The 54,541-nt window shown below is 42.8% G+C and overlaps 1 protein-coding gene across 1 annotated transcript; it reads right to left on the reverse strand.

The window, feature by feature from the left end:
- Positions 1–5,107: 5,107 nt before the first annotated feature.
- On the reverse strand, positions 5,108–48,526 carry LOC135533025 (collagen alpha-1(V) chain-like). The gene is made up of 10 exons (XM_064960427.1): positions 48,490–48,526; positions 19,588–19,641; positions 17,178–17,285; positions 16,918–16,971; positions 13,356–13,445; positions 12,798–13,116; positions 11,258–11,370; positions 10,349–10,417; positions 9,726–9,959; positions 5,108–7,117 (listed from the first exon to the last, which is right to left on the reverse strand). The coding sequence occupies exons 1-10, from the start codon at positions 48,490–48,492 to the stop codon at positions 6,971–6,973; spliced, it is 1,191 nt and encodes a 396-aa protein (XP_064816499.1). The 5' UTR covers positions 48,493–48,526; the 3' UTR covers positions 5,108–6,970.
- Positions 48,527–54,541: the final 6,015 nt, after the last annotated feature.

Genomic DNA, 54,541 nt, shown 5'->3' on the forward strand with positions numbered 1-54,541 from the left:
AACCATGGGAACCACACGTAGCAGAAAGGTTAGTTCCACATCTCGTTGATGGAAATGTAACTGTGCAATAGATGAAGCTTGGGAATAGCGTTATAACTGTTGCATATTGGTAACCGGACCCTTTGCCACAGGCAGGCAGACGCATGCAGTGTCAAAACATGTCAGACAAATTACTAGCTCGTTTAATCTATTACTATATAGTTTAATCTATTACTATCTAGTTTAATCTATTACTAGCTAGTTTACTATATTACTATATAGTTTCATCTATTACTAGCTAGTTTACTATATTACTATATAGTTTCATCTATTACTAGCTAGTTTACTATATTACTATATAGTTTCATCTATTACTAGCTAGTTTACTATATTACTATATAGTTTCATCTATTACTAGCTTGTTTACTATATTACTATATAGTTTTATCTATTACTAGCTAGTTTACTATATTACTATATAGTTTAATCTATTACTAGCTAGTTTACTATATTACTATCTAGTTTAATCTATTACTAGCTAGTTTACTATATTACTATCTAGTTTAATCTATTACTAGCTAGTTTACTATATTAATATCTAGTTTAATCTATTACTAGCTCGTTTACTATATTACTATATAGTTTTATCTATTACTAGCTCGTTTACTATATTACTATCTAGTTTAATCTATTACTAGCTCGTTTACTATATTACTATCTAGTTTAATCTATTACTAGCTAGTTTACTATATTACTATCTAGTTTAATCTATTACTAGCTCGTTTACTATATTACTATCTAGTTTAATCTATTACTAGCTAGTTTACTATATTACTATCTAGTTTAATCTATTACTAGTGAGTTTACTATATTACTATATAGTTTAATCTATTACTAGCTCGTTTACTATATTACTATCTAGTTTAATCTATTACTATCTAGTTTACTATATTACTATCTAGTTTAATCTATTACTAGCTCGTTTACTATATTACTATCTAGTTTAATCTATTACTAGCTCGTTTACTATATTACTATCTAGTTTAATCTATTACTAGCTCGTTTACTATATTACTATATAGTTTAATCTATTACTAGCTAGTTTACTATATTACTATCTAGTTTTATCTATTACTAGCTAGTTTACTATATTACTATCTGGTTTTATCTATTACTAGCTAGTTTACTATATTACCAATTGCAAGCTAGTTTACTCTATTACTAGCTAGTTTACAATGTTACTAATTACTAGCTAATGTATTCTATTGCTAGCTAATTTACTCTATTACTGTCTAGTTTACTATATCACTATCTAGTTTACTAAATTACTAGCTAGTTTACAGTATTACTAATTACTAGCTAGTTTACCATATTACTAATTACTAGCTAGTTTATTCTATTACTAGCTAGTTTACTATGTTACTATCTAGTTAACTAAAATATGAGCTAGTTAACTAAATTACTAGCTAGTTTACTCTATTACCAATTACTAGCTAGTTTATTCTATTACTAGCTAGTTTACTATGTTACTATCTAGTTAACTAAAATATGAGCTAGTTAACTAAATTACTATCTAGTTTACTCTATTACTATCTATTTTACTCTATTACTATCTAGGTTACTATATCACTATCTAGTTTACTATATTACTATCTTGATTACTATATTGATTACTCTATTTCTAGATAGTTTACTCTATTACTATATTTATTTACTATATTAGCATCTGTCATACTCAATTACCATCTAGTTTACTCAATTACTATCTTGTTCACTAAATTAATATCTAGTTTACTATATTACCAGCCATTTTACCCAATTACTAGCTAGTGTACTATATTACTATCTCGTTTACTCAATTACCATCTAGTTTACTATATTACTGGCTAGTTTACTAAATTGATATCTAGTTTACTATATTACTATCTAGTTTACTATATCACTATCTAGTTTACTATATCACTATCTAGTTTACTATATTACTATCTAGTTTACTATATTACCATCTAGTTTACTATATTACCATCTAGTTTACTATATTACTATCTAGTTTACTATATTACTATCTAGTTTACTATATTACTATCTAGTTTATTATATTACTATCTAGTTTATTTTATCACTATATAGTTTACTATATTACTATCTAGTTTACTATATTACTATCTAGTTTACTCAAATCCCTTCTAGTTTATTCTATTACTATCTAGTTTACTATATCACTATCTAGTTTACTATATTACTATCTAGTTTACTATATTACTATCTAGTTTACTATATTACTATATAGTATACTTCATTACAAGCTAGTTTACTTTATTACTAGCTAGTTTACACTATAAATGTATGCTCCACTACCATGGTCTTCTGAGCAGTAAGAGTTCAAGATATCGGAAGTAACCAAAAAACTGATCATGACCCAAGTGCAAGAATGCTTGTGTGTGTGGCTCAAAAAAAAATTCTGGGATTGGTGATGATTCAATGTGTAGCCAGTGTAATGACTACAGTGTGCTGGTTTCCTATGGGCTTCACCCACCAATGTGCTCATGTTAAAACCCCCGCTGAGAGTGAGCGAGTATCTAGAGGGAGAGAAAGGGAAGATAAGGGGACATTGTGAGGGATAGAAGCAGACGGAAGAAAGGAAGTGACAGAGAAGGGAGAAATGAGTGAAGAGAGGAAGAGTGGAGGAGGAGGAGGAGGAGGAGGAGGAGAGAATGCATAAAGGGCAGAAGGCGAGGTCTTGTCATTGTATGAATGATTTATGATTTGACTCTACTGAGCTCAATGAATACAGAGTGCTTTACCACACACACACACACACACACACACACACACACACACACACACACACACACACACACACACACACACACACACACAATCACATTTTACTGCACGCAATGATCTTGCAGACACAATACAACATGCAAGCCAACAAACAAACATGCACACATGTCAGAACACAGACACACACCGCGTTTAATGATGCGTGTGTGATGTGTTTCCATTCTCCATCTGCAGTGTAAATTGTTTTGAGGGATTCACAAACCACTATCCTCTCTTTTTCTCCACCTCTCCTCTCCTCTCCTCATCTCCTCCTCTCCTCTCCTCTTCTCCTCTCTCATTCTCCTATCCTCTCATCAGAGACGAAGAGGTTAAATGATCAACAATTGACTAAATATGATGAGAGGGGGAGGAATGGGAGTGGTGAGAGAGAGAGGAAGGGATTGGTGAGAGAGAGAGATAGGGAGGGGAGTGGTGATAGAGAGGGCGGGGGGAGGGGTGAGAGAGAGGGAGGAAGGTAAGTAGTGAGAGACGGAGGGTGGGGAGTGGTGATAGAGAGGGCGGGGGGAGGGGTGAGAGAGAGAGAGAGAGAGAGGGGGGAGATAACTATAGAGGAGAAAAGATAACAGAATGAGTGGGGGCAGAGAGAAGTCAAGGGCAAAACTGACTTAATATCACAGAGCACAGACTCATGGGAAATGAGGTCCACTCGCTTTTGTAGGAGGGGCGTGAGGTGTTTTGTGTGTGTGCCATGTGAGTGTATGAGAGAGAAACAGAGAGAGACAGACAGAAAGAGACAGAGAGCACGAGACAGACAGAAACAGATAGGGGAAGAGAGCGAGAGAGATACTTTATTATTTTGTAACTATTTGTGAGTGTAATGTTTACTGTTATTTTTTTTATATGTTTCCCATGCCAATAAAGCCCTTACATTGAATTGAATTGACAGAGAGAGAGAGAGAGAGATCATGTTTACTGTAATGTTTACTGTTAATTTTTATTGTTTATTTCACTTTTGTATATTATCTACCTCACTTGCTTTGGCAATGTTAACACATGTTTCCCATGCCAATAAAGCACCTTGAATTGAATTGAATTGAGAGAGACAGACAGACAGACAGACAGACAGACAGACAGACAGACAGACAGACAGACAGATAAGGGAAGAGAGAGAGAGACAAAGGGAGAGAGAGATAGACAGAGAGAGACAAAGGGAGAGAGAGAGAGACAGAGAGAGACAAAGGGAGAGGGAGATAGACAGAAAGAGACAATGGAGAGAGAGAGATAGACAGAGAGGGACAAAGGGAGAGAGAGACAGACAGAGAGAGACAAAGGGAGAGAGATAGACAAAGGGAGAGAGATAGACAGAGAGAGACAAAGGGAGAGAGAGACAGAGAGAGACAATGCGAGAGAGATAGACAGAGAGAGACAAAGGGAGAGAGAGATAGACAGAGAGAGACAAAGGGACAGAGAGAGACAAAGGGAGAGAGAGAGACAGAGAGAGACAAAGGGAGAGAGAGATAGACAGAGAGAGTCAGAAGGGAGAGAGATAGACAGAGAGAGACAAAGGGACAGAGATAGACAGAGAGAGACAAAGGGACAGAGAGAGACAAAGGGAGAGAGAGGCATTATGCAGTAAGCAGACAGGGTAATCACCATTGTGTCTGCTTGATTGATAATTATAATTAAATTATTAATCACAGTTATATGGTCATATGTGTGTGTGTGTGTGCGTGTGTGTGTGGGTGTGTGTGTGTGTGTGTGTGTGTGTGTGTGTGTGTGTGTGTGTGTGTGTGTGTGTGTGTGTGTGTGTGTGTGTGTGTGTGTGTGTGTGTGTGTGTGTGTGTGTGTGTGTGTGTGTGTGTTTCCGGATGTGTGTGGTCCTGCTCTACAATATTAATGTCAACACATTTAGACTGCTGCTTCATTAAGTCAGGTGAACAGCTGTCAACACATTTAGACTGCTGCTTCATTAAGTCAGGTGAACAGCTGTCAACACATTTAGACTGCTGCTTCATTAAGTCAGGTGAACATCTGTCAACACATTTAGACTGCTGCTTCATTAAGTCAGGTGAACAGCTGTCAACACATTTAGACTGCTGCTTCATTAAGTCAGGTGAACAGCTGTCAACACATTTAGACTGCTGCTTCATTAAGTCAGGTGAACAGCTGTCAACACATTTAGACTGCTGCTTCATTAAGTCAGGTGAACAGCTGTCAACACATTTAGACTGCTGCTTCATTAAGTCGGGTGAACAGCTGTCAACACATTTAGACTGCTGCTTCAGTAAGTCAGGTGAACAGCTATCAACACATTTAGACTGCTGCTTCATTAAGTCGGGTGAACAGTTGTGTACTTTTATTAAAACAGGTTATTCATTATTTAATTTTCCCACAAGTGTGAATAAAATGGCATTGTGACATCATAATCCTCTAATGTCCTGACAAGACTGTTGTTCATCATCATCATCATCATCATTATGTTACAAATACAAAAACAAAATGGCTGCCTTCCCTTTCCCTTTGACAAGGAAGACATACATGACATTAAACAAACTCAAGTAAAAGACTGTAGCACCATGGTTGAGTATCACACAAATATACATTAGAACACAACACAAAACTGTTCATATAAAAACACACACATCAACAACACAGAATGGGGACAATATGAGGTTGGAATACAGCATCTAATTAACGTTAGTTACACGTTGTGGAAATGTTTCCCAGATGTAGAGGTGCTTCTTTGGTTTCAGGATGAATGAATGAATGAATATAGGAAGGAGTGAGTGTAGGAATGATGGATGAATGAATGAGTGAGAAAATGTGTGAATGGACAATGTACTGTGTGTATGAATGAATGAATGAATGTAGGAATGGATGAATGGGTGAATTAATGAATGTAGGTCTGGATGAATGGATGAATGAATGAATGTGGGTATGGATAAATGGATGCATGAATGTCTGTAAGTATGAATGAATGAGTGTCTAAGTATGAATGGATGAATGGATGAATTAATTCATGGGTGTCTGTAAGAATGAATGGATGAATGGTTGAATGAATGGATGGGTGTCTGTAAGTTTGAATAGATGGATGAATGAATGGATGAGTGGATGAGTGTCTGTAAGTATGAACAGAGGAATCAATGAATGGATGAATTCATGAATGAGTGTGTGTGGTATGAATGGATGAATGAGTGTCTGTAATTATGAATGAATGCCAAATGGGTGAGTGTCTGTTAGAATGAATGGATGAATGGTTGAATGAATGGATGAGTGTCTGTAATTATGAAAAGATGAATGGGTGAATGAATTAATGAATGAATGGATGAGTGAATGAGTGTCTGTAAGTATGAATAGATGAATCAATGAATGGATGAATTCATGAATGAGTGTCTGTAAGTATGAATGGATGGGTGAATGAGTGTCTGTAATTATGAATGAATGACAAATGGATGAGTGTCTGTTAGTATGAATGGATGAATGGTTGAATGAATGGATGAATGGATGAGTCCTGGTGTAAAGCGTTATAAATATCTCTCTGATGGCGTCAGCAAGTCTCTTGGTTTTCCCTGTGTACATGTCTGTGGATCTCAACCCCATTACCAGGCTGTTGGTATGAATGGATGAATGTCTAAGTATGAATGGGTGAATTGATGAATTAATGAATGAATGTCTGTAAGTATGAATGGATGAGTGAACGAGTGTCTGTTAGTATGAATGAATGGATGAGTGTCTGTTAGTATGAATGGATGAAGGGATGAGTGTCTGTTAGTATGAATGGATGAGTGTCTGTAAGTATGAATGAATGGATGAGTGTCTGTTAGTATGAATGGATGAGTGTCTGTAAGTATGAATGGATGGATGAGTGTCTGTTAGTATGAATGGATGAGTGTCTGTAAGTATGAATGAATGGATGAGTGTCTGTTAGTATGAATGGATGAGTGTCTGTTAGTATGAATGAATGGATGAGTGTATGTTAGTATGAATGGATGAGTGTCTGTTAGTATGAATGAATGGATGAGTGTCTGTTAGTATGAATGGATGAGTGTCTGTTAGTATGAATGGATGAGTGCTGGGGTAAAGCTATATAAATATCTCTCTGACGGCATCAGTCAGTCTCCTGGTTTCCCCTGTGTAAATGTCCGTGGATCTCAACCCTGTGACCGGCCGTCTCATCCCGGTTACCGGCTGTAGAGGGCTGCCGTTAACCGTTGAAGCAGACGGGACCCAGTTGGAAGCCAAACTTCTGGTTGTTGTGTCCGAAGTCGGAGACAGAGACGTCGATGAGGGGGAGAGAGTCTGACTGAGGGGCATCAAACTCTAACACCGTCCTCTCCTGACCTGAAGCAGACTGCAGGGAGAGATGGAGGAGCACATCAACGGATATTACACTTCTACTACTGTGTGTGTGTGTAGTGTGTGTGTGTGTGTGTGTGTGTGTGTGTGTGTGTGTGTGTGTGTGTGTGTGTGTGTGTGTGTGTGTGTGTGTGTGTGTGTGTGTGTGTGTGTGTCCGTTCCTGACCTGAAGCAGACTGAAAGGAGAGATGGAGGAGCACATCAACGGATATTACACTTCTACTACTGTGTGTGTGTTTGTGTGTAGTGTGTGTGTGTAGTGTTTGTTTGTGTGTAGTGCGTGTGTGTGTGTGTGTGTGTGTGTGTGTGTGTGTGTGTGTGTGTGTGTGTGTGTGTGTGTGTGTGTGTGTGTGTGTCCGTTCCTGACCTGAACCAGACTACAGGGAGAGATGGAGGTGTAGTGTGTGGTGTGTGTGTGTCATCAACATGTTAGGCGTAAAAGAAATTGTAAAAGAATTGTTGCATTTTTAAAAATAATAATAATTTCATATTTTCAATAATATTACAATGATATTCTTTGATTATATTGTTATTTTCAATGATATTCTGATTTATAACCTTTGGTCTTTGGTGGTCTCTGTGATAGTGGTGGCATTAGGACAGGTTCTATCAACAGTGTTTTGGTGATAGTGTGATAGTGGTGGCATTAGGACAGGTTCTATCAACAGTGTTTTGGTGATAGTGTGATAGTGGTGGCATTAGGACAGGTTCTATCAACAGTGTTTTAGTGATAGTGTGATAGTGGTGGCATTAGGACAGGTTCTATCAACAGTGTTTTGGTGATAGTGGTGGCATTAGGACAGGTTCTATCAACAGTGTTTTGGTGATAGTGGTGGCTTTAGGACAGGTTCTATCAACAGTGTTTTGGTGATAGTGGTGGCTTTAGGACAGGTTCTATCAACAGTGTTTTGGTGATAGTGGTGGCGTTAGGACAGGTTGTATCAACAGTGTTTTGGTGATAGTGGTGGCGTTAGGACAGTCGCTCTGGATAAGAGCGTCTGCTAAATGACTTAAATGTAAATGTAAATGTTGTATCAACAGTGTTTTGGTGATAGTGTGATAGTGGTGGCGTTAGGACAGGTTGTATCAACAACAGTGTTTTGGTGATAGTGTGATAGTGGTGGCATTAGGACAGGTTGTGTCAACAGTGTTTTAGTGATAGTGTGATAGTGGTGGCGTTAGGACAGGTTGTGTCAACAGTGTTTTGGTGATAGTGGTGGCATTAGGACAGGTTGTGTCAACAGTGTTTTGGTGATAGTGTGATAGTGGTGGCGTTAGGACAGGTTGTATCAACAACAGTGTTTTGGTGATAGTGTGATAGTGGTGGCATTAGGACAGGTTGTGTCAACAGTGTTTTAGTGATAGTGTGATAGTGGTGGCGTTAGGACAGGTTGTGTCAACAGTGTTTTGGTGATAGTGGTGGCATTAGGACAGGTTGTGTCAACAGTGTTTTGGTGATAGTGTGATAGTGGTGGCGTTAGGACAGGTTGTGTCAACAGTGTTTTAGTGATAGTGTGATAGTGGTGGCGTTAGGACAGGTTGTCTCAACAGTGTTTTAGTGATAGTGGTGGCATTAGGACAGGTTGTGTCAACAGTGTTTTAGTGATAGTGTAATAGTGGTGGCGTTAGGACAGGTTGTGTCAACGGTGTTTTGGTGATAGTGTGATAGTGGTGGCGTTAGGACAGGTTGTGTCAACAGTGTTTTGGTGATAGTGGTGGCATTAGGACAGGTTGTGTCAACAGTGTTTTGGTGATAGTGTGATAGTGGTGGAATTAGGACAGGTTGTGTCAACAGTGTTTTGGTGATAGTGGTGGCGTTAGGACAGGTTGTGTCAACAGTGTGGCTGTTGTTCCTGGTCATGTTAATGCAGGTGCTGTCTCCGTGTTGTTAAAGATTGTTTCGTTTGGTAACAGTGTTTGTTACCTGGCAGCCGTCGTGCAGCGCTGTGATGCAGTGTGTCTGTTACCTGGCAGCAGTGTGTCTGTTACCTGGCAGCAGTGTATCTGTTACCTGGCAGCCGTCGTGCAGCGCTGTGATGCAGTGTGTCTGTTACCTGGCAGCAGTGTGTCTGTTACCTGGCAGCAGTGTGTCTGTTACCTGGCAGCCGTGTGTCTGTTACCTGGCAGCCGTGTGTCTGTTACCTGGCAGTAGTGTATCTGTTACCTGGCAGCAGTGTGGCTGTTACCTGGCAGCAGTGTGTCTGTTACCTGGCAGCCGTCGTGCAGCGCTGTGATGGAGTGTGTCTGTTACCTGGCAGCAGTGTGTCTGTTACCTGGCAGCCGTGTGTCTGTTACCTGGCAGCCGTGTGTCTGTTACCTGGCAGCAGTGTGTCTGTTACCTGGCAGCCGTGTGTCTGTTACCTGGCAGCCATGTGTCTGTTACCTGGCAGCAGTGTGTCTGTTACCAGGCAGCAGTGTATCTGTTACCTGGCAGCAGTGTGTCTGTTACCTGGCAGCCGTGTGTCTGTTACCTGGCAGCCGTGTGTCTGTTACCTGGCAGCAGTGTGTCTGTTACCTGGCAGCCGTGTGTCTGTTACCTGGCAGCAGTGTGTCTGTTACCTGGCAGCAGTGTGTCTGTTACCTGGCAGCAGTGTGTCTGTTACCTGGCAGCCGTCGTGCAGCGCTGTGATGTAGTGTGTGTTCTGGTGCGTGAGCTCCTCTCCACTGCTCCCTCTGAAGCGCAGCGCGTGCTGGTGGCTGAAGGTGGCGGTATGGAGCCAGGCGGCTGAGTTCTGACAGTGGTAGGTGAACGTCTGTCTGGATGAAGCACTCAACAGCTTAAGAAACACCAACTGGACTACATGGACCGGACTGCCATCTGAACCGGAATAGGAGAACTGGAGAGGGAGGGAGGGAGGGAGGGAGGGAGGGAGGGGGGAGGGAAGGGAGGGAGGGGTGAGGGAGGGAGGGAGGGAGGGGAGGGGTGGGAAGGGAAGGGAAGGGAAGGGAAGGGAAGGAGGGAGGGAGGGAGGGAGGGAGGGAGGGGAGGGGAGGGGAGGGGGAGGGAGGGAGGGAGGGAGGGAGGGAGGGGAGGGGGGAGGGAGGGAGGGAGGGAGGGAGGGAGGGGGAGGGAGGGAGGGAGGGAGGGAGGGAGGGAGGGAGGGAGGGAGGGAGGGAGGGAGGGAGGGAGGGAGGGAGGGAGGGAGGGGAGGGGAGGGAGGGAGTATGAAAAAGGGATATATCATAGAGAGAGCAGGATCAGAAGAAACACACACACACTGTGTACCTGCTTTCCTTTCCTGAACTGGCTGTACCAGGTACCAGGTTTCTCTCCTTTCCAGGAACTCAGCTTCACCTGTAGACGACACGTCAGTCATTACAGTACATTCATCACGTCTCACTATACTGAACCCAGCTCTACCTGTAGAAGACACGTCAGTCATTACAGTACATTCATCACGTCTCACTATACTGAACCCAGCTCTACCTGTAGAAGACACGTCAGTCATTACAGCACATGCATCACGTCTCACTATACTGAACCCAGCTCTACCTGTAGACGACACGTCAGTCATTACAGTACATTCATCACGTCTCACTATACTGAACCCAGCTCTACCTGTAGAAGACACGTCAGTCATTACAGTACATTCATCACGTCTCACTATACTGAACCCAGCTCTACCTGTAGAAGACACGTCAGTCATTACAGCACATTCATCACGTCTCACTATACTGAACCCAGCTCTACCTGTAGAAGACACGTCAGTCATTACAGCACATTCATCACGTCTCACTATACTGAACCCAGCTCTACCTGTAGAAGACACGTCAGTCATTACAGCACATTCATCACTTCTCACTATACTGAACCCAGCTCTACCTGTAGACGTCAGTCATTACAGCACATTCATCACGTCTCACTATACTGAACCCAGCTCTACCTGTAGAAGACACGTCAGTCATTACAGTACATTCATCACGTCTCACTATACTGAACCCAGCTCTACCTGTAGAAGACACGTCAGTCATTACAGTACATTCATCACGTCTCACTATACTGAACCCAGCTCTACCTGTAGACGTCAGTCATTACAGCACATTCATCACTTCTCACTATACTGAACCCAGCTCTACCTGTAGTGATTTGTCCCTCGCTCATATGGAGGAGAGGAGAGTGATCGTGTGGACTCACCGACTGGAACTTCATGTCAGGGTACAGACATGTCTCTCCATCGGCCGTGAAGTTACAGAACACCTTGAAGGAGTCTCTATGGCAACCCTGGTTAGGGTCTATCCAGTACTCACCTACGTGGGGGGAGGGGGGTAGATTTGGGGTGGAGAGAGGTGGGAAAGAGAGAGGGCGTGTAAGCTCTGTTGATAAGTTGATTGTATAGGTTGTACATTGTTGATGTAGTGACAGACAGAGGTAGATATACTGAGTGGTAGGTACCATCAGTCAACTCTGGTGATAGACAGAGAGATAGATGTATAGATAGACAGAGAGATAGATGTATAGATTGATATAGAGATTGTGATAGATAGAGAGATAGATGTATAGATTGATATAGAGATAGATGTATAGATTGATATAGAGATTGTGATAGATAGAGAGATAGATGTATAGATTGATATAGAGACAGATGTATAGATTGATATAGAGATAGATGTATAGATTGATATAGAGATAGATAGATAGATAGATAGATAGATAGATAGATAGATAGATAGATAGATAGATAGATAGATAGATAGATAGATAGATAGATAGATAGATTGATATAGAGATAGATAGATAGATAGATAGATAGATAGATAGATAGATAGATAGATAGATAGATAGATAGATAGATAGATAGATAGATAGATAGATAGATAGATAGATAGATAGATAGATATAGAGATAGATAGATAGATATAGAGATAGATAGATAGATAGATAGATAGATAGATATAGAGATAGATAGATAGATAGATAGATAGATAGATAGATAGATAGATAGATAGATAGATTGATATAGAGATAGATAGATAGATAGATAGATAGATAGATAGATAGATAGATAGATAGATAGATAGATAGATAGATAGATAGATAGATAGATAGATAGATAGATAGATAGATAGATGAGTGATAGATAGATAGATAGATAGATAGATAGATAGATAGATAGATAGATAGATAGATAGATAGATAGATAGATAGATAGATAGATAGATAGATAGATAGATAGATAGATAGATGAGTGATAGATAGATAGATAGATTGATTGATATAGAGATAGATAGATAGATAGATTGATTGATTGATATAGAGATAGATAGATAGATAGATAGATAGATAGATAGATAGATAGATAGATAGATGAGTGATAGATAGATAGATAGATTGATTGATATAGAGATAGATAGATAGATAGATTGATTGATTGATATAGAGATAGATAGATAGATAGATAGATAGATAGATAGATAGATTGATATAGAGATTGATATAGAGATAGATAGATAGATAGATAGATAGATTGATATAGAGATAGATAGATAGATAGATAGATAGATAGATAGATAGACAGATAGATAGATAGATAGATAGATAGATAGATAGATAGATAGATAGATAGATAGATTGATATAGAGATAGATAGATAGATAAATAGATAGATAGATAGATAGATAGATAGATAGATAGATAGATAGATAGATAGATAGATGAGTGATAGAGAGGTATGTACCATCAGTGTACTTTGGGAACAACAGCTGTAGCTCCTTGCAGGTTCGGGCTGGATACTGGTAGGTCCCCAGGGGGGTCCTCAGACCCTCTACCTCTGTCCTCATAGAAGAGAGAGAAGCAAACACCTCCTCCATCTCTTTCTCCTCCTCCTGCCCTGCCTGGTCTGCCTGCATCCTCTCCTCCTCTCCCTCCTCCCTTCCCTCCATCCCCTCTTGCTCTTCCTCGTCTTCCAGAGCGGCCCCGTCAAAGGAAGAGTGTTGCCTCCTCCTCCTCCCTCTCTCCTGCACCGGGAGAGACTGAAGACCCACCGCAGGGAGACCCTGAGAGGAGGAGAGGCATTTCTAAATGAGGTTCTAAGGTTATATGTAAAGGTTTCATGTGATCTTCTGAGGTTCTGATGGAGGTTCTACGTGAAGGTTCTAGGTGATGTTCGAAGGTTCTATTTGGAGGTTATTTGTGGAGGTTCTATGCAGTGGTTCTTGGTGTGGCTCTATGGTTTTATGTGGAGGTTATAGGTGAAGTTCTAAGGTTCTAAGGAGATGTACTTGGTGGAACTCACAGGAGGTCCAGGAGGGCCAGCAGGACCTGTATCTCCGATAGCACCAATGGGACCCTGATTCCCTTTAGAACCCTTCTGTCCTACTCTACCCTGAGAGAGAGAGAGAGAGAGAGAGAGAGAGAGAGAGAGAGAGAGAAAGAAAGCAAATGATTTGACAATGGTTACTGATCAAAACCTTACAAAAACCTTGACAAAGTACAGGCTCAGTGAGCACAGCCTTGCCATTGAGAAGGGTAGACACAGGAAAACCTGGCTCCCTGTAGAGGAAAGGCTGTGCAACCACGGCACAACAGCAGAACCTGAGACAGAGCTGCATTTCCTGACAAAATGTCAAAAATATAACACAATTAAAGAGTGATTTCCCCAAAACTGAAAACCGTATTAGTAGGCATCCTGTTGGGGGAGGAGGCAGAGAGCTGTGGGTTGGCAGCGCACTACATTGCTGCCTGCCACAAGATGAGGGACAGAGTCTGACAGACCAATCAACCTGCAATTGTCCTCTACTGTATGTTGTTATCGTTCAATGTACGGTTATTTTGACCCTTGGTTATTGTTGTTACTGTTGTCCTGTTGACAATTTTGTTCTTATTATTTTCATATTGTCAATATCCAAAGTAAGCTTTGGCAATAGTTATATCGTCATAGTAATAGTAATATTAAGTAATAGTGATAGGAATAGTAATAGTAAGCAAGGAATAGTAATAGTGATAGGAATAGTGATAGTAATAGTGATATTAATAAGTAATAGTAATAGTGATAGTAACAGTAATAGTGATAGTGATAGTAATAGTGATAGTAATAGTAATAGTGATAGTAATAGGAATAGGAATAGTAATAGTAATAAGTAATAGTAATAGTGATAGTAACAGTAATAGTGATAGTAATAGTAATAGTAATAGTAATAGTGATGGTGATAGTAATAGTGATAGTAATAGTAATAGTAATAGTGATAGTAATAGTAATAGTAATAGTGATAGTAATAGTTATAGTAATAGTGATAGTAACAGTGATAGTAATAGTAATAGTAATAGTGATAGTAATAGTTATAGTAATAGTGATAGTAACAGTAATAGTGATAGTAATAGTAATAGTAATAGTAATAGTGATAGTAATAGTAATAGTGATAGTAATAGGAATAGGAATAGTGATAGTAATAGTAATAAGTAATAGTAATAGTGATAGTAACAGTAATAGTGATAGTAATAGTAATAGTAATAGTAATAGTGATGGTGATAGTAATAGTGATAGTAATAGTAATAGTAATAGTGATAGTAATAGTAATAGTAATAGTGATAGTAATAGTGATAGTAATAGTAATAGTGATAGTAATAGTGATAGTAATAGTGATAGTAACAGTAATAGTGATAGTAATAGTAATAGTGATAGTAATAGTAATAGTGATAGTAATAGGAATAGGAATAGTGATAGTAATAGTAATAAGTAATAGTAATAGTGATGGTGATAGTAATAGTGATAGTAATAGTAATAGTAATAGTGATAGTAATAGTAATAGTAATAGTGATAGTAATAGTGATAGTAATAGTGATAGTAACAGTAATAGTGATAGTAATAGTAATAGTAATAGTAATAGTGATGGTGATAGTAATAGTGATAGTAATAGTAATAGTAATAGTGATGGTGATAGTAATAGTGATAGTAATAGTAATAGTAATAGTGATAGTAATAGTAATAGTGATAGTAATAGTGATAGTAACAGTAATAGTGATAGTAATAGTAATAGTAATAGTGATAGTAATAGTAATAGTGATAGTAATAGGAATAGGAATAGTGATAGTAATAGTAATAAGTAATAGTAATAGTGATAGTAACAGTAATAGTGATAGTAATAGTAATAGTAATAGTGATGGTGATAGTAATAGTGATAGTAATAGTAATAGTAATAGTGATAGTAATAGTAATAGTAATAGTGATAGTAATAGTGATAGTAATAGTGATAGTAATAGTAATAGTAATAGCAATAGGAATAGGAATAGTGATAGTGATAGTAATAGTAATAGTAATAGTGATGGTGATAGTAATAGTGATAGTAATAGTAATAGTAATAGTGATAGTAATAGTGATAGTAATAGTGATAGTAACAGTAATAGTGATAGTAATAGTAATAGTAATAGTGATGGTGATAGTAATAGTGATAGTAATAGTAATAGTAATAGTGATAGTAATAGTGATAGTAATAGTAATATGAATAGTAATAGGAATAGTGATAGTAATAGTGATAGCAATAGTAATAGTGATAGTAATATGTAATAGTAATAGAAATAGTGATAGTAACAGTAATAGTGATAGTAATAGTAATAGTAATAGTAATAGTGATAGTAATAGTAATAGCAATAGTGATAGTAATAGTAATAGTGATAGTTATAGTATTAGTGATAGTTATAGTATTAGTGATAGTAATAGTAATAGTGATAGTAATAGTGATAGTAATAGTAATAGTAATAGTGATAGTAATAGTGATAGTAATAGTAATAGTAATAGTAATAGCAATAGGAATAGGAATAGTGATAGTAATAGTGATAGTGATAGTAATAGTAATATGAATAGTAATAGGAATAGTGATAGTAATGGTGATAGCAATAGTAATAGTGATAGTAATAAGTAATAGTAATAGAAAAAGTGATAGTAACAGTAATAGTGATAGCAATAGTAATAGTGATAGTAATAGTGATAGTAATAGCAATAGTAATAGCAATAGTGATAATAATAGTAATAGTGATAGTAATAGTAATAGTGATAGTAATAGTAATAGTGATAGTAATAGTGATAGTAATAGTGATAGTAATAGCAATAGTGATAGTAATAGGAATAGTAATAGTGATAGTAATAGTCATAGTGATCGTGATAGTAATAGTAAGTAAGGAATAGTAATAGTGATAGGAATAGTGATATGAATAGTGATAGTAATAGTAAGTGATAGTAATAGTAATAGTGATAGTGATAGTAATAGGAATAGTAATAGTGATAGTAATAGTGATAGTAATAGTGATAGTAATAGTAATAGTGATAGTAATAGGAATAGTAATAGTGATAGTAATAGTAATAGTAAAAGTAATAGTAATAGTGATAGTAATAGTGATAGTAATAGTGATAGTGATCGTAATAGTAATAGTAATAGCAATAGGAATAGTGATAGTAATAGTAATAGTGATAGTAATAGGAATAGGAATAGTGATAGTAATAGTGATAGTAATAGTGATAGTGATAGTAATAGGAATAGTAATAGTGATAGTAATAGTGATAGTAAGTAATAGTGATCGTGATAGTAGGTAATTGTAATGGTAATAGTGATAGTATGTAATAGTAATAGTAATAGTAAGTAATTGTAATAGTAATAGTGATAGTATGTAATAGTAATAATAACAGTAAGTAATTGTAATAGTAATAGTAATAGTAATAATAATAGTACGTAATTGTAATAGTAATTGTAATAGTAATAGTAATAGTGATAGTAAGTAATTGTAATAGTAATAGTGATAGTATGTAATAGTAATAATAATAGTAAGTAATTGTAATAGTGATAGAAATAGATAGCGATACTCACAGAGAGACCAGGTAGACCTGGAGGACCATTAGGACCTGCGAGACCATTAGGACCCTGAAACAACACACACACCGTCAATGCAACAACATGTATGTGTGTGTGATGCAGATGGTTTGCAACCACCATAAGTGACTTTGCTCGACACGGTCCAGGATTCAGTGGAAAGGGCAAACACAGTATGTATCAGACCAAGAGCCCTGGATTGACGTATGTGTGTGTGTGTGTGTGTGTGTGTGTGTGTGTGTGTGTGTGTGTGTCACCTCGTCTCCTTTGGGTCCCAGTAGACCCTGGTTCCCTGGAAATCCTCTGTCTCCCTTCTCTCCAAACTCTCCTGGAGGGCCTATCAGCCCAATCAGACCTCCATGACCCTACGCACACAACACACACTTAGATAGCACTGGGGGGGGGGTTATGTGTGATGACCCTACACACACAACACACACTTAGATAGCACTGGGGGGTATGTGTGATGACCCTACAAACACAACACACACTTAGATAGCACTGGGGGGGGGGGTTATGTGTGATGACCCTACACACACATAACACACACTTAGATAGCACTGGGGGGGTTATGTGTGATGACCCTACACACACATAACACACACTTAGATAGCACTGGGGGGTATGTGTGATGACCCTGCAAATACAACACACACTTAGATAGCATGGGGGGGGGGGGTTATGTGTGATGACCCTACACACACATAACACACACTTAGATAGCACTGGGGGGGTATGTGTGATGACCCTACACACACATAAGAACACACACTTAGATAGCACTGGGGGGTATGTGTGATGACCCTACACACACAACACACACTTAGATAGCACTGGGGGTATGTGTGATGACCCTACACACACAACACACACTTAGATAGCACTGGGAGGGGGGTATGTGTGATGACCCTACACACACAACACACACTTAGATAGCACTGGGAGGGAGGGGGTATGTGTGATGACCCCTACGCACACAACACACACTTAGATAGCACTGGGGGGTATGTGTGATGACCCTTCACACACAACACACACTTAGATAGCACTGGGGGGGGGGGTATGTGTGATGACCCTACGCACACAACACACACTTAGATAGCACTGGGGGGGGGGGGTTATGTGTGATGACCCTACACACACAACACACACTTAGATAGCACTGGGGGGGGTATGTGTGATGACCCTACACACACAACACACACTTAGATAGCACTGGGGGGGGGGTTATGTGTGATGACCCTAAAAACACAACACACACTTAGATAGCATTGGGGGGGGGGTATGTGTGATGACCCTACACACACAACACACACTTAGATAGCACTAGATAGGGGGGGGGGGGGGGTATGTGTGATGACCCTACACACACAACACACACTTAGATAGCATGGGGGGGTTATGTGTGATGACCCTACACACACAACACACACTTAGATAGCACTGGGGGGGGGGGGGGTTATGTGTGATGACCCTACAAACACAACACACACTTAGATAGCATGGGGGGGGGTATGTGTGATGACCCTACACACACAACACACACTTAGATAGCATGGGGGGGGGGGTTATGTGTGATGACCCTACACACACAACACACACTTAGATAGCACTGGGGGGGGGGTTATGTGTGATGACCCTACAAACACAACACACACTTAGATAGCACTACAGGGGGGGGGGGTATGTGTGATGACCCTACACACACAACACACACTTAGATAGCATGGGGGGGTTATGTGTGATGACCCTACACACACAACACACACTTAGATAGCACTGGGGGGGGGGGTTATGTGTGATGACCCTACACACACAACACACACTTAGATAGCATGGGGGGGGGGTTATGTGTGATGACCCTACGCAAACAACACACACTTAGATAGCACTGGGGGGGGGGGGGTTATGTGTGATGACCCTACAAACACAACACACACTTAGATAGCACTCAGTAAACTAGCCTTAGGGGGGGGGGTTATGTGATGACCCTACACACATAACACACACTTAGATAGCACTAGTAAACCAGCCTTAGTAAACCAGGGGGGGGGTATGTGTGATGACCCTACAAACACAACACACACTTAGATAGCATGGGGGGGTTATGTGTGATGACCCTACACACACAACACACACTTAGATAGCACTGGGGGGGTATGTGATGATGACCCTACACACACAACACACACTTAGATAGCATGGGGGGGGGGGTTATGTGTGATGACCCTACACACATAACACACACTTAGATAGCACTGGGGGGGGGTATGTGTGATGACCCTACACACATAACACACACTTAGATAGCACTGGGGGGGGGGGTATGTGTGATGACCCTACACACACAACACACACTTAGATAGCACTGGGGGGGGGTATGTGTGATGACCCTACACACACAACACACACTTAGATAGCACTGGGGGGGGTTATGTGTGATGACCCTACACACACATACAGTGAGGGAGAAAAGTATTTGATCCCCTGCTGATTTTGTACGTTTGCCCACTGACAAAGAAATGATCAGTCTATAATTTTAATGGTAGGTTTATTTGAACAGCGAGAGACAGTTACAGTTACAATTACTGTTTTCCCTCACTGTAGCACACACTTAGTAGGCACTGGGGGGTGGGGGTGGGGGGGGGTCTGTGTGTGTGTTGTCACCTTGTCTCCCTTCCTGCCTGGATCTCCCTTCAACCCCGGTAGTCCTGGAGGACCCTGTGGGAAAGAGGACAGAGGGCAAAGGTGACAGAGGTCAAGCTAGAGCTCAAACTAGAGGTCAGAGTGGAGTTCCAAGGTCACGTATGGTTCCTAGGTCACATAGGGGTCCATCCCAAATGGTACCCTATTCCCTATATAGTGCACTACTTTAGACCAGGGCACATAGGTCTTCCTATTCCCTATATAGTGCACCACTTTAGACCAGGGTACATAGATCTAGGGCAATTTGGGACACAGCATTAGTAAACTAGCCTTAGTAAACTAGCCTTGGTAAACTAGCCTCAGTAAACTAGCCTTAGTAAACCAGCCTTAGTAAACTAGCCTTAGTAAACTAGCCTTAGTAAACTAGCCTTAGCAAACTAGCCTTAGTAAACTAGCCTTAGTAAACTAGCCTTAGTAAACCAACCTTAGTAAACTAGCCTTAGTAAACCAACCTTAGTAAACTAGCCTTAGTAAACTAGCCTTAGTAAACCAACTTTAGTAAACCAGCCTTAGTAAACCAGCCTTAGTAAACTAGCCTCGGTAAACTAGCCTTAGTAAACTAGCCTTAGTAAACTAGCCTTAGTAAACTAGCATTAGTAAACTAGCCTTAATAAACTAGCCTTAGTAAACTAGCCTTAGTAAACTAGCCTTAGTAAACCAGCCTGAGTAAACTAGCCTTAGTAAACAAACCTTAGTAAACTAACCTCGGTAAACTAGCCTTAGTAAACTAGCATTAAAGTAAACTAGCCTGAGTAAACTAGCCTTAGTAAACTAGCCTTAGTAAACTAGCCTTAGTAAACCAGCCTTAGTAAACATATACAATAACTTGTGTTTGTAGAGACTGAGATAGGGCAGACTGATGTATGGGTCTATAGTAGTGACTGAGATAGGGCTGTAGACTGATACAGGATGTATGGGTCTGTAGTAGTGACTGAGATAGGGCTGTAGACTGATACAGGATGTATGGGTCTATAGTAGTGACTGAGATAGGGGGCTGTACAGGATGACAGTAGTGATACAGGATGTTTGGGTCTATAGTAGTGACTGAGATAGGGCTGTAGACTGATACAGGATGTATGGGTCTATAGTAGTGACTGAGATAGGGCTGTAGACTGATACAGGATGTATGGGTCTACAGTAGTGACTGAGATAGGGCTGTAGACTGATACAGGACGTATGGGTCTATAGTAGTGACTGATAGGGCTGTAGACTGACAGGATGTATGGGTCTATAGTAGTGACTGAGATAGGGCTGTAGACTGATACAGGATGTAGTGGGATAGGGCTGTAGACTGAGTAGTGACTGAGATAGGGCTGTAGACTGATACAGGATGTATGGGTCTATAGTAGTGACTGAGATAGGGCTGTAGACTGATACAGGATGTATGGGTCTATAGTAGTGACTGAGATAGGGCTGTAGACTGATACAGGATGTATGGGGCTGAGTAGACTACAGGATAGGGCTGTAGGACTGATACAGGATGTATGGGTCTATAGTAGTGACTGAGATAGGGCTGTAGACTGATACAGGATGTATGGGTCTATAGTAGTGACTGAGATAGGGCTGTAGACTGATACAGGATGTATGGGTCTATAGTAGTGACTGAGATAGGGCTGTAGACTGATACAGGATGTATGGGTCTATAGTAGTGACTGAGATAGGGCTGTAGACTGATACAGGATGTATGGGTCTATAGTAGTGACTGAGATAGTGACTGATACAGGATATGGGCTATGTAGTGAGACTGATACAGGATGTATGGGTCTATAGTAGTGACTGAGATAGGGCTGTAGACTGATACAGGATGTATGGGTCTATAGTAGTGACTGAGATAGGGCTGTAGACTGATACAGGATGTATGGGTCTATAGTAGTGACTGAGATAGGGCTGTAGACTGATACAGGATGTATGGGTCTATAGTAGTGACTGAGATAGGGCTGTAGACTGATACAGGATGTATGGGTCTATAGTAGTGACTGAGATAGGGCTGTAGACTGATACAGGATGTATGGGTCTATAGTAGTGACTGAGATAGGGCTGTAGACTGATACAGGATGTATGGGTCTATAGTAGTGACTGAGATAGGGCTGTAGACTGATACAGGATGTATGGGTCTATAGTAGTGACTGAGATAGGGCTGTAGACTGATACAGGATGTATGGGTCTATAGTAGTGAGTAGGGCTGTGACTGAGATAGGGTCTGTAGTGACTGATACAGGATGTATGGGTCTATAGTAGTGACTGAGATAGGGCTGTAGACTGATACAGGATGTATGGGTCTATAGTAGTGACTGAGATAGGGCTGTAGACTGATACAGGATGTATGGGTCTATAGTAGTGACTGAGATAGGGCTGTAGACTGATACAGGATGTATGGGTCTATAGTAGTGACTAGACTGATACAGGATGTATGGGTCTATAGTAGTGACTGAGATAGGGCTGTAGACTGATACAGGATGTATGGGTCTATAGTAGTGACTGAGATAGGGCTGTAGACTGATACAGGATGTATGGGTCTATAGTAGTGACTGAGATAGGGCTGTAGACTGATACAGGATGTATGGGTCTATAGTAGTGACTGAGATAGGGCTGTAGACTGATACAGGATGTATGGGTCTATAGTAGTGACTGAGATAGGGCTGTAGACTGATACAGGATGTATGGGTCTATAGTAGTGACTGAGATAGGGCTGTAGACTGATACAGGATGTATGGGTCTATAGTAGTGACTGAGATAGGGCTGTAGACTGATACAGGATGTATGGGGGTGACTGAGATAGTAGTGACAGGATGTATGGGTCTATAGTATGACTGAGGCTGTAGACTGATACAGGATGTATGGGTCTATAGTAGTGACTGAGATAGGGCTGTAGACTGATACAGGATGTATGGGTCTATAGTAGTGACTGAGATAGGGCTGTAGACTGATACAGGATGTATGGGTCTATAGTAGTGACTGAGATAGGGCTGTAGACTGATACAGGATGTATGGGTCTATAGTAGTGACTGAGATAGGGCTGTAGACTGATACAGGATGTATGGGTCTATAGTAGTGACTGAGATAGGGCTGTAGACTGATACAGGATGTATGGGTCTATAGTAGTGACTGAGATAGGGCTGTAGACTGATACAGGATGTATGGGTCTATAGTAGTGACTGAGATAGGGCTGTAGACTGATACAGGATGTATGGGTCTATAGTAGTGACTGAGATAGGGCTGTAGACTGATACAGGATGTATGGGTCTATAGTAGTGACTGAGATAGGGCTGTAGACTGATACAGGATGTATGGGTCTATAGTAGTGACTGAGATAGGGCTGTAGACTGATACAGGATGTATGGGTCTATAGTAGTGACTGAGATAGGGCTGTAGACTGATACAGGATGTATGGGTCTATAGTAGTGACTGAGATAGGGCTGTAGACTGATACAGGATGTTTGGGTCTATAGTAGTGACTGAGATAGGGCTGTAGACTGATACAGGATGTATGGGTCTATAGTAGTGACTGAGATAGGGCTGTAGACTGATACAGGATGTATGGGTCTATAGTAGTGACTGAGATAGGGCTGTAGACTGATACAGGATGTATGGGTCTATAGTAGTGACTGAGATAGGGCTGTAGACTGATACAGGATGTATGGGTCTATAGTAGTGACTGAGATAGGGCTGTAGACTGATACAGGATGTATGGGTCTATAGTAGTGACTGAGATAGGGCTGTAGACTGATACATGGGATGAGTAGGGCTGTGGGTATGGGTCTATAGTAGTGACTGACTAGACTGATACAGGATGTATGGGTCTATAGTAGTGACTGAGATAGGGCTGTAGACTGATACAGGATGTATGGGTCTAGTAGTGACTGAGATAGGGCTGTAGACTGATACAGGATGTATGGGTCTATAGTAGTGACTGAGATAGGGCTGTAGACTGATACAGGATGTATGGGTCTATAGTAGTGACTGAGATAGGGCTGTAGACTGATACAGGATGTATGGGTCTATAGTAGTGACTGAGATAGGGCTGTAGACTGATACAGGATGTATGGGTCTATAGTAGTGACTGAGATAGGGCTGTAGACTGATACAGGATGTATGGGTCTATAGTAGTGACTGAGATAGGGCTGTAGACTGATACAGGATGTATGGGTCTATAGTAGTGACTGAGATAGGGCAGACTGATGTATGGGTCTATAGTAGTGACTGAGATAGGGCTGTAGACTGATACAGGATGTATGGGTCTATAGTAGTGACTGAGATAGGGCTGTAGACTGATACAGGATGTATGGGTCTATAGTAGTGACTGAGATAGGGCTGTAGACTGATACAGGATGTATGGGTCTATAGTAGTGACTGAGATAGGGCTGTAGACTGATACAGGATGTATGGGTCTATAGTAGTGACTGAGATAGGGCTGTAGACTGATACAGGATGTATGGGTCTATAGTAGTGACTGAGATAGGGCTGTAGACTGATACAGGATGTATGGGTCTATAGTAGTGACTGAGATAGGGCTGTAGACTGATACAGGATGTATGGGTCTATAGTAGTGACTGAGATAGGGCTGTAGACTGATACAGGATGTATGGGTCTATAGTAGTGACTGAGATAGGGCTGTAGACTGATACAGGATGTATGGGTCTATAGTAGTGACTGAGATAGGGCTGTAGACTGATACAGGATGTATGGGTCTATAGTAGTGACTGAGATAGGGCTGTAGAGGGCTGATACAGGATGTATGGGTCTATAGTAGTGACTGAGATAGGGCTGTAGACTGATACAGGATGTATGGGTCTATAGTAGTGACTGAGATAGGGCTGTAGACTGATACAGGATGTATGGGTCTATAGTAGTGACTGAGATAGGGCTGTAGACTGATACAGGATGTATGGGTCTATAGTAGTGACTGAGATAGGGCTGTAGACTGATACAGGATGTATGGGTCTATAGTAGTGACTGAGATAGGGCTGTAGACTGATACAGGATGTATGGGTCTATAGTAGTGACTGAGATAGGGCTGTAGACTGATACAGGATGTATGGGTCTATAGTAGTGACTGAGATAGGGCTGTAGACTGATACAGGATGTATGGGTCTATAGTAGTGACTGAGATAGGGCTGTAGACTGATACAGGATGTATGGGTCTATAGTAGTGACTGAGATAGGGCTGTAGACTGATACAGGATGATGGGTCTATAGTAGTGACTGAGATAGGGCTGTAGACTGATACAGGATGTATGGGTCTATAGTAGTGACTGAGATAGGGCTGTAGACTGATACAGGATGTATGGGTCTATAGTAGTGACTGAGATAGGGCTGTAGACTGATACAGGATGTATGGGTCTATAGTAGTGACTGAGATAGGGCTGTAGTACAGGACTATAGTAGTGACTGAGATAGGGCTGTAGACTGATACAGGATGTATGGGTCTATAGTAGTGACTGAGATAGGGCTGTAGACTGATACAGGATGTATGGGTCTATAGTAGTGACTGAGATAGGGCTGTAGACTGATACAGGATGTATGGGTCTATAGTAGTGACTGAGATAGGGCTGTAGACTGATACAGGATGTATGGGTCTATAGTAGTGACTGAGATGATACAGGATGTATGGGTCTATAGTAGTGACTGAGATAGGGCTGTAGACTGATACAGGAGGATGTATGGATACAGGATGTATGGGTCTATAGTAGTGACTGAGATAGGGCTGTAGACTGATACAGGATGTATGGGTCTATAGTAGTGACTGAGATAGGGCTGTAGACTGATACAGGATGTATGGGTCTATAGTAGTGACTGAGATAGGGCTGTAGACTGATACAGGATGTATGGGTCTATAGTAGTGACTGAGATAGGGCTGTAGACTGATACAGGATGTATGGGTCTAGTAGTGAGTGACTGAGGATATGGGTCTGTAGGACTGATAGGGCTGTAGACTGATACAGGATGTATGGGTCTATAGTAGTGACTGAGATAGGGCTGTAGACTGATACAGGATGTATGGGTCTATAGTAGTGACTGAGATAGGGCTGTAGACTGATACAGGATGTATGGGTCTATAGTAGTGACTGAGATAGGGCTGTAGACTGATACAGGATGTATGGGTCTATAGTAGTGACTGAGATAGGGCTGTAGACTGATACAGGATGTATGGGTCTATAGTAGTGACTGAGATAGGGCTGTAGACTGATACAGGATGTATGGGTCTATAGTAGTGACTGAGATAGGGCTGTACAGGATGACTGATACAGGATGTATGGGTCTATAGTAGTGACTGAGATAGGGCTGTAGACTGATACAGGATGTATGGGTCTATAGTAGTGACTGAGATAGGGCTGTAGACTGATACAGGATGTATGGGTCTATAGTAGTGACTGAGATAGGGCTGTAGACTGATACAGGATGTATGGGTCTATAGTAGTGACTGAGATGACTGAGATAGGGCTGTAGACTGATACAGGATGTATGGGTCTATAGTAGTGTGAGATAGGGCTGTGACTGATACAGGATGATGGGATAGTAGTGACTGAGATAGGGCTAGACTGATACAGGATGTATGGGTCTATAGTAGTGACTGAGATAGGGCTGTAGACTGATACAGGATGTATGGGTCTATAGTAGTGACTGAGATAGGGCTGTAGACTGATACAGGATGTATGGGTCTATAGTAGTGACTGAGATAGGGCTGTAGACTGATACTATAGTAGTGAGAGATGTACAGGATGGGTCTATAGTAGTGACTGAGATAGGGCTGTAGACTGATACAGGATGTATGGGTCTATAGTAGTGACTGAGATAGGGCTGTAGACTGATACAGGATGTATGGGTCTATAGTAGTGACTGAGATAGGGCTGTAGACTGATACAGGATGTATGGGTCTATAGTAGTGACTGAGATAGGGCTGTAGACTGATACAGGATGTATGGGTCTATAGTAGTGACTGAGATAGGGCTGTAGACTGATACAGGATGTATGGGTCTATAGTAGTGACTGAGATAGGGCTGTAGACTGATACAGGATGTATGGGTCTATAGTAGTGACTGAGATAGGGCTGTAGACTGATACAGGATGTATGGGTCTATAGTAGTGACTGAGATAGGGCTGTAGACAGGATGTATGGGATAGTAGTGACTGAGATAGGGCTGTAGACTGATACAGGATGTATGGGTCTATAGTAGTGACTGAGATAGGGCTGTAGACTGATACAGGATGTATGGGTCTATAGTAGTGACTGAGATAGGGCTGTAGACTGATACAGGATGTATGGGTCTATAGTAGTGACTGAGATAGGGCTGTAGACTGATACAGGATGTATGGGTCTATAGTAGTGACTGAGATAGGGCTGTAGACTGATACAGGATGTATGGGTCTATAGTAGTGACTGAGATAGGGCTGTAGACTGATACAGGATGTATGGGTCTATAGTAGTGACTGAGATAGGGCTGTAGACTGATACAGGATGTATGGGTCTATAGTAGTGACTGAGATAGGGCTGTAGACTGATACAGGATGTATGGGTCTATAGTAGTGACTGAGATAGGGCTGTAGACTGATACAGGATGTATGGGTCTATAGTAGTGACTGAGATAGGGCTGTAGACTGATACAGGATGTATGGGTGACTGAGATAGTAGTGACTGAGATAGGGCTGTAGACTGATACAGGATGTATGGGTCTATAGTAGTGACTGAGATAGGGCTGTAGACTGATACAGGATGTATGGGTCTATAGTAGTGACTGAGACTGATACAGGATGTATGGGCTGTGAGACTGATACAGGATGTATGGGTCTATAGTAGTGACTGAGATAGGGCTGTAGACTGATACAGGATGTATGGGTCTATAGTAGTGACTGAGATAGGGCTGTAGACTGATACAGGATGTATGGGTCTATAGTAGTGACTGAGATAGGGCTGTAGACTGATACAGGATGTATGGGTCTATAGTAGTGACTGAGATAGGGCTGTAGACTGATACAGGATGTATGGGTCTATAGTAGTGACTGAGATAGGGCTGTAGACTGATACAGGATGTATGGGTCTATAGTAGTGACTGAGATAGGGCTGTAGACTGATACAGGATGTATGGGTCTATAGTAGTGACTGAGATAGGGCTGTAGACTGATACAGGATGTATGGGTCTATAGTAGTGACTGAGATAGGGCTGTAGACTGATACAGGATGTATGGGTCTAGTATAGTAGTGACTGAGAGGGCTGTAGACTGATACAGGATGTATGGGTCTATAGTAGTGACTGAGATAGGGCTGTAGACTGATACAGGATGTATGGGTCTATAGTAGTGACTGAGATAGGGCTGTAGACTGATACAGGATGTATGGGTCTATAGTAGTGACTGAGATAGGGCTGTGACTGACAGGATGTATGGGTCTATAGTAGTGACTGAGATAGGGCTGTAGACTGATACAGGATGTATGGGTCTATAGTAGTGACTGAGATAGGGCTGTAGACTGATACAGGATGTATGGGTCTATAGTAGTGACTGAGATAGGGCTGTAGACTGATACAGGATGTATGGGTCTATAGTAGTGACTGAGATAGGGCTGTAGACTGATACAGGATGTATGGGTCTATAGTAGTGACTGAGATAGGGCTGTAGACTGATACAGGATGTATGGGTCTATAGTAGTGACTGAGATAGGGCTGTAGACTGATACAGGATGTATGGGTCTATAGTAGTGACTGAGATAGGGCTGTAGACTGATACAGGATGTATGGGTCTATAGTAGTGACTGAGATAGGGCTGTAGACTGATACAGGATGTATGGGTCTATAGTAGTGACTGAGATAGGGCTGTAGACTGATACAGGATGTATGGGTCTATAGTAGTGACTGAGATAGGGCTGTAGACTGATACAGGATGTATGGGTCTATAGTAGTGACTGAGATAGGGCTGTAGACTGATACAGGATGTATGGGTCTATAGTAGTGACTGAGATAGGGCTGTAGACTGATGTATGGGTCTATAGTAGTGATGAGATAGGGCTGTCTGATACAGGATGTATGGGTCTATAGTAGTGACTGAGATAGGGCTGTAGACTGATACAGGATGTATGGGTCTATAGTAGTGACTGAGATAGGGCTGTAGACTGATACAGGATGTATGGGTCTATAGTAGTGACTGAGATAGGGCTGTAGACTGATACAGGATGTATGGGTCTATAGTAGTGACTGAGATAGGGCTGTAGACTGATACAGGATGTATGGGTCTATAGTAGTGACTGAGATAGGGCTGTAGACTGATACAGGATGTATGGGTCTATAGTAGTGACTGAGATAGGGCTGTAGACTGATACAGGATGTATGGGTCTATAGTAGTGACTGAGATAGGGCTGTAGACTGATACAGGATGTATGGGTCTATAGTAGTGACTGAGATAGGGCTGTAGACTGATACAGGATGTATGGGTCTATAGTAGTGACTGAGATAGGGCTGTAGACTGATACAGGATGTATGGGTCTATAGTAGTGACTGAGATAGGGCTGTAGACTGATACAGGATGTATGGGTCTATAGTAGTGACTGAGATAGGGCTGTAGACTGATACAGGATGTATGGGTCTATAGTAGTGACTGAGATAGGGCTGTAGACTGATACAGGATGTATGGGTCTATAGTAGTGACTGAGATAGGGCTGTAGACTGATACAGGATGTATGGGTCTATAGTAGTGACTGAGATAGGGCTGTAGACTGATACAGGATGTATGGGTCTATAGTAGTGACTGAGATAGGGCTGTAGACTGATACAGGAGGATGTCTATAGTAGTGACTGAGATGGGTAGACTGATACAGGATGTATGGGTAGTGACTGAGATAGGGCTGTAGACTGATACAGGATGTATGGGTCTATAGTAGTGACTGAGATAGGGCTGTAGACTGATACAGGATGTATGGGTCTATAGTAGTGACTGAGATAGGGCTGTAGACTGATACAGGATGTATGGGTCTATAGTAGTGACTGAGATAGGGCTGTAGACTGATACAGGATGTATGGGTCTATAGTAGTGACTGAGATAGGGCTGTAGACTGATACAGGATGTATGGGTCTATAGTAGTGACTGAGATAGGGCTGTAGACTGATACAGGATGTATGGGTCTAGTAGTGACTGAGATAGGGCTGTAGACTGATACAGGATGTATGGGTCTATAGTAGTGACTGAGATAGGGCTGTAGACTGATACAGGATGTATGGGTCTATAGTAGTGACTGAGATAGGGCTGTAGACTGATACAGGATGTATGGGTCTATAGTAGTGACTGAGATAGGGCTGTAGACTGATACAGGATGTATGGGTCTATAGTAGTGACTGAGATAGGGCTGTAGACTGATACAGGATGTATGGGTCTATAGTAGTGACTGAGATAGGGCTGTAGACTGATACAGGATGTATGGGTCTATAGTAGTGACTGAGATAGGGCTGTAGACTGATACAGGATGTATGGGTCTATAGTAGTGACTGAGATAGGGCTGTAGACTGATACAGGATGTATGGGTCTATAGTAGTGACTGAGATAGGGCTGTAGACTGATACAGGATGTATGGGTCTATAGTAGTGACTGAGATAGGGCTGTGATACAGGATGTATGGGCTATAGTAGTGACTGAGATAGGGCTGTAGACTGATACAGGATGTATGGGTCTATAGTAGTGACTGAGATAGGGCTGTAGACTGATACAGGATGTATGGGTCTATAGTAGTGACTGAGATAGGGCTGTAGACTGATACAGGATGTATGGGTCTATAGTAGTGACTGAGATAGGGCTGTAGACTGATACAGGATGTATGGGTCTATAGTAGTGACTGAGATAGGGCTGTAGACTGATACAGGATGTATGGGTCTATAGTAGTGACTGAGATAGGGCTGTAGACTGATACAGGATGTATGGGTCTATAGTAGTGACTGAGATAGGGCTGTAGACTGATACAGGATGTATGGGTCTATAGTAGTGACTGAGATAGGGCTGTAGACTGATACAGGATGTATGGGTCTATAGTAGTGACTGAGATAGGGCTGTAGACTGATACAGGATGTATGGGTCTATAGTAGTGACTGAGATAGGGCTGTAGACTGATACAGGATGTATGGGTCTATAGTAGTGACTGAGATAGGGCTGTAGACTGATACAGGATGTATGGGTCTATAGTAGTGACTGAGATAGGGCTGTAGACTGATACAGGATGTATGGGTCTATAGTAGTGACTGAGATAGGGCTGTAGACTGATACAGGATGTATGGGTCTATAGTAGTGACTGAGATAGGGCTGTAGACTGATACAGGATGTATGGGTCTATAGTAGTGACTGAGATAGGGCTGTAGACTGATACAGGATGTATGGGTCTATAGTAGTGACTGAGATAGGGCTGTAGACTGATACAGGATGTATGGGATAGTAGTGACTGAGATAGGGCTGTAGACTGATACAGGATGTATGGGTCTATAGTAGTGACTGAGATAGGGCTGTAGACTGATACAGGATGTATGGGTCTATAGTAGTGACTGAGATAGGGCTGTAGACTGATACAGGATGTATGGGTCTATAGTAGTGACTGAGATAGGGCTGTAGACTGATACAGGATGTATGGGTCTATAGTAGTGACTGAGATAGGGCTGTAGACTGATACAGGATGTATGGGTCTATAGTAGTGACTGAGATAGGGCTGTAGACTGATACAGGATGTATGGGTCTATAGTAGTGACTGAGATAGGGCTGTAGACTGATACAGGATGTATGGGTCTATAGTAGTGACTGAGATAGGGCTGTAGACTGATACAGGATGTATGGGTCTATAGTAGTGACTGAGATAGGGCTGTAGGATCTATGGGTCTATAGTAGTGACTGAGATAGGGCTGTAGACTGATACAGGATGTATGGGTCTATAGTAGTGACTGAGATAGGGCTGTAGACTGATACAGGATGTATGGGTCTATAGTAGTGACTGAGATAGGGCTGTAGACTGATACAGGATGTATGGGTCTATAGTAGTGACTGAGATAGGGCTGTAGACTGATACAGGATGTATGGGTCTATAGTAGTGACTGAGATAGGGCTGTAGACTGATACAGGATGATAGGGCTGGACTGATACAGGTATGGGTCTATAGTAGTGACTGAGATAGGGCTGTAGACTGATACAGGATGTATGGGTCTATAGTAGTGACTGAGATAGGGCTGTAGACTGATACAGGATGTATGGGTCTATAGTAGTGACTGAGATAGGGCTGTAGACTGATACAGGATGTATGGGTCTATAGTAGTGACTGAGATAGGGCTGTAGACTGATACAGGATGTATGGGTCTATAGTAGTGACTGAGATAGGGCTGTAGACTGATACAGGATGTATGGGTCTATAGTAGTGACTGAGATAGGGCTGTAGACTGATACAGGATGTATGGGTCTATAGTAGTGACTGAGATAGGGCTGTAGACTGATACAGGATGTATGGGTCTATAGTAGTGACTGAGATAGTGACTGATACAGATGTATGGGTCTGTAGTAGTGACTGAGATAGGGCTGTAGACTGATACAGGAGACTGATACTGAGATAGGATGACTGATACAGGATGGGTCTATAGTAGTGACTGAGATAGGGCTGTAGACTGATACAGGATGTATGGGTCTATAGTAGTGACTGAGATAGGGCTGTAGACTGATACAGGATGTATGGGTCTATAGTAGTGACTGAGATAGGGCTGTAGACTGATACAGGATGTATGGGTCTATAGTAGTGACTGAGATAGGGCTGTAGACTGATACAGGATGTATGGGTCTATAGTAGTGACTGAGATAGGGCTGTAGACTGATACAGGATGTATGGGTCTATAGTAGTGACTGAGATAGGGCTGTAGACTGATACAGGATGTTTGGGTCTATAGTAGTGACTGAGATAGGGCTGTAGACTGATACAGGATGTATGGGTCTATAGTAGTGACTGAGATAGGGCTGTAGACTGATACAGGATGTATGGGTCTAGTAGTGACTAGTGACTGATACAGGATGTATGGGTCTATAGTAGTGACTGAGATAGGGCTGATACAGGATGTATGGGATGTAGTGGGATCTAGAGATACAGGATGATGGGTCTATAGTAGTGACTGAGATAGGGCTGTAGACTGATACAGGATGTATGGGTCTATAGTAGTGACTGAGATAGGGCTGTAGACTGATACAGGATGTATGGGTCTATAGTAGTGACTGAGATAGGGCTGTAGACTGATACAGGATGTATGGGTCTATAGTAGTGACTGAGATAGGGCTGTAGACTGATACAGGATGTATGGGTCTATAGTAGTGACTGAGATAGGGCTGTAGACTGATACAGGATGTATGGGTCTATAGTAGTGACTGAGATAGGGCTGGACTGATACAGGATGGGTCTGTATAGATATGTATGGGTCATAGTAGTGACTGAGATAGGGCTGTAGACTGATACAGGATGTATGGGTCTATAGTAGTGACTGAGATAGGGCTGTAGACTGATACAGGATGTATGGGTCTATAGTAGTGACTGAGATAGGGCTGTAGACTGATACAGGATGTATGGGTCTATAGTAGTGACTGAGATAGGGCTGTAGACTGATACAGGATGTATGGGTCTATAGTGACTGAGATAGGGCTGTAGACTGATACAGGATGTATGGGTCTATAGTAGTGACTGAGATAGGGCTGTAGACTGATACAGGATGTATGGGTCTATAGTAGTGACTGAGATAGGGCTGTAGACTGATACAGGATGTATGGGTCTGAGATATAGTAGTGACTGAGATAGGGCTGTAGACTGATACAGGATGTATGGGTCTGACTAGTAGGGTCTATAGTAGTAGACTGATGGGATAGGGCTGATAGACTGATACAGGATGTATGGGTCTATAGTAGTGACTGAGATAGGGCTGTAGACTGATACAGGATGTATGGGTCTATAGTAGTGACTGAGATAGGGCTGTACAGGAGACTGATACAGGATGTACAGGATGGGTCTATAGTAGTGACTGAGATAGGGCTGTAGACTGATACAGGATGTATGGGTCTATAGTAGTGACTGAGATAGGGCTGTAGACTGATACAGGATGTATGGGTCTATAGTAGTGACTGAGATAGGGCTGTAGACTGATACAGGATGTATGGGTCTGAGATATAGATACAGGAGTGGGACTGAGATAGGGCTGTAGACTGATACAGGATGTATGGGTCTATAGTAGTGACTGAGATAGGGCTGTAGACTGATACAGGATGTATGGGTCTATAGTAGTGACTGAGATAGGGCTGTAGACTGATACAGGATGTATGGGTCTATAGTAGTGACTGAGATAGGGCTGTAGACTGATACAGGATGTATGGGTCTATAGTAGTGACTGAGATAGGGCTGTAGACTGATACAGGATGTATGGGTCTATAGTAGTGACTGAGATAGGGCTGTAGACTAGGGCTGTAGACTGATACAGGATGTATGGGTCTATAGTAGTGACTGAGAGATAGGGCTGTAGACTGATACAGGATGTATGGGTATAGTAGTGATAGATAGTGACTGAGATAGGGCTGTAGACTGATACAGGATGTATGGGTCTATAGTAGTGACTGAGATAGGGCTGTAGACTGATACAGGATGTATGGGTCTATAGTAGTGACTGAGATAGGGCTGTAGACTGATACAGGATGTATGGGTCTATAGTAGTGACTGAGATAGGGCTGTAGACTGATACAGGATGTATGGGTCTATAGTAGTGACTGAGATAGGGCTGTAGACTGATACAGGATGTATGGGTCTATAGTAGTGACTGAGATAGGGCTGTAGACTGATACAGGATGTATGGGTCTAGTAGTGACTGAGTAGGGTGTAGACTGAGGATACAGACTGAGATGTATGGGTCTATAGTAGTGACTGAGATAGGGCTGTAGACTGATACAGGATGTATGGGTCTATAGTAGTGACTGAGATAGGGCTGTAGACTGATACAGGATGTATGGGTCTATAGTAGTGACTGAGATAGGGCTGTAGACTGATACAGGATGTATGGGTCTATAGTAGTGACTGAGATAGGGCTGTAGACTGATACAGGATGTATGGGTCTATAGTAGTGACTGAGATAGGGCTGTAGACTACAGGATATGGGTCTATAGGATGTAGACTGATACAGGATGTATGGGTCTATAGTAGTGACTGAGATAGGGCTGTAGACTGATACAGGATGTATGGGTCTATAGTAGTGACTGAGATAGGGCTGTAGACTGATACAGGATGTATGGGTCTATAGTAGTGACTGAGATAGGGCTGTAGACTGATACAGGATGTATGGGTCTATAGTAGTGACTGAGATAGGGCTGTAGACTGATACAGGATGTATGGGTCTATAGTAGTGACTGAGATAGGGCTGTAGACTGATACAGGATGTATGGGTCTATAGTAGTGACTGAGATAGGGCTGTAGACTGGCAGGATGTATGGGTCTATAGTAGTGACTGAGATAGGGCTGTAGACTGATACAGGATGTATGGGTCTATAGTAGTGACTGAGATAGGGCTGTAGACTGATACAGGATGTATGGGTCTATAGTAGTGACTGAGATAGGGCTGTAGACTGATACAGGATGTATGGGTCTATAGTAGTGACTGAGATAGGGCTGTAGACTGATACAGGATGTATGGGTCTATAGTAGTGACTGAGATAGGGCTGTAGACAGGATGTATGGGTCTATAGTAGTGACTGAGATAGGGCTGACTGATACAGGATGTATGGGTCTATAGTAGTGACTGAGATAGGGCTGTAGACTGATACAGGATGTATGGGGGTAGTGACTGAGATAGGGTAGACTGATACAGGATGTATGGATAGTAGTGACTGAGATAGGGCTGTAGACTGATACAGGATGTATGGGTCTATAGTAGTGACTGAGATAGGGCTGTAGACTGATACAGGATGTATGGGTCTATAGTAGTGACTGAGATAGGGCTGTAGACTGATACAGGATGTATGGGTCTATAGTAGTGACTGAGATAGGGCTGTAGACTGATACAGGATGTATGGGTCTATAGTAGTGACTGAGATAGGGCTGTAGACTGATACAGGATGTATGGGTCTATAGTAGTGACTGAGATAGGGCTGTAGACTGATACAGGATGTATGGGTCTATAGTAGTGACTGAGATAGGGCTGTAGACTGATACAGGATGTATGGGTCTATAGTAGTGACTGAGATAGGGCTGTAGACTGATACAGGATGTATGGGTCTATAGTAGTGACTGAGATAGGGCTGTAGACTGATACAGGATGTATGGGTCTATAGTAGTGACTGAGATAGGGCTGTAGACTGATACAGGATGTATGGGTCTATAGTAGTGACTGAGATAGGGCTGTAGACTGATACAGGATGTATGGGTCTATAGTAGTGACTGAGATAGGGCTGTAGACTGATACAGGATGTATGGGTCTATAGTAGTGACTGAGATAGGGCTGTAGACTGATACAGGATGTATGGGTCTATAGTAGTGACTGAGATAGGGCTGTAGACTGATACAGGATGTATGGGTCTATAGTAGTGACTGAGATAGGGCTGTAGACTGATACAGGATGTATGGGTCTATAGTAGTGACTGAGATAGGGCTGTAGACTGATACAGGATGATACAGGATGGGTCTATAGTAGTGACTGAGATAGGGCTGTAGACTGATACAGGATGTATGGGTCTATAGTAGTGACTGAGATAGGGCTGTAGACTGATACAGGATGTAGTAGTAGTGACTGAGATAGGGCTGTAGACTGATACAGGATGTATGGGTCTACAGGATGTAGTAGTGACTGAGATAGGGCTGTAGACTGATACAGGATGTATGGGTCTATAGTAGTGACTGAGATAGGGCTGTAGACTGATACAGGATGTATGGGTCTATAGTAGTGACTGAGATAGGGCTGTAGACTGATACAGGATGTATGGGTCTATAGTAGTGACTGAGATAGGGACTGTACAGGAGACTGATGACAGGATGGATGGGTCTATAGTAGTGACTGAGATAGGGCTGTAGACTGATACAGGATGTATGGGTCTATAGTAGTGACTGAGATAGGGCTGTAGACTGATACAGGATGTATGGGTCTGAGATAGTAGTGACAGGATGAGATAGGGCTGATAGACTGATACAGGATGTATGGGTCTATAGTAGTGACTGAGATAGGGCTGTAGACTGATACAGGATGTATGGGTCTATAGTAGTGACTGAGATAGGGCTGTAGACTGATACAGGATGTATGGGTCTATAGTAGTGACTGAGATAGGGCTGTAGACTGATACAGGATGTATGGGTCTATAGTAGTGACTGAGATAGGGCTGTAGACTGATACAGGATGTATGGGTCTATAGTAGTGACTGAGATAGGGCTGTAGACTGATACAGGATGTATGGGTCTATAGTAGTGACTGAGATAGGGCTGTAGACTGATACAGGATGTATGGGTCTATAGTAGTGACTGAGATAGGGCTGTAGACTGATACAGGATGTATGGGTCTATAGTAGTGACTGAGATAGGGCTGTAGACTGATACAGGATGTATGGGTCTGACTGAGATAGGGTGACTGAGATATGGGCTAGTAGTGACTGAGATAGGGCAGGATGTACATGGGTCTATAGTAGTGACTGAGATAGGGCTGTAGACTGATACAGGATGTATGGGTCTATAGTAGTGACTGAGATAGGGCTGTAGACTGATACAGGATGTATGGGTCTATAGTAGTGACTGAGATAGGGACTGTAGACTGATACAGGATGTATGGGTCTATAGTAGTGACTGAGATAGGGCTGTAGACTGATACAGGATGTATGGGTCTATAGTAGTGACTGAGATAGGGCTGTAGACTGATACAGGATGTATGGGTCTATAGTAGTGACTGAGATAGGGCTGTAGACTGATACAGGATGTATGGGTCTATAGTAGTGACTATAGACTGATACAGGATGTATGGGTCTATAGTAGTGACTGAGATAGGGCTGTAGACTGATACAGGATGTATGGGTCTATAGTAGTGACTGAGATAGGGCTGTAGACTGATACAGGATGTATGGGTCTATAGTAGTGACTGAGATAGGGCTGTAGACTGATACAGGATGTATGGGTCTATAGTAGTGACTGAGATAGGGCTGTAGACTGATACAGGATGTATGGGTCTATAGTAGTGACTGAGATAGGGCTGTAGACTGATACAGGATGTATGGGTCTATAGTAGTGACTGAGATAGGGCTGTAGACTGATACAGGATGTATGGGTCTATAGTAGTGACTGAGATAGGGCTGTAGACTGATACAGGATGTATGGGTCTATAGTAGTGACTGAGATAGGGCTGTAGACTGATACAGGATGTATGGGTCTATAGTAGTGACTGAGATAGGGCTGTAGACTGATACAGGATGTATGGGTCTATAGTAGTGACTGAGATAGGGCTGTAGACTGATACAGGATGTATGGGTCTATAGTAGTGACTGAGATAGGGCTGTAGACTGATACAGGATGTATGGGTCTATAGTAGTGATGAGGATGTATGGGATACAGGGTCTATAGTAGTGACTGAGATAGGGCTGTAGACTGATACAGGATGTATGGGTCTATAGTAGTGACTGAGATAGGGCTGTAGACTGATACAGGATGTATGGGTCTATAGTAGTGACTGAGATAGGGCTGTAGACTGATACAGGATGTATGGGTCTATAGTAGTGACTGAGATAGGGCTGTAGACTGATACAGGATGTATGGGTCTATAGTAGTGACTGAGATAGGGCTGTAGACTGATACAGGATGTATGGGGGTCTGAGATAGGGCTGTAGAGTACAGGATGACTGAGATAGGGCTGTAGACTGATACAGGATGTATGGGTCTATAGTAGTGACTGAGATAGGGCTGTAGACTGATACAGGATGTATGGGTCTATAGTAGTGACTGAGATAGGGCTGTAGACTGATACAGGATGTATGGGTCTATAGTAGTGACTGAGATAGGGCTGTAGACTGATACAGGATGTATGGGTCTATAGTAGTGACTGAGATAGGGCTGTAGACTGATACAGGATGTATGGGTCTATAGTAGTGACTGAGATAGGGCTGTAGACTGATACAGGATGTATGGGTCTATAGTAGTGACTGAGATAGGGCTGTAGACTGATACAGGATGTATGGGTCTATAGTAGTGACTGAGATAGGGCTGTAGACTGATACAGGATGTATGGGTCTGTAGTAGTGACTGAGATAGGGCTGTAGACTGATACAGGATGTATGGGTCTATAGTAGTGACTGAGATAGGGCTGTAGACTGATACAGGATGTATGGGTCTATAGTAGTGACTGAGATAGGGCTGTAGACTGATACAGGATGTATGGGTCTATAGTAGTGACTGAGATAGGGCTGTAGACTGATACAGGATGTATGGGTCTATAGTAGTGACTGAGATAGGGCTGTAGACTGATACAGGATGTATGGGTCTATAGTAGTGACTGAGATAGGGCTGTAGACTGATACAGGATGTATGGGTCTATAGTAGTGACTGAGATAGGGCTGTAGACTGATACAGGATGTATGGGTCTATAGTAGTGACTGAGATAGGGCTGTAGACTGATACAGGATGTATGGGTCTATAGTAGTGACTGAGATAGGGCTGTAGACTGATACAGGATGTATGGGTCTATAGTAGTGACTGAGATAGGGCTGTAGACTGATACAGGATGTATGGGTCTATAGTAGTGACTGAGATAGGGCTGTAGACTGATACAGGATGTATGGGTCTATAGTAGTGACTGAGATAGGGCTGTAGACTGATACAGGATGTATGGGTCTATAGTAGTGACTGAGATAGGGCTGTAGACTGATACAGGATGTACAGGATGTATGGGTCTATAGTAGTGACTGAGATAGGGCTGTAGACTGATACAGGATGTATGGGTCTGTAGTAGTGACTGAGATAGGGCTGTAGACTGATACAGGATGTATGGGTCTATAGTAGTGACTGAGATAGGGCTGTAGACTGACAGGATGTATGGGTCTATAGTAGTGACTGAGATAGGGCTGTAGACTGATACAGGATGTATGGGTCTATAGTAGTGACTGAGATAGGGCTGTAGACTGATACAGGATGTATGGGTCTATAGTAGTGACTGAGATAGGGCTGTAGACTGATACAGGATGTATGGGTCTATAGTAGTGACTGAGATAGGGCTGTAGACTGATACAGGATGTATGGGTCTATAGTAGTGACTGAGATAGGGCTGTAGACTGATACAGGATGTATGGGTCTATAGTAGTGACTGAGATAGGGCTGTAGACTGATACAGGATGTATGGGTCTATAGTAGTGACTGAGATAGGGCTGTAGACTGATACAGGATGTATGGGTCTATAGTAGTGACTGAGATAGGGCTGTAGACTGATACAGGATGTATGGGTCTATAGTAGTGACTGAGATAGGGCTGTAGACTGATACAGGATGTATGGGTCTATAGTAGTGACTGAGATAGGGCTGTAGACTGATACAGGATGTATGGGTCTATAGTAGTGACTGAGATAGGGCTGTAGACTGATACAGGATGTATGGGTCTATAGTAGTGACTGAGATAGGGCTGTAGACTGATACAGGATGTATGGGTCTATAGTAGTGACTGAGATAGGGAGATAGGGCTGACTGAGATAGGGCTGACTGATACAGGATGTATGGGTCTATAGTAGTGACTGAGATAGGGCTGTAGACTGATACAGGATGTATGGGTCTATAGTAGTGACTGAGATAGGGCTGTAGACTGATACAGGATGTATGGGTCTATAGTAGTGACTGAGATAGGGCTGTAGACTGATACAGGATGTATGGGTCTATAGTAGTGACTGAGATAGGGCTGTAGACTGATACAGGATGTATGGGTCTATAGTAGTGACTGAGATAGGGCTGTAGACTGATACAGGATGTATGGGTCTATAGTAGTGACTGAGATAGGGCTGTAGACTGATACAGGATGTATGGGTCTATAGTAGTGACTGAGATAGGGCTGTAGACTGATACAGGATGTATGGGTCTATAGTAGTGACTGAGATAGGGCTGTAGACTGATACAGGATGTATGGGTCTATAGTAGTGACTGAGATAGGGCTGTAGACTGATACAGGATGTATGGGTCTATAGTAGTGACTGAGATAGGGCTGTAGACTGATACAGGATGTATGGGTCTATAGTAGTGACTGAGATAGGGCTGTAGACTGATACAGGATGTATGGGTCTATAGTAGTGACTGAGATAGGGCTGTAGACTGATACAGGATGTATGGGTCTATAGTAGTGACTGAGATAGGGCTGTAGACTGATACAGGATGTATGGGTCTATAGTAGTGACTGAGATAGGGCTGTAGACTGATGAGATGAGATAGGGCTGTAGACTGATACAGGATGTATGGGTCTGACTGAGATAGGGCTGACTGAGGATATGGGCTGTGAGACTGATACAGGATGTATGGGTCTATAGTAGTGACTGAGATAGGGCTGTAGACTGATACAGGATGTATGGGTCTATAGTAGTGACTGAGATAGGGCTGTAGACTGATACAGGATGTATGGGTCTATAGTAGTGACTGAGATAGGGCTGTAGACTGATACAGGATGTATGGGTCTATAGTAGTGACTGAGATAGGGCTGTAGACTGATACAGGATGTATGGGTCTATAGTAGTGACTGAGATAGGGCTGTAGACTGATACAGGATGTATGGGTCTATAGTAGTGACTGAGATAGGGCTGTAGACTGATACAGGATGTATGGGTCTATAGTAGTGACTGAGATAGTGACTGAGGATGTATGGGTCTATAGTAGTGACTGAGATAGGGCAGACTGATACAGGATGTATGGGTCTATAGTAGTGACTGAGATAGGGCTGTAGACTGATACAGGATGTATGGGTCTATAGTAGTGACTGAGATAGGGCTGTAGACTGATACAGGATGTATGGGGTGACTGAGATAGGGCTGTAGACTGACTGGGTCTATAGTAGTGATAGGGCTGTAGACTGATACAGGATGTATGGGTCTATAGTAGTGACTGAGATAGGGGGCTGTAGACTGATACAGGATGTATGGGTCTATAGTAGTGACTGAGATAGGGCTGTAGACTGATACAGGATGTATGGGTCTATAGTAGTGACTGAGATAGGGCTGTAGACTGATACAGGATGTATGGGTCTATAGTAGTGACTGAGATAGGGCTGTAGACTGATACAGGATGTATGGGTCTATAGTAGTGACTGAGATAGGGCTGTAGACTGATACAGGATGTATGGGTCTATAGTAGTGACTGAGATAGGGCTGTAGACTGATACAGGATGTATAGTAGTGACTGAGATAGGGCTGTAGACTGATACAGGATGTTGGGAGATAGGGCTGTAGACTGATACAGGATGTATGGGTCTATAGTAGTGACTGAGATAGGGCTGTAGACTGATACAGTCTATAGATGACTGAGATGGGTAGACTGATACAGGATGTATGGGTAGTGACTGAGATAGGGCTGTAGACTGATACAGGATGTATGGGTCTATAGTAGTGACTGAGATAGGGCTGTGAGACTGATACAGGATGTATGGGTCTATAGTAGTGACTGAGATAGGGCTGTAGACTGATACAGGATGTATGGGTCTATAGTAGTGACTGAGATAGGGCTGTAGACTGATACAGGATGTATGGGTCTATAGTAGTGACTGAGATAGGGCTGTAGACTGATACAGGATGTATGGGTCTATAGTAGTGACTGAGATAGGGCTGTAGACTGATACAGGATGTATGGGTCTATAGTAGTGACTGAGATAGGGCTGTAGACTGATACAGGATGTATGGGTCTATAGTAGTGACTGAGATAGGGCTGTAGACTGATACAGGATGTATGGGTCTATAGTAGTGACTGAGATAGGGCTGTAGACTGATACAGGATGTATGGGTCTATAGTAGTGACTGAGATAGGGCTGTAGACTGATACAGGACAGGATGACTGAGATGGGTAGACTGATAGTAGTGACTGAGATAGGGCTGTAGACTGATACAGGATGTATGGGTCTATAGTAGTGACTGAGATAGGGCTGTAGACTGATACAGGATGTATGGGTCTATAGTAGTGACTGAGATAGGGCTGTAGACTGATACAGGATGTATGGGTCTATAGTAGTGACTGAGATAGGGCTGTAGACTGATACAGGATGTATGGGTCTATAGTAGTGACTGAGATAGGGCTGTAGACTGATACAGGATGTATAGGGTCTAGGGCTGTAGAGTAGTGACTGAGATAGATAGGGCTGTAGACTGATACAGGATGTATGGGTCTATAGTAGTGACTGAGATAGGGCTGTAGACTGATACAGGATGTATGGTCTATAGTAGTGACTGAGATAGTAGTGACTGAGATAGGGCTGTAGACTGATACAGGATGTATGGGTCTATAGTAGTGACTGAGATAGGGCTGTAGACTGATACAGGATGTATGGGTCTATAGTAGTGACTGAGATAGGGCTGTAGACTGATACAGGATGTATGGGTCTATAGTAGTGACTGAGATAGGGCTGTAGACTGATACAGGATGTATGGGTCTATAGTAGTGACTGAGATAGGGCTGTAGACTGATACAGGATGTATGGGTCTATAGTAGTGACTGAGATAGGGCTGTAGACTGATACAGGATGTATGGGTCTATAGTAGTGACTGAGATAGGGCTGTAGACTGATACAGGATGTATGGGTCTATAGTAGTGACTGAGATAGGGCTGTAGACTGATACAGGATGTATGGGTCTATAGTAGTGACTGAGATAGGCTGTAGACTGATACAGGATGTATGGGTCTATAGTAGTGACTGAGATAGGGCTGTAGACTGATACAGGATGTATGGGTCTATAGTAGTGACTGAGATAGGCTGTAGACTGATACAGGATGTATGGGTCTATAGTAGTGACTGAGATAGGGCTGTAGACTGATACAGGATGTATGGGTCTATAGTAGTGACTGAGATAGGGCTGTAGACTGATACAGGATGTTTGGGTCTATAGTAGTGACTGAGATAGGGCTGTAGACTGATACAGGATGTATGGGTCTATAGTAGTGACTGAGATAGGGCTGTAGACTGATACAGGATGTATGGGTCATAGTAGTGACTGAGATAGGGCTGTAGACTGATACAGGATGTATGGGTCTATAGTAGTGACTGAGATAGGGCTGTAGACTGATACAGGATGTATGGGTCTATAGTAGTGACTGAGATAGGGCTGTAGACTGATACACTGAGATATGCAGACTGATACAGGATGTATGGGTCATAGTAGTGACTGAGATAGGGCTGTAGACTGATACAGGATGTATGGGTCTATAGTAGTGACTGAGATAGGGCTGTAGACTGATACAGGATGTATGGGTCTATAGTAGTGACTGAGATAGGGCTGTAGACTGATACAGGATGTATGGGTCTATAGTAGTGACTGAGATAGGGCTGTAGAGGATACAGGATGTATGGGTCTATAGTAGTGACTGAGATAGGGCTGTAGACTGGATACAGGATGTATGGGTCTATAGTAGTGACTGAGATAGGGCTGTAGACTGATACAGGATGTTTGGGTCTATAGTAGTGACTGAGATAGGGCTGTAGACTGATACAGGATGAATGGGTCTATAGTAGTGACTGAGATAGGGCTGTAGACTGATACAGGATGTATGGGTCTATAGTAGTGACTGAGATAGGGCTGTAGACTGATACAGGATGTATGGGTCTATAGTAGTGACTGAGATAGGGCTGTAGACTGATACAGGATGTATGGGTCTATAGTAGTGACTGAGATAGGGCTGGCTGATACAGGACTATAGTAGTACTGAGATAGGGATGTAGACTGATACAGGATGTATGGGTCTATAGTAGTGACTGAGATAGGGCTGTAGACTGATACAGGATGTATGGGTCTATAGTAGTGTAGTGACTGAGATAGGGCTGTAGTAGTGACTGTAGACTGATACAGGATGTATGGGTCTATAGTAGTGACTGAGATAGGGCTGTAGACTGATACAGGATGTATGGGTCTATAGTAGTGACTGAGATAGGGCTGTAGACTGATACAGGATGTATGGGTCTATAGTAGTGACTGAGATAGGGCTGTATACTGATACAGGATGTGATGGGTCTATAGAGATAGGCTGTAGACTGATACAGGATGTATGGGTCTATAGTAGTGACTGAGATAGGGCTGTAGACTGATACAGGATGTATGGGTCTATAGTAGTGACTGAGATAGGGCTGTAGACTGATACAGGATGTATGGGTCTATAGTAGTGACTGAGATAGGGCTGTAGACTGATACAGGATGTATGGGTCTATAGTAGTGACTGAGATAGGGCTGTAGACTGATACAGGATGTATGGGTCTATAGTAGTGACTGAGATAGGGCTGTAGACTGATACAGGATGTATGGGTCTATAGTAGTGACTGAGATAGGGCTGTAGACTGATACAGGATGTATGGGTCTATAGTAGTGACTGAGATAGGGCTGTAGACTGATACAGGATGTATGGGTCTATAGTAGTGACTGAGATAGGCTGTAGACTGATACAGGATGTATGGGTCTATAGTAGTGACTGAGATAGGGCTGTAGACTGATACAGGATGTATGGGTCTATAGTAGTGACTGAGATAGGGCTGTAGACTGATACAGGATGTATGGGTCTATAGTAGTGACTGAGATAGGGCTGTAGACTGATACAGGATGTATGGGTCTATAGTAGTGACTGAGATAGGGCTGTAGACTGATACAGGATGTATGGGTCTATAGTAGTGACTGAGATAGGGCTGTAGACTGATACAGGATGTATGGGTCTATAGTAGTGACTGAGATAGGGCTGTAGACTGATACAGGATGTATGGGTCTATAGTAGTGACTGAGATAGGGCTGTAGACTGATACAGGATGTATGGGTCTATAGTAGTGACTGAGATAGGGCTGTAGACTGATACAGGATGTATGGGTCTATAGTAGTGACTGAGATAGGGCTGTAGACTGATACAGGATGTATGGGTCTATAGTAGTGACTGAGATAGGGCTGTAGACTGATACAGGATGTATGGGTCTATAGTAGTGACTGAGATAGGGCTGTAGACTGATACAGGATGTATGGGTCTATAGTAGTGACTGAGATAGGGCTGTAGACTGATACAGGATGTATGGGTCTATAGTAGTGACTGAGATAGGGCTGTAGACTGATACAGGATGTATGGGTCTATAGTAGTGACTGAGATAGGGCTGTAGACTGATACAGGATGTATGGGTCTATAGTAGTGACTGAGATAGGGCTGTAGACTGATACAGGATGTATGGGTCTATAGTAGTGACTGAGATAGGGCTGTAGACTGATACAGGATGTATGGGTCTGTAGTAGTGACTGAGATAGGGCTGTAGACTGATACAGGATGATGGGTCTATAGTAGTGATGAGATAGGGCTGTAGACTGATACAGGATGTATGGGTCTATAGTAGTGACTGAGATAGGGCTGTAGACTGATACAGGATGTATGGGTCTATAGTAGTGACTGAGATAGGGCTGTAGACCGATACAGGATGTATGGGTCTATAGTAGTGACTGAGATAGGGCTGTAGACTGATACAGGATGTTTGGGTCTATAGTAGTGACTGAGATAGGGCTGTAGACTGATACAGTGATGTATGGGTCTGATATAGTAGTGACTGAGATAGGGCTGTAGACTGATACAGGATGTATGGGTCTATAGTAGTGACTGAGATAGGGCTGTAGACTGATACAGGATGTATGGGTCTATAGTAGTGACTGAGATAGGGCTGTAGACTGATACAGGATGTATGGGTCTATAGTAGTGACTGAGATAGGGCTGTAGACTGATACAGGATGTATGGGTCTATAGTAGTGACTGAGATAGGGCTGTAGACTGATACAGGATGTATGGGTCTATAGTAGTGACTGAGATAGGGCTGTAGACTGATACAGGATGTATGGGTCTATAGTAGTGACTGAGATAGGGCTGTAGACTGATACAGGATGTATGGGTCTATAGTAGTGACTGAGATAGGGCTGTAGACTGATACAGGATGTGACTGATGGGTCAGGATGTATAGTAGTGACTGAGATAGGGCTGTAGACTGATACAGGATGTATGGGTCTATAGTAGTGACTGAGATAGGGCTGTAGACTGATACAGGATGTATGGGTCTATAGTAGTGACTGAGATAGGGCTGTAGACTGATACAGGATGTATGGGTCTATAGTAGTGACTGAGATAGGGTGACTGAGATTTGGGTCTATAGTAGTGACTGAGATAGGGCTGTAGATACAGGATGTATGGGTCTATAGTAGTGACTGAGATAGGGCTGTAGACTGATACAGGATGTATGGGTCTATAGTAGTGACTGAGATAGGGCTGTAGACTGATACAGGATGTATGGCTCTATAGTAGTGACTGAGATAGGGCTGTAGACTGATATGTATGCGGGGGTCTATAGTAGTGACTGAGATAGACTGATACAGGATGTATGGGTCTGACTGAGATAGACTGATACAGTGATGAGATAGGGTCTACAGGATGTATGGGTCTATAGTAGTGTAGTGACTGAGATAGGGCTGTAGACTGATACAGGATGTATGGGTCTATAGTAGTGACTGAGATAGGGCTGTAGACTGATACAGGATGTATGGGTCTATAGTAGTGACTGAGATAGGGCTGTAGACTGATACAGGATGTATGGGTCTATAGGTGACTGAGATAGGGCTAGTGACTGATACAGGATAGGGCATAGTAGTGACTGACTACAGGATGTATGGGTCTATAGTAGTGACTGAGATAGGGCTGTAGACTGATACAGGATGTTTGGGTCTATAGTAGTGACTGAGATAGGGCTGTAGACTGATACAGGATGTATGGGTCTATAGTAGTGACTGAGATAGGGCTGTAGACTGATACAGGATGTATGGGTCTATAGTAGTGACTGAGATAGGGCTGTAGACTGATACAGGATGTATGGGTCTATAGTAGTGACTGAGATAGGGCTGTAGACTGATACAGGATGTATGGGTCTATAGTAGTGACTGAGATAGGGGTAGTGATACAGGATGTATGGGTCTATAGTAGTGACTGATAGGGCTGTAGACTGATATGGGTCTATAGTAGTGACTGAGATAGGGCTGTAGACTGATACAGGATGTATGGGTCTATAGTAGTGACTGAGATAGGGCTGTAGACTGATACAGGATGTATGGGTCTATAGTAGTGACTGAGATAGGGCTGTAGACTGATACAGGATGTATGGGTCTATAGTAGTGACTGAGATAGGGCTGTAGACTGATACAGGATGTATGGGTCTATAGTAGTGACTGAGATAGGGCTGTAGACTGATACAGGATGTATGGGTCTATAGTAGTGACTGAGATAGGGCTGTAGACTGATACAGGATGTATGGGTCTATAGTAGTGACTGAGATAGGGCTGTAGACTGATACAGGATGAGATAGGGGTCTGATAGTAGTGACTGAGATAGGGCTGTAGACTGATACAGGATGTATGGGTCTATAGTAGTGACTGAGATAGGGCTGTAGACTGATACAGGATGTATGGGTCTGTAGTAGTGACTGAGATAGGGCTGTAGACTGATACAGGATGTATGGGTCTATAGTAGTGACTGAGATAGGGCTGTAGACTGATACAGGATGTATGGGTCTATAGTAGTGACTGAGATAGGGCTGTAGACTGATACAGGATGTATGGGTCTATAGTAGTGACTGAGATAGGGCTGTAGACTGATACAGGAGAAAGGGACAACGGATGGAAGGATGGAAAGATGGCTGGATAAAGGTGTAGACTGTTTTACCATGGGACCTGGTGGTCCTGTTACGCCTGGTGGTCCATTTAAAGGGCTTGTTCAGGATGTATGGGTCTGAGAGGGAGAGAGGGAGAGAGAGACAGGATGTATGGGATAGTAGTGACTGAGATAGAGACTGAGACTATAGAGAGAGAGAGAGAGACTGAGGGCAGAGGTCTATAGTAGTGACTGAGATAGGGCTGTAGAGATAGTAGTGAAGGAGATGTATGGGTCTATAGAGTGAGAGAGAGGGCTGAGAGAGAGAGAGAGAGAGAGGATACAGGAGAAAGTAGTGACAGAGGCTGTAGAAGGATGTAGTCTATAGTAGTGACTGAGATAGGGCTGTAGACTGATACAGGATGAATGGGTCTATAGTAGTGACTGAGAGAGGAGCAGAGGATGTATGGGTCTATGTAGTGACTGAGATAAAGGGCTGAGAGATGTAGATAGTAGTGAGAGAGGGAGATAGAGACAGACAGACAGACAGACAGACAGACAGACGGACAGACAGACAGACATTAATTGTTTTATTTTAACTGTATTGTCATTGATGAAGTTGATCAGTTTTACATTCTCAGTATAGTACATCTGGCATGTGAGGTTGTGTGGTCATGAGTTGACAGGTCAGGGGTCAGGGTGTGTGTGTGTGTGCTCACCGCTGGGCCAGGGATCCCTCTGAGACCACTAGGACCTGGTTTACCAGAATGTCCCTGGGCTCCCACCGGTCCTGTCTTCCCCAGGAGACCCTCCAACCCTGGAGAGCCAGGATGTATGGGTCTATAGTAGTGACTGGATCCTTTCACCCTGATACGCTTCCCCTGCTTCCCTGATCTTTACCCAGGTGACCCTAACAGGGAAACAGAGGAATATTTAAGATATTGACAATGACATATGAACTAACTAACACACAGTGACACTGTAGACTGATACTCTATAGTAGTGACTCCTTCTCACCCTGAGATAGGGCGTCCCGGTGGTCCTGAGGGCTGTCCAGGGTTGGGTCCCTGATGCTCCTGGTGGACCCTACAGGAAACAACAATGAAACCCCTCAAGTTGTAGAAAACACCTGAAACGTCTGAACAATGAGACAATCAGATGCAGGAGACTTCAACAAACTCCATCAGGATCTGTAGACTGGGTCACAGATGGAACTGATTTAATGGATCTGTGTGGGGTCGGAACGCTGTCTGAACCCGCACATATACACTCACACAGATGATATAACAGACATATGAAACACTCACTGATTTCCCTGGATCTCCACCATCTCCCTTGATCCAGGACCTCCATCCTGACTGAGATAGGGCTGTAGACCCCTGTAGACAGGGGAGCAGATGTATGGGAGAGAGAGATAGAGAGAGAGACTTAACTTGCCCCTGGGTAATAGAGGTGGTATGTTCAGTAGCTGAGATAGGGGGGAACAGTGGGGAGGAGAATGGAACACTACAGGATGTATGGGTCCTGCCTCCCTGGCTGGCCTGAATCTCCTGGGGAAACCAATCGGACCCTGAGGAGAGAGAGGGGGAGGGAAGGGAGAGAGAGAGAGAGAGGGGGAGGGAGGGCTGTAAGATACAGGAGAGAGAGAGAGAGGGGGGGGAGGGACTGATACAGGATGAGAGAGAGAGAGAGAGAGACTGAGATAGGGGGACTGATACAGGATGTATGGGAGAGAGAGAGGGGGACTGATACAGGGATGGGGGAGATAGGGCTGTAGAGAGAGAGGGGGGAGTAGGAGAGATAGGGCTGTAGACTGTAGAGAAAGGGACAACGGATGGAAGGATGGAAAGATGGCTGGATAAAGGTGTAGACTGTTTTACCATGGGACCTGGTGGTCCTGTTACGCCCTGGTGGTCCATTTAAACCTTGTTCCCCCTGAGAGGGAGGAGAGGAGAGGGAGAGAGAGAGAGAGAGAGAGGGAGGGAGGGAGGAGAAAAGCAGGGGGAGAGAGAGAGAGAGAGAGAGAGAGGGAGGGCAGGGAGAGAGAGAGAGAGAGAGAAGGGGAGATAGAACAGACAGACAGACAGACAGACAGACAGACGGACAGACAGACAGATTGTTTTATTTTAAGAGATGAGTTGATCAGAGAGTACATCTGGCAGAGGTTGTGTGGTCAGAGTTGACAGGTCAGGGAGGGTGTGTGTGTGTGTGCTCACCGCTGGGAGGATCCCTCTGAGACCACTAGGACCTGGTTTACCAGAGAGAGAGGAGACCCTGGAGACTCCTTTCACTTCGCTTTCCCCTGCTTCCCTTCTTTACCCAGGGACCCTAACAGGGAAACAGAGGAATATTTAAGATATTGACAATGACATATGAACTAACTAACACACAGTGACACTCTCTCTCCTTCTCACCCTGCGGGGTGGTCCTGAGGGCCCGGGTTCCCCTGATGCTCCTGGTGGGGAAACAACAATGAAACCCCTCAAGTTGTAGAAAACACCTGAAACGTCTGAACAATGAGACAATCAGATGCAGGGAGACTTCAACAAACTCCATCTCTCTGGGTCACAGATGGAACTGATTTAATGGAGACGCTGTCTGAACCCGCACATATACACTCACACAGATGATATAACAGACATATGAAACACTCACTGATTTCCCTGGATCTCCACCATCTCCCTTGGATCCAGGACCTCCAGAGACAGGGAGCAGACCGAGAGAGAGAGGGGAGGACTTAACTTGCCCCTGTAATAGAGGTGGTATGTTCAGTAGCGGGGAACAGTGGGGAGGAGAATGGAACACTCACGTTGGGTCCTGCCTCCCTGGCTGGCTGAATCTCCTGGAAACCAATCGGACCCTGAGGAGTGAGAGAGAGGAGTGAGAGGGAGGAGGGGAGGGAGACAGAGAGAGAGAGAGAGGGGGGGAGGGAAGAGAGAGAGAGAGAGAGGGGAGGGAGGAGGAGAGAGAGAGAGAGAGAGGCGAGACGAGGGGGAGGGGGGAGGCGAGGGGGGAGGAGACAGAGAGAGAGAGGGGGGGGGAAGCAAGGAGAAGGGGGAGGGAGGGAAGAGAGAGAGAGAGGGAGGGAGCGGAAGCAGAGAGAGAGAGAGAGAGACAGAGAGAGAGAGGGGGAGGGAAGAGAGAGAGAGAGTGAGAGGGGGAGAGAGGGAGAGAGAGAGAGAGAGAGAGAGAGAGACAGAGAGAGAGAGGGAGGGGCGAGAGAGAGAGAGAGGGGTGAGAGAGAGAGGGGGAGGTGAAGAGAGAGAGAGACAGAGAGGAGGGGAGTAGGAGGGGGAGGGAAGGCGAGAGAGAGAGAGAGAGAGAGAGAGAGGCGAGAGAGACAGATAGACAGAGAGAGAGAGGAGGTGAGGGGGAGAGACAGAGAGAGAGAGACAGAGAGAGTGGGGGAGGAGGAAGAGAGAGAGAGAGGGGGAGGGAGGGGGAGAGAGAGAGAGAGAGAGAGAGGGGGGAGGGAAGCAGAGAGAGAGAGAGAGAGAGAGAGAGAGGGAAGAGAGAGGAAGAGAGAGAGAGAGAGAGAGGGGGGGAGGGAAGCGAGAGAGAGAGAGAGAGAGGGGGAGGGAAGAGAGAGAGAGAGAGAGAGAGAGGGGGAGGGGAAGCGATAGAGAGAGGGGGGGAGGGAAGAGAGAGAGAGAGAGAGGGGGGGAAGCGAGAGAGAGAGAGGGGGGAGGGAAGAGAGACAGAGAGAGAGGGGGGGAAGCGAGAGAGAGACAGAGAGAGAGGGGGGGAGGGAGGGAGAGAGAGAGAAAAGGACAGAAAGGATTATAATGAAAGGGTGAGTGTGTATTATGTGAGAATGTCCAGTGTTCATATGTAACTCACAGAGTTTCCCTTGGACCCATCCTCTCCTGGGGGGCCTCTGGCTCCTGGGGGCCCTGCTGCTCCAGAGAGACCTGCGTCCCCCTTCTCCCCCTGGTCACCTATATCCCCCTGGGGTGGAGAAAGGGGAGTCAGAGAGTGGGGGATAGAGAGACGGGTGGGGGCAGAGGGGTGGGGACAGAGAGAGGGGGACAGAGAGAGGGGGAACAGAGAGAGGGGTTGGGGACAGAGAGAGGGGTGGGGGACAGAGAGAGGGGTGGGACAGAGAGAGGGGGTGGGGGACAGAGAGAGGGGTGGGGGACAGAGAGAGGGGTGGGGGACAGAGAGAGGGGGGGCAGAGAGGGGTGGGGAACAGAGAGAGGGGTGGGGGACAGAGAGAGGGGTGGGGAACAGAGAGAGGTGGGGGGGGGGCAGAGAGAGGGGTGGGGGACAGAGAGAGGGGGGGGGGCAGAGAGTGGTGGGGGACAGAGAGAGGGGTGGGGGACAGAGTGATTTCACACCTCACAAGCTGCAGACAACATGGAAAGCTGCAATACGCAGCCAGGGATTATGTTCACAAATCTGACTGACCTTTAGCCACATCTTCATTACTTTTGTGAAAGTGTGATATGTGGTGCAGTTATGTGTGTCTGATGGCAGTGTTATAGTATAGTATAGTATTATTGTCTGATGGCAGTGTTATAGTATAGTATAGTATTATTGTCTGAGGGCAGTGTTATAGTATAGTATAGTATTATTGTCTGATGGCAGTGGTATAGTATAGTATAGTATTATTGTCTGATGGCAGTGTTATAGTATAGTATAGTATTATTGTCTGAGGGCAGTGTTATAGTATAGTATAGTATTATTGTCTGATGGCAGTGGTATAGTATAGTATAGTATAGTATAGTATAGTATAGTATATTATAGCATTATTGTCTGATGGCAGTGCTATAGTATAGTATTATTGTCTGATGGCAGGGTTATAGTATGGTATAGTATAGTATTATTGTCTGATGGCAGTGTTATAGTATAGTATAGTATTATTGTCTGAAGGCAGTGTTATAGTATAGTATAGTATAGTATTATTGTCTGATGGCAGTGTTATAGTATAGTATAGTATAGTATTATTGTCTGATGGCAGTGTTATAGTATAGTATAGTATTATTGTCTGATGGCAGTGTTATAGTATAGTATAGTATTATTGTCTGATGGCAGTGTTATAGTATAGTATAGTATTATTGTCTGATGGCAGTGTTATAGTATAGTATAGTATTATTGCCTGATGCCAGTGTTATAGTATAGTATAGTATAGTAGTATTGTCTGTTGACAGTGTTATAGTATAGCATAGTATTATTGTCTGATGGCAGTGTTATAGTATAGTATTATTGTCTGATGGCAGTGTTATAGTATAGTATAGTATTATTGTCTGATGGCAGTGTTATAGTATAATGTAGTATTATTGTCCGATGGCAGTGTTATAGTATAGTATAGTATTATTGTCTGATGGCAGTGTTATAGTATAGTATGGTATAGTATAGTATAGTATAGTATAGTATAGTATAGCAGTGTTATATTATAGTATAGTATAGTATAGTATAGTATAGTATAGTATAGTATAGCAGTGTTATAGTATAGTATAGTATAGCAGTGTTATAGTATAGTATAGTATTATTGTCTGATGGCAGTGTTATAGTATAGTATAGTAGTATTGTCTGATGGCAGTATTATAGTATAGTATAGTATTATTGTCTGATGGCAGTGTTATAGTATAATGTAGTATTATTGTCTTATGGCAGTGTTATAGTATAGTATAGTATTATTGTCTGATGGCAGTGTTATAGTATAGTATAGTATTATTATCTGATGGCAGTGTTATAGTATAGTATAGTATAGTATAGTATTATTGTCTGATGGCAGTGTTATAGTATAATGTAGTATTATTGTCTGATGGCAGTGTTATAGTATAGTATAGTATTATTGTCTGATGGCAGTGTTATAGTATAGTATAGTATAGTATAGTATAGTATTATTGTCTGATGGCAGTGTATAGTATAGTATAGTATAGTGTAGTATAGTATAGTATTATTGTCTGATGGCAGTGTTACAGTATAGTATAGTATAGTATAGTATTAGTGTCTGATGGCAGTGTTATAGTATAGTATAGTATAGTATTATTGTCTGATGGCAGTGTTATAGTATAGTATAGTATTATTGTCTGATGGCAGTGTTATAGTATAGTATAGTATAGTATAGTATAGTATAGTATAGTATTATTGCCTGATGGCAGTGTTATAGTATAGTATA

This window comes from Oncorhynchus masou, chromosome 5 (assembly GCF_036934945.1).
Source record: "Oncorhynchus masou masou isolate Uvic2021 chromosome 5, UVic_Omas_1.1, whole genome shotgun sequence".
Lineage (NCBI taxonomy): Eukaryota > Metazoa > Chordata > Actinopteri > Salmoniformes > Salmonidae > Oncorhynchus > Oncorhynchus masou.

Bases quoted from the DNA above. Each gene is read 5' to 3' on its own strand.
- LOC135533025 (XM_064960427.1), bottom strand. The intron at 11,371-12,797 runs GTACATACCTCT...CCCCCCACGTAG, and splicing joins GTTCCCAAAGTACACTGATG to GTGAGTACTGGATAGACCCT. The intron at 10,418-11,257 runs GTGAGTCCACAC...TGTCGTCTACAG, and splicing joins CTGACATGAAGTTCCAGTCG to GTGAAGCTGAGTTCCTGGAA.